The sequence below is a fragment of the Hyaloscypha bicolor genome, assembly GCF_002865645.1.
Source record: "Hyaloscypha bicolor E unplaced genomic scaffold K444scaffold_117, whole genome shotgun sequence".
Classification (NCBI taxonomy): domain Eukaryota; kingdom Fungi; phylum Ascomycota; class Leotiomycetes; order Helotiales; family Hyaloscyphaceae; genus Hyaloscypha; species Hyaloscypha bicolor.
The window spans coordinates 2704050-2774023 of record NW_020194619.1 but is presented as its reverse complement, the minus strand read 5'-3'; the positions used below and the strand labels follow the sequence as shown (position 1 = coordinate 2774023).

At 32.8% G+C, this 69974-nt stretch overlaps 15 protein-coding genes across 15 annotated transcripts; 6 read left to right on the top strand and 9 right to left on the bottom strand.

Annotated features, from left to right (window-relative positions):
• Positions 1–20768: 20768 nt before the first annotated feature.
• Positions 20769–21698, top strand: K444DRAFT_535357 (uncharacterized protein; the record flags this gene model as incomplete). Its single annotated transcript, XM_024875283.1, has 2 exons — positions 20769–21076; positions 21368–21698. Coding segments are annotated over 2 exons (639 nt in total), but the record flags the coding sequence as incomplete, so codon positions are not given.
• A 4276-nt stretch (positions 21699–25974) lies between these two features.
• Positions 25975–26942, top strand: K444DRAFT_54175 (uncharacterized protein). The gene has a single exon (XM_024875822.1). The coding sequence runs from the start codon at positions 26100–26102 to the stop codon at positions 26712–26714; it is 615 nt and encodes a 204-aa protein (XP_024734352.1). The 5' UTR covers positions 25975–26099; the 3' UTR covers positions 26715–26942.
• A 575-nt stretch (positions 26943–27517) lies between these two features.
• Positions 27518–28842, bottom strand: K444DRAFT_594423 (putative ATPase get3). The gene is made up of 2 exons (XM_024878352.1): positions 28370–28842; positions 27518–28323 (listed from the first exon to the last, which is right to left on the bottom strand). The coding sequence occupies exons 1-2, from the start codon at positions 28745–28747 to the stop codon at positions 27682–27684; spliced, it is 1020 nt and encodes a 339-aa protein (XP_024734351.1). The 5' UTR covers positions 28748–28842; the 3' UTR covers positions 27518–27681.
• A 755-nt stretch (positions 28843–29597) lies between these two features.
• On the top strand, positions 29598–30044 carry K444DRAFT_644960 (transthyretin-like protein-like protein; the record flags this gene model as incomplete). Its single annotated transcript, XM_024885030.1, has 2 exons — positions 29598–29788; positions 29840–30044. The coding sequence occupies 2 exons, from the start codon at positions 29598–29600 to the stop codon at positions 30042–30044; spliced, it is 396 nt and encodes a 131-aa protein (XP_024734350.1).
• Positions 30045–30114: 70 nt separating this feature from the next.
• On the bottom strand, positions 30115–31355 carry K444DRAFT_54169 (uncharacterized protein). The gene is made up of 3 exons (XM_024875816.1): positions 30905–31355; positions 30675–30848; positions 30115–30624 (listed from the first exon to the last, which is right to left on the bottom strand). The coding sequence occupies exons 1-3, from the start codon at positions 31080–31082 to the stop codon at positions 30185–30187; spliced, it is 792 nt and encodes a 263-aa protein (XP_024734349.1). The 5' UTR covers positions 31083–31355; the 3' UTR covers positions 30115–30184.
• K444DRAFT_665786 (uncharacterized protein) lies at positions 31350–32844 on the bottom strand. Its single transcript, XM_024887116.1, has 2 exons — positions 32311–32844; positions 31350–32252 (listed from the first exon to the last, which is right to left on the bottom strand). Exons 1-2 carry the CDS (start codon positions 32668–32670, stop codon positions 31629–31631), a joined length of 984 nt encoding a protein of 327 aa, XP_024734348.1. The 5' UTR covers positions 32671–32844; the 3' UTR covers positions 31350–31628.
• A 430-nt stretch (positions 32845–33274) lies between these two features.
• On the bottom strand, positions 33275–33541 carry K444DRAFT_510016 (uncharacterized protein; the record flags this gene model as incomplete). The annotated part of the gene is made up of 1 exon (XM_024873430.1): positions 33275–33541. A coding segment is annotated over one exon (267 nt), but the record flags the coding sequence as incomplete, so codon positions are not given.
• K444DRAFT_615893 (NAD(P)-binding protein) lies at positions 33297–35786 on the bottom strand. The gene has a single exon (XM_024880818.1). It carries the CDS (start codon positions 35761–35763, stop codon positions 33652–33654), a length of 2112 nt encoding a protein of 703 aa, XP_024734346.1. The 5' UTR covers positions 35764–35786; the 3' UTR covers positions 33297–33651.
• Positions 35787–38263: 2477 nt separating this feature from the next.
• K444DRAFT_534742 (glycosyltransferase family 43 protein) lies at positions 38264–39097 on the top strand (the record flags this gene model as incomplete). Its single annotated transcript, XM_024875236.1, has 1 exon — positions 38264–39097. One exon carries the CDS (start codon positions 38264–38266, stop codon positions 39095–39097), a length of 834 nt encoding a protein of 277 aa, XP_024734345.1.
• A 199-nt stretch (positions 39098–39296) lies between these two features.
• On the bottom strand, positions 39297–41149 carry K444DRAFT_535187 (glycoside hydrolase family 51 protein; the record flags this gene model as incomplete). Its single annotated transcript, XM_024875268.1, has 5 exons — positions 39297–40319; positions 40371–40474; positions 40551–40663; positions 40752–40949; positions 41043–41149. 5 exons carry the CDS (start codon positions 41147–41149, stop codon positions 39297–39299), a joined length of 1545 nt encoding a protein of 514 aa, XP_024734344.1.
• Positions 41150–43050: 1901 nt separating this feature from the next.
• K444DRAFT_566499 (cell surface protein) lies at positions 43051–44362 on the top strand. Its single transcript, XM_024877133.1, has 4 exons — positions 43051–43253; positions 43301–43586; positions 43640–43818; positions 43878–44362. Exons 1-4 carry the CDS (start codon positions 43179–43181, stop codon positions 44034–44036), a joined length of 699 nt encoding a protein of 232 aa, XP_024734343.1. The 5' UTR covers positions 43051–43178; the 3' UTR covers positions 44037–44362.
• Positions 44363–45817: 1455 nt separating this feature from the next.
• Positions 45818–46859, top strand: K444DRAFT_632533 (uncharacterized protein; the record flags this gene model as incomplete). The annotated part of the gene is made up of 3 exons (XM_024883486.1): positions 45818–45886; positions 45935–46679; positions 46732–46859. The coding sequence occupies 3 exons, from the start codon at positions 45818–45820 to the stop codon at positions 46857–46859; spliced, it is 942 nt and encodes a 313-aa protein (XP_024734342.1).
• Positions 46860–47255: 396 nt separating this feature from the next.
• On the bottom strand, positions 47256–48217 carry K444DRAFT_632532 (uncharacterized protein; the record flags this gene model as incomplete). Its single annotated transcript, XM_024883485.1, has 4 exons — positions 47256–47404; positions 47460–47530; positions 47582–47798; positions 48070–48217. The coding sequence occupies 4 exons, from the start codon at positions 48215–48217 to the stop codon at positions 47256–47258; spliced, it is 585 nt and encodes a 194-aa protein (XP_024734341.1).
• Positions 48218–50363: 2146 nt separating this feature from the next.
• On the bottom strand, positions 50364–50866 carry K444DRAFT_615887 (uncharacterized protein). Its single transcript, XM_024880817.1, has one exon. The coding sequence runs from the start codon at positions 50681–50683 to the stop codon at positions 50471–50473; it is 213 nt and encodes a 70-aa protein (XP_024734340.1). The 5' UTR covers positions 50684–50866; the 3' UTR covers positions 50364–50470.
• Positions 50867–52108: 1242 nt separating this feature from the next.
• Positions 52109–54536, bottom strand: K444DRAFT_566494 (putative HC-toxin efflux carrier). Its single transcript, XM_024877132.1, has 4 exons — positions 54291–54536; positions 54064–54220; positions 53755–54003; positions 52109–53678 (listed from the first exon to the last, which is right to left on the bottom strand). Exons 1-4 carry the CDS (start codon positions 54529–54531, stop codon positions 52598–52600), a joined length of 1728 nt encoding a protein of 575 aa, XP_024734339.1. The 5' UTR covers positions 54532–54536; the 3' UTR covers positions 52109–52597.
• Between the last annotated feature and the right edge of the window lie 15438 nt (positions 54537–69974).

Here is a 69974-nt window from a genome sequence, read left to right as displayed (position 1 = left end):
AATTCTTTTATAATATAATTTCAAGATCTTATATATTTTAGAAAAGAATAATAAATAAATAAATATATTTTTAAGATAAGAATAAAAGTTTTCTAATAAGAAAAAAAATAATTATTAATAGTTTAGAATATTATAATTATTAAAGCCAGAAATCCTTAATAACCTTTCTAAAAATTCGATTCTTATAATATTAGTATAAGTAAGAAAACAGATTAAGAAAAAGTTTATCCGGTTTCTTAAGCCCGGCCTAAAAAATCGAAATTAAAAAAGAAATATTTAGCTAGGAAACTAGTAAAATATAAAGGCCTAATTTATAAATACGAATTAATAAAAGAGTAAAAGAAATAAAATAGAACCTTTTTTAGAATAAGAAAATCTTTCTAAGCCGAATTTAAAAAGCCAAGAATAAAATAGAAGCTATATTAATAATAGATAAATAAAATAGTAAATAATAAATAATATCTAAAATATATTAAAGAAATTCTAATATAATACCTAAAAAAAACTATATTAGGCTATAATCGAAATAGTATAGAGAAAGAAACGAATATTTCTATTTAATTTAAAAATTAAAGTATTAATAAAGAAATACTTATTATTCTAGTTAAAATAATTTCTTTTCTAGAAATAATAATAGATTCCCGATTTAGAAAAGCTTTATATGAAGCTAATTTAATAGACCTATAATTTAATCTAGTATAGCTATTTAAAACGGGATATTATAAATACTTTTCTTATATAATAGTTTTTCTAACTAAATATATTAAGGCAAATATACTACTTTATATAGAACTATAATACTTATAAAAGAAATAAAATATAAAAAGACTATTATTAGAGGTTTTTAAAGCCTTTTCCTATTTCAAATCGAATTTAATAAAAGATCTTAATTAATTTTATAATAGAACTTCTATTAATTAAAAGATATACTAATATAATAATTATTATAAATTACTTAAAAAAAAGAAATAATATTTGAAATATTTATAGATATTATAATAGAAATAATAATAAAATAATTTATAAAAATCTATTATTATTAATATAGATTTTCGAAAATAATAGTTTTTAACTAAAAAAAGTAGTTTATAGAAATATTATAAACTAGAATATATAAGCTATTAAATATTATTTATTTACTATTTATAATATATTATTCTAAAATAAATAGATTTATAAAATAAAAAAATTAAATAATTAAAACCTTCTTTTATATCTTTATAAACTATAATTAAATAAACTAGATAATTCTTTTATTATATATCGAGCTAGTAATTAATAACTAAAATGTTTTATTTATAGAAATTAGTATATTTTTTCTATTTTATAAATATTATATTAAGCTAATATAGCTTTAAAATAAAATTAGTAAAAAAAACAAAAGATTATTATTTGTTTAAATAGTAGATAATATTATATATAGGCTCTATAATATATAAAAGTATATCTAAGCTATAATAATAATAGCCTAGTAATTTTAAGAGAAAATAGTAAATCAGAAAAGAGATCAGATTCCGAAATTTAAAATTAGAAATAAAGTTTAGCTTAATTTCTAAAATATCTAAATAAATAAGCTAACTAAAAAGTTTAATATAAAATATATTAAATATATAATAATTAAAGTAATAGAAAACTATAGTTTTTAGTTTAATATTCTTTTAGAAATTTATAATATATTTTATAATAAACTTCTCTAATTAGCTATAATAGACTAATTATTAAATTAGTTCTAAAACAATTTATAGCTATAATTATAGCTTATAGAAAATAAAAATAAAAATGAAATTAAACGGATTTTTAATAAAAAATATATATAAAATATAATTAGAAGCTTTTAAAAAAGCTATATATATTTTATATAAAAACTATATTTTATATTTAAAGAAATAATAGTATTAGAAACTTAAAAAGAGATTATATAATAAAGGCTATAGCCTTTATTATATAATATATTTTCTTGAGTTAATAAAATAATTATATATTACTTAGGAAACTCGAATATTTTAAAGAATATAGTTCTTCTTTTCCTGTTTTTCTTTTTTTTTCTTTTTAGAAAATTCTATTTAATTAATTAAACTATTAGTTTTCTTAATATAAAGGCCTAGCTTTTAATAATTAGTTTCTTTTATAAGCTTAAAAAATTAATTCTAATATTTATAAGCTATAATTTATATTATATTACAATATTATATAATAAATATTTATTAATATTTATAATTAATAATTTTAGTATTTAAAGATATATTTATAATTTAATTAATTAAAAGGCCTTAAAACTAAATAGAGAAACTAGTAATAAAAAAATATTAGATCTTAATTTATTTATTAAAATAAGAATTATATAATAATTAAAGGCTTAAAGTTTAAAGAATCTTATATATTAGAAAATACTAAACTATAAAATAAAATAGAAAGAATACTTTAACTTTTAATATTATTTTATTTAAGTAATTCCGGCTTAGCTTTATTTTATATTTATTTCTAATATTCTATTCTTAATAGATTATATCTTTATATTAATTATTATATTATTTTTATTTTAAAGAAAAGTCTAAATACTTTTATTTAGGGAATTATTTAACTATAATAAAGAAAAGAATAATAATAACTATTAATTCTATTTTATCTAATTCCGGTAGCTTATTTATAATTAAAATATAATCTTAACTCTACTAAAATAATTCAGTTTCTAATATATTTTAGCTAATTCTTATTATTTATTATTTATATTATATTTATACCTATATTAATAATATAGTCTAGAAATATTATATAGGCTATAACTAATATTAGAACTATTATTATCGGGTAGTTTTTAAATAGAAATAATAAATTAAGTTCATTTATTAAGGCAAGCTTTAATATAATAGCTTATTTACTTTTCTTTTTATTTAAAATAGTAATATCTGGTTTAGTTAAACTATTTCTGAGCTACTTAATTAATTTTTGGGCCTTTTTAAACTTAATATATATATTCTCGAATTATTTATTTATTTTAGTAATTTATATATTAAAGCCAGATATTTTAGCTATTTTATTATTATATTTCCGGGCTTTAAGCTTTATAACTTATTAAATAATATTATATATTAATTTATTAATATTTATAAAATATTAGTTCTTTACTTTAGCCTTTAGAATTATTTACTAGCTTTTAGTCTCAGACTAGTACTTTATATAATAATTACTATTTAATACTATATACTTCTTGGTTATAATAGGTGTTTTAATATTAATTTAGCTATTTTTATTATAATTAGAATTCTTTTCCTTATTAGAATTTTTATTATTATTAGTTTTTCCTTTATTAGATTCTTTACTATTATCTAATCCCTTATATTTCCTAAATATATTACCTTTATTCTTATTAATTATTTTAATACCTGGTTTAATAAAATTAATATATTAGTATATTTTATTAGAATTATTTATTTTATTTATTAAATTATTAGGTTTATTATTACTAGTAGCTAAATCCTCTATTTTATTATTCTTAGAATACTTTATTAAAATAGCTTTTATAATAATTTCAGGTATATTTTTAAGAGTAATACTAGCTATATTAATTTATTTTTAAATAAGAAAGTTACTATTTTTATTTATAAAAATAGTTATAATTACTAAACTTGAAATACTATTATTACTATTTGAGTTATTTAGGATCTAGTAAATAGCTTTATTTAGTCTAGCTATAAATAATATATTACTAGAGTTTTTATTTATTCTATTTTTATTAATTATTCTATTAAGATAATAGTAATAGTATAAATAATTAAGGTTATAAAAATTAAAATAATTAGAAAAGTTTTCCTTAATTTTTAATAATATTTTAAACTAATATAAATAAGTATTTATTTTTGGCTTAGCTTTAAGAATTTACTTTTTGGGTAATTTGCCTAAATAGTAAAATATAATATAATATAATAAAAGATAATATTTTATTTAGATTTCTGGAAAAGAAAAGAAATATTAATATAATAAAATAAATAAAATATATTAAAGTTTAAATAAAACCCGAAAAATATCTAGGTTTTTCTTTCTCTTTTCTAATTATAAAAACCTTATTATTAAGGTTTATTATTATCTAAATAGTTTCTATTTAATTTATTCTCTTTAATATATCGAATATATTTATTTAGCTAGATAGAAAATCCTGCTTTATTAGGGTTCTATTTATAAAATTTATATAATTTAAATATTAAGTTTTTAAATTTTAATATAAGATATTATTTATTATTTATATTCTATTTCTTCTATTTAATCTTATAATAAAGCTTATTATAAAGTATTTTAGAAAAGAGGATTTTCTTAACTTTCTATTTGAGTTTACTATTAATTTTAATAAAATAGGCTTTTTATTAATTTAGTTAAATAATAGATTAATGGAATTTTTATAAAGTCTATTTATATAGAAGATTAGTCAAATCCTATAAAATAGAAAAAGGTCTAATTAGTATAAATAGCCTATTATTTTATTAATTTTAAATAATATAATAAGGAAATAATTTAATTTCTATATTTTTTTAATTATATAAACTATATTTCTTGAATTAAAGTCTAGTTTTTATTATTTCTTATTAAGCTTAATACTTCTGAATTACTATTATATATTTTCGGGTATAATTAATAATAGTATTAATTCTCTTAGTTTATTATTATATTTCTTTCTAATTAAGTTTCTTTCTTAATATTTCAAACTTTATTATTAGTAGTATCTAATTAAAATTTAGCCTGAATTTATATTTATAATTAATTATTAAGGGAAATAAGCCAGTTAATTTATATAAATAGATAATATTTATAATATTAAATACCGGAAATAAATCTATTTAGTTATTCTAGAAATAATTAATAAAGAAATAAAATTAAGTATTAATAATCTAGTTAATAATTTCTGTTTATTTATTAATTTAGGTATATTTTATAATTAAGAGCTTTAGCTTAGTTCTAGTTAATTTTAATAGTTTATTTATAAAGTCCGAAATAAACTAGAGCTTTTAGTTATTAATAATAATAAAAGAAAAACCTCGAAATTACTAGATATAGTAATAAAATAGGCTAATAATAGTTCTAGCTATAGTATTTTTAGTTATTAATAAACTATTATATTATTATATTTCTTATTTATAAAGTTAGAAATATAGAAGTTTATAAATAAATTATCCTATATTTTTAGAAGAACTAGTAAGAAATATAATAGATTTAGTATTTTATTTCTTGACTTATAAAACCTTTAATATTTATAATAATTTACTATAAAATAGTTAATATTTACTAAAAGAATAAGCTATTAATAAAGTTTCCGAACTAGAATTTTTATCTTATTTTAACTAGAATATATAATAGTTATTATATTATAGATTTATTATAAGAGCCTAGTTTATAGATTATTATATTTATCTAATATAATAAGTCTTTTATTATAAAAATAAATAGCGATTTAATATTTCCTATAAATTCGTATTTTTTTAAGCTTTTCTTTATTTATTCTTAAGAACTAAATTTATTTAAATAGTTTATAGGACTTTAATTATAACTAATAGTTTATTTATTCTTTTTATTTTAATAGAAATAGAAATAGTATCTTTTGCCTTAATAGAAGCAAGAATCAGGTCTAGTAAAATAACTAGTCTAGTTCTTTTAGCTTCTTTAGTCTATTTTTAAATTAGTATAAGCTTATTCTTTTAGAATAAGATATTAATAATAGTATTATTTTTATTTAGCTAATAAATAATCTAGTAATAGAACTATAATAGGAAGCCTATTTATTAAATTTATTATTTATTTAAAAGCCTTTTAATATTAAAATACTCGAGAGTTTTATAGTTAATAATAATTAGAAATTAGGCAAATTAATTAGTTCTATTTACTATTTCCGGAATTCTTAGATAATAGTAAAAAGTTTCTTATTATAGATTTAATAATAGCTTTTAGCTCTTTAAAAAGCTTTAGAATAAAATATAACCGGATATTATTATTTATTTTCTAGGCTTTTTTAAGAAAGTATATCTATAATAACTAGGTTCAAATAATTAGTTTCTAAATAGGTTTCTTTATTATATTTAAAATAGAAAAGTATTAGAAGAAAAAAAAGTAATTCCTTAAACTAATTAAAGATATTTAGCTAGATTTCATTAAATATAAACTTTAATAAAGTATTTTTTTTGAGTTAGATAAACTTATAATAAAAATTACAAAAGCCTAAAAATAACTATATCTTTCTTTTTATTATAAATTAATACTAGTTTCAAATAATAAAGGTTTTAGTAAAATTTATTTATATATTTTAATCCGAAATAATAAGTCCTAAAAATATTATTTTAAAGATTTTAAATTTATATTTATAAATATTAACTTATAATCTAGTATTTTAGAGCTTCTATAAAATTATTCTAATATATTATTAATATAAGCCAAATAAAAGTTATTTAAATAATTTATTAAAATAGTATTAATATATTATTAAAAAGTTACTAGACTATTATAGAATCTAAATAATAGAACTATTAGTTTAAAGAATCTATATTTTATTCTAAAAACTACTTATATTATAGAAGCTAGTTTTATACGAATTTAATTAAAAATATATTAAATATCTAATTTAGTAAATATTAATAATTTAGCTAATTAGTTAAATATCTTAATAATAAATAATAAGAAATAGTAATTCTTTTTTATTATAATATAAAATTATTAATAATTAATATAAAATTATAAGCTACTATTTTTCTTTTTAATAAATAAAATAAGTAATAAAAAGAGGAATTTAAATAATTTAATAAAGCTCTTTTTTAGATTCTTAATAAGATACTTTCTTATTTTTTCGAGTTTATAAAAGCTTATTTTATAAAAATAAGCTGTTTTTATTAAGGAATCTAGTCTATTAAAATAAATATTATAATTAAAAAATTAAAACTAAAAGAGTTTATTTACTACTTTCTTAAAAAAAATTCCCTAGTTATATTATATAGCTATATAAAAAGAGATATCTAGAGCTTTTAAAGTTCTTTAAAATTAAAAATTAAAATATTATTAAGAATATCTAGTTTATTTATATCTAGAAAATATATAAAATTATTAGTTCAAATATAATATCCGGTAAATTATAATATTAATTATCTAATTATTATAAATAATAATAAATATTTCTTAAATTTATAATTCTATTTCTCAAGTATATAATTAATTTTATTAATAATAACTAATCTAACTCAGTTACTAGAATTTCTAGTATTTAATTAAAAGATAGCTATTCTAATAGAATAAAAGAAATAGTCTAATAGCTTATTTATTTCAAAAATATTAAGATTTAGGTTTTTTTTTCTTGTCTAATATTTAGCTTTTCTAATAAAAAGATCTTATAAAAAAGTAAAAAGCATATTTTTTTTAATTTTTCTAATCTAGTTTTACTAGTTCTATTTAGGATTCTAGTTAGAATACTTTTATAATAATTATCTTTTTAATATTTCTTATTAAAATATCAGATTTTCTAAATAAAATCCGGCTAATTTACTTTATAATTAGCCGAATTATAGCTAATATTAATAGTTTAATAAAACATTATACTTTATAAGCTATTTCTTTTCTAAAGTTATATTATAAAAGCCAAAATTAATAATAAATAAATATTATTAAGTTTGGAAATACTAATTAATAACTAAATCTATAATAGCTAAATATTAAATAGCTTTACTAGGTTATTATTAGTTTACTAGTAATATATAGCACTATTATATAGGTATAAAAGTATTATTTATATAAAATTAGTAAAGTTATTCTTTAGAAATAGGGATTATAGTATTATAGTATTAATATATAATTCCTAAATCTGCTAAGCCTAAAAGAATCTAGTCTACTAGTCGAGTTACTAATAGAATATAAGGTTATATAATTATATCTCGTATCTTATATTCTATTACTTATATCCTATTACTTATGTCCTATATCCCGTATCCTATAACTATATATATAACTCCTAAAAAAATAGCTATACTAATACTAGAAACTTTCTAAAAACGCAAAAAATAGTATTTCTCTCTAATTACATATAAATTCTCTAATCCGGCCTAGTACTAGATTTCCCAAATATTCTATATATCTATATTACTTCTAAGGTTTTAGTTATATACTAAAGGCCGCGGCCTTTTATATATAACTTTATCTCTTATAATATCCTCTTATCTTATATATTTATTTCCTACCCTATTTATACTTAACCTATTTCTCTATATCTAATTATATAGTATTCGTATTAATTAGGTACTTAAGGGCATTTATTAGCTTTAATTTTATTATAAAATTAGCAGGATTTGATTCTCCCTTAATTTATTTAACTTCTATAATCTCTTATTACTTATATACCTAATAGAGATATATTATATTAATTATTAGATGCTTTTCTCGAGTAGTTCCTAATTTAACGAGGCATTTATATAATAACTTCGAATCTATATAGACTACTAGTAATAGTTCTATTTCTAGTACTTTATTAATTATAGATTTAACTAAAGTGCCTATATTAAAGCTATAAGCCATACTATAGAGTTCTAAAGCTAGAATACTTCTAGTAACTCTCTTGTATTTAGTAAAGAACTAGTAAATAATATTAGTATATCTAGTTCCGTTTACTAGAACTAGAATATATCCGATTTAGGAAAAAAGATCTCTATTATTTATAAATAAAGTATTCGTAAAAATAATTAAATATAAGAACTTCTTTACTAGCTTTATAAATCTTAGTTTTCTAGTAATATTCTTAATTTACTATTAAATATGCTTATTAAGTACTTTTATATTAGTTTCCGAGAATTTAATAGCTTAAATAGTAATTAGGTGTATATAAAGCTTCTAGTTAATAGATTAATATAATATATACTTTCTAGTATATTAGTAATATATTAGTCCTTAATAAAGAGATCTTAATAAATAGTACTTTACTACTTATAATAGTAGTATTTTTTATAGAAATAGTTCAGAGGTTTTTATATTAGTATTTCTATATAAGAAGTAATTCTAATAGTATTTATATAGATAATACCTCTATTAAACTTGAAATTATAATTAGAAGTAAGGTATTTATATTTCTTAGCCAAGAACTTAAGCCTTATAAAGCTTTAGTTATTCTGCTTTTATAAAATTATTATTTTAATAAATAGGGTATTATTAGTTTAAAGGCTAATAATTCAAAGAATTACTTATTATAAAAAGACAAGAGTTATAAGTTAATTATTTTATAGAAAGCTTTATTAATATAGTAAAAATAATAAGTCTTAAACTAGTAATTCCCAGCTTCTAATATATCTATATGTAGTTTTATAACCTTTAGAACCAGAAATCGTTAATCAAGATTTAGCTCTCTAGTAAGCTTGTAAGGGTAAATTAATCATCAAAAATTATAATTGGAGAGAGATAGCAAGATTATTAATTAGATATAAGCTTGCGAGATATTATATAAATATAGCTCTATAATATCTATTATTATAGTAATAATACTAAGAATAATTCTCTAGCTAATATATTAAATAGTAAATAATTATATTAATATTATATATTTCTTACTATTATTATAAGCCTAGATAACTAGTCTCGACTTCTTAAGCTCTTTCTTTATACTCTTAATCTTAATCTTATTAATAAACCGGGAATTAAAGATATATATTTCCTTTAATACCTGAGATCTAGAAGTAATCTCAAATATGTCCTTTTCTAGAAGGCTAGTAACTTTAACTTAACGGGAGTTCTTATATAAGTTATTATTCTATAAGAATACTATAAAATCCGGGTTCTTGCAAGGGCGTCTTTTACTATACTTTAATGAAATAGCGGGAATAATAAGAGGAATTATACCTGTATTACCTTTAGTCTTACTATAAAGTTCGGGAACAGGTTTAGGTTCGGGGCTATTAGTAATTACCTTAATATCTCCTATATAAAAGGGCTTTACGGAAATTAAGCAAAAAATAGTATTACCGTATAATAGAGCTAGTATATAGTTCTCTTTATTAATAACTACTAGCTTATATGGCTTATTCTAACTATTAGATTAACTAGTATTTCCTTTATACTATATGAGAATATCCGAATTTAAAGAAAGTTTATAAATATTAGTAGTACTAGGACTATTTCGGGTATTTAGGGCATTTATAATCTGGTATCTAGCTTAAAGCTTCTGAATTTCTACTATTACTTTCTTAAGTACTACTATTTACTATAATATAGTTAGTAATAGGATATTATATTTAGTTATTTAAGGTAAAGTACTATAAATCAAGAAAATTGAAATAATACTATTAGGTCTAGCGAAATTATTAATAGCCTTAAAAGCTATTTAGAATATAGTATCCTTATTAATTCTATTAATTTCGGCTATAATAATAAGATAAGTATATTAAATCGGGCTATAGTAATATTCTATAATTCCGACGGAATTATAAGCTTTTATAAAAATAATTTTAATCTTAGTTCCTATAATATTTGTAAGCTAAGTAAATTCCTTACTAGTAAACTGCTTTCCGGTATTTACTATAATCTAATTAGGAAGGCCTAAATAGGTATTAATCTAATACTACTTTAGGGTATTCCAAATATATAATATACTAATATTTTAAAGCTATTAGCTAGCTTAATATTAAGTGCCTTTATTAATAATATAAAGTATAGGCTTACTAGTAATATAGAAAATATTAATAATAATAAAGTAATTAAAGCTAATATTATCTCTTAGATTAAACTTGAATTATCCGGGTAATTAGTTATATTTCTGGTATTACTTATAGTACTTTATAAGATACTTAAGGGCTTTTATATTAATATTATAGCCTGCTTATTCTAGTATATTTCGGAGCTTACTAATAAATAGATAGCTAAAATAATAGTATAGATATTATAATTTGACCTCTATAAGAAAGCAGGAGTTATAAGTAAAGAATTCGGAAATAAAGTCTTATAGTATAGTATTCTAAAGCAGGAAAAAGTATCTGAAATATTATATTATAGATATATATTTTCTAGTAAAAGTAATAAGATAATTAGTAAGATTATTAAAATAGATTCCTAGCTTATTTATATTAGCTAAGCTAAGTAAAAATAAAGTTTTTAAAGGCATAATATGAAATTATACTTGCCTAATTAGTATATTTACTATTATAGATTTAATAGAAAATATAGATCTAATACTAAACTAGATATTAACTTAATCTTTAGTAGTTTTATTAAATTTAATACTATTATTAGTTTACTAGAGAGCTTGGAATTAGTTAGAACTAGTAGTTAAGTATCTAGAAGCTCTAGTATTAATTATAACTTCGTAAAAATAGTAAGTATTATATCTTAATATACTATTAATTATAAAAGTTTAGGTATCTTTTATTAAGGGTTTAATAGGCTTTAAGATATAGTTTTTGCCTATTATCTAATATATAAGAGAAAGGGAAATAAAGTCATTTATAAGGATATTAGCTATAGTTATTAGTAAAGCAGGAGTAGCAGAAGTAGCTAAAAAGCTCTTAACTAAAGTAAAATAGAAATCTGGGTAGTATTTCTCTTCTTTATTTATTTCTACTAATAAGGCCTCAAAAGTATTATTTACTAGTTTATTCTTATTACTCTTATTATTTTCTTTATTTTTGGCTTTAGTAATATACTATATATAAGTATTACTAAAGTATTTATTAAAGTTACAGGTATTTTGGGATCTAAACTAATAGATATTTCTATTCCTAAATCAAGTCTTCTTAGTCTTTTATTTCTCTAGTATATATTTCTATAAGCGGTATTTGGGTTTCTTATATATAAAACACGACTTTAGGATATAATTATTATAATTATAGGGCTTGAAATAGTTATTTCGGGTTCCGAAGTTATAGCTAGGTCCATATTAATAATTTCTAGAGAAATAATAGCTTAGAGGGTTTTAAGAATAATATTATTAATTAATAAAGAAAGTTTCGGGATTAGCTTATTATTTATTCTTATATATAGTAATAGATAACTAAAGCTTATTAATAAGCTAGCCGAGATTTATAAAAGAATCTGAGATTATATATTTATATACCCGGAAGCCTTAGTAAGAGGTAATAATTTTATTATAAAAAAATTTAATATTTTGCAAGTTAGATATAAGACTATACTATAATTAATATAGTTTATTAATTAGTAATTAAATAGTCTCAAATATTGTCTTTTCCGGAAATTTAGCTATTATAGAAGCTAATATAATAGCGTTTTACTTATCTAAATTTTAATATTCGAATCCAGGGCCTTTAAAAAAGCTATAGATATTAATATAAGCCTCTTTATATATGTATTAAGAGAGCTAGTTACTATAGAAAGTAGTTTTGAGCTAGTTTCTTTAGTATAGTAAGAAAAGCTCGCATTAGTGCCTCTTATAAAAGCTTTATATATTAGTAAATATTAAGGAAAATAGTAAGTTTATAATTAAAATTACTATTAGATTTATTATACTTTTACTCTTTAGTATAAATCTTAGTAACTTCCCTAATAAGTCTTATAATTAAAAGAAATTAAGGGTTATTCGGATATAGTTATAATAGTAGTAATGAAACTAGTAAAAGTATACTATTTATTCCTAAAGCTTTTATACTAGTATATAAATCTAGTAGAAATATAGGATATAGTAATAAAAAAATAGTAAAGAAGGTAATAGTATAGAAATATTAATTTTTTTTTTTTTTTTTTTTTTTTTTATTAAGCTTAGTACTTGAGAATATGTATCCTTATTAATTCTCATTATTTCGGCTATACTAATAAGATAGTTATTAAACGGAAAGCTCTGTAATATTCTTTCAATTCCGGACGGAATTATAAGACTTTTTATAAATTTTCTATCTTAGTTCCTATTATTTGTCGCTTAACGTAATCCCAGCCAACACACGACATTCTGTAAATGCTTTCCGGGTTTTACTATAATCTAATTTTAGGAAGGGCCTAATAGGTATTATTAATACTACTTTGGGTTTTCCATATATATATTACTAATATTTTAGCGTATGACTAGCTTTATATTAAGTGCCTTTATTTAATAATAATAAAGTATAGGTTACTAGTATATGACAATATTAATAATAATCAAAGTAATTAAGCTATATTATTCTTGATTAAACTTGAATCTATCCGGGTAATTAGTTATATTTCTGGTATTACTTATAGTACTTTATAAGATACTTAAGGGCTTTTATATTAATATTATAGCCTGCTTATTCTAGTATATTTCGGAGCTTACTAATAAATAGATAGCTAAAATAATAGTATAGATATTATAATTTGACCTCTATAAGAAAGCAGGAGTTATAAGTAAAGAATTCGGAAATAAAGTCTTATAGTATAGTATTCTAAAGCAGGAAAAAGTATCTGAAATATTATATTATAGATATATATTTTCTAGTAAAAGTAATAAGATAATTAGTAAGATTATTAAAATAGATTCCTAGCTTATTTATATTAGCTAAGCTAAGTAAAAATAAAGTTTTTAAAGGCATAATATGAAATTATACTTGCCTAATTAGTATATTTACTATTATAGATTTAATAGAAAATATAGATCTAATACTAAACTAGATATTAACTTAATCTTTAGTAGTTTTATTAAATTTAATACTATTATTAGTTTACTAGAGAGCTTGGAATTAGTTAGAACTAGTAGTTAAGTATCTAGAAGCTCTAGTATTAATTATAACTTCGTAAAAATAGTAAGTATTATATCTTAATATACTATTAATTATAAAAGTTTAGGTATCTTTTATTAAGGGTTTAATAGGCTTTAAGATATAGTTTTTGCCTATTATCTAATATATAAGAGAAAGGGAAATAAAGTCATTTATAAGGATATTAGCTATAGTTATTAGTAAAGCAGGAGTAGCAGAAGTAGCTAAAAAGCTCTTAACTAAAGTAAAATAGAAATCTGGGTAGTATTTCTCTTCTTTATTTATTTCTACTAATAAGGCCTCAAAAGTATTATTTACTAGTTTATTCTTATTACTCTTATTATTTTCTTTATTTTTGGCTTTAGTAATATACTATATATAAGTATTACTAAAGTATTTATTAAAGTTACAGGTATTTTGGGATCTAAACTAATAGATATTTCTATTCCTAAATCAAGTCTTCTTAGTCTTTTATTTCTCTAGTATATATTTCTATAAGCGGTATTTGGGTTTCTTATATATAAAACACGACTTTAGGATATAATTATTATAATTATAGGGCTTGAAATAGTTATTTCGGGTTCCGAAGTTATAGCTAGGTCCATATTAATAATTTCTAGAGAAATAATAGCTTAGAGGGTTTTAAGAATAATATTATTAATTAATAAAGAAAGTTTCGGGATTAGCTTATTATTTATTCTTATATATAGTAATAGATAACTAAAGCTTATTAATAAGCTAGCCGAGATTTATAAAAGAATCTGAGATTATATATTTATATACCCGGAAGCCTTAGTAAGAGGTAATAATTTTATTATAAAAAAATTTAATATTTTGCAAGTTAGATATAAGACTATACTATAATTAATATAGTTTATTAATTAGTAATTAAATAGTCTCAAATATTGTCTTTTCCGGAAATTTAGCTATTATAGAAGCTAATATAATAGCGTTTTACTTATCTAAATTTTAATATTCGAATCCAGGGCCTTTAAAAAAGCTATAGATATTAATATAAGCCTCTTTATATATGTATTAAGAGAGCTAGTTACTATAGAAAGTAGTTTTGAGCTAGTTTCTTTAGTATAGTAAGAAAAGCTCGCATTAGTGCCTCTTATAAAAGCTTTATATATTAGTAAATATTAAGGAAAATAGTAAGTTTATAATTAAAATTACTATTAGATTTATTATACTTTTACTCTTTAGTATAAATCTTAGTAACTTCCCTAATAAGTCTTATAATTAAAAGAAATTAAGGGTTATTCGGATATAGTTATAATAGTAGTAATGAAACTAGTAAAAGTATACTATTTATTCCTAAAGCTTTTATACTAGTATATAAATCTAGTAGAAATATAGGATATAGTAATAAAAAAATAGTAAAGAAGGTAATAGTATAGAAATATTAAAGATAATAGGTTCTAGGTACTTATTTTTTATAAGAATAATAAAGCCTAATAGAATTAGTTCCTTAATAAGATCTAGTCTAGCTACTAATATATTCTCGTTTAATTATATATACTATATATCTTCTTTTATAATAATATATAGGGTATTTATAATAGTATTAATACTACTATTCTATTATATAAATATATTACTATACTAAAGAATCTTATATAAGTATAATATCTCCAGGAATTTAAATTTATTAAAGTTTCTTTAATAAGTAAAATTCTTAAAGTTATATCTAAATAGTTCTCAAAGATTATTATTAATTATTTTATAGAAAATATATTAAAATAGCTTAGTATTTAAGAACTTAATTATCTTATTTACTCTAATAAAGTTTAGGTTAATTTCATATCTTTACTTTCTTACTAATTCCTTATAATTATTATTATATATAAAATAATCTAATTAGATAAATCTAATAAAGAAATTATTTACTATAATATATTTCGCTATTATATATTCTATAGGCTTGTATCTAATTCGAGATATAGTAGTTTATAAGAAGAATAGATTTATAAAGAGAAGAGTAATTTGTAAAGTAAATAGTTTATAGAAGATATTATATTTAAGGTAAAAATTTTATTTATAATAAGAAATTTAGGAAATGAAATTTAAGAAGTAAAATATTAAGATTTCGGGAGAACTTAATAGTTCTAAAGCTCAAGAGCCCCAGGGATTTAAAAGAAGGTAGTTTTTAAGAGAATTTTATAAGAGTTAAATAGAAATAAAATAAGATAGCCAAAATAGCTAATTATTTTAGTACTTAGTAAGATTAAATACTTTTCCTATTTATATAACCGAATTACAGGTAATATAACTAATAGATATTCCTTTCTTTAATATAATATAATTAGACCTTAATAAGATTAAGTATTTTTCCTGCCTATATAACTAAATTATAGATAATAGAATTAATAGTTATTTTCTCTTTAACTAGAATAATAGCTTTGCCCCTAAGTAACTAAATCTTAGGCAAGTATAGCTTAATTCTTCCTAATCTATATATATAAACTAATTAGTATTAGTTTACTAGTAATATATAATACTATTATATAAGTATAGAAATACTATTTATATAAGGTTAGTAAAGTTATTCTTTAGAAGTAGGGATTATAGTATTATAGTATTAATATGCGATCCCTAAATCTGCTAAGCCTAAAAGGGTCTAGTCTACTAGTTAAGTTACTAATGAGACGCGAGGTTATATAACTATATCCCGTATCCCATATTCTATTACTTATATCTTATTACCTATATTTTATATCCCGTATCCCGTAACTATATATATAACTTTCAAAGAAATAGCTATACTAATAGTTATTTATTAAAACCTTATAAGGAAATAGGGATTTAAGTTTATATAAAAGTATTTATAATACTTTTATTAAAAGATAAATATGTTTTTAGTTAATTAGAATATATATATTTATTCTAGTATTTACTAAATACTAGAAGATTATAGTTTTGCCTTTCTAGTATATTTTATATTTAATAAAAAACTGGTTTTTACTAATTAATTAAATAAGATCTATAGGTCTTTAATAGAATTCTTATTCTAGAAAGGCTATTTTTATATCTAGAACTAGGCTTTTCTTAACTTATTAATATTATACTTTTTATTAAATAGTAAATAGAAATTAGTATTATTATTTATTTTTAAATAATTAGCTTTCTCTAAATAATTCTCTTTAATAAATATAATCTTATTAATATTAGAATAGGCTTTATTTATATATCCAGGCTTTCTATAAATATAATAATAGAGATTTTTAGGCTAATTTAATTTCTTTTTAAATTTTTAGTAAATTATCTCTTTTAGTTATAAAAATACTAGCTATTATAGTTAATTTATTAAATATGAAATTATAATAGCTTCTTAATTTCTGGCAGGCTTTCTAATTCGAGATAGTATTTAATAACAAATAGTTTCTATTAATTATTTCTTCTAGAATTATTAGTTCTTAATTAAAAGAAGCCTATTTTCTTATTTTATATATTACTTAATAAGATTTCTAAATAAGTTAAACTTCTTATTATTTAAGCTTTTAAATAGTTCGAGATTTATCTTATTTATTAAATTATTATATTAATTATCTAGTAATTTCCCTAGTTTTATTATTAAGTAAATAAATTCTATTTAGAATACTAGAAATAGCTTATTTCTTTATCTCAGGTACTAATATATCTTTTTTATTTCCTAGTATTTTATCTCTTTACTTTTATAATAAGCTTTTTAGAGAATCTTAAAAATCTATTTAATAATTAAAATCTATTTAACTAATTCAGGTTCTAGTTAATAATAAATAAAGTTATAGGTATTTCCGGTAATTAATTATATTATATAAATAATTTTTAATAGTTTATTATTAAATTCAGAAAAGTTTTATATTAATTTATTTCTTATATTAAATATCTAATTATTAATTTAATAATTATTTTTGCCTATAAATAGAATAGAATTCTTAATTCTAATAAGCTATAATTAATTACTATAGACTAAAAGTAGAAAAGAGCCCTAATATTAGCTTTTATATAGTTCTTCTAATAGGGACCTATAGTATTCCTAAATATCTACTTACTTGGATTTTTATTTTATAGCTTTTTCTTATATTAGTCTTTTTTTTATATAAAATTAACTAGTAATTACCTTTAGATTATTAACTTTCTTAGTAAATTAGTTAATATATAAATAGAATTTCTAGTAGTATTTCACTTATTTATTAGCTATAAAATAGTATTTATTAATAAGGTTATTTTATATAAGTAATTTCTACTAGGCTTTATTTATTTTTAAGGCATTTATACCGATTTTGAATTTCAAGTTAGCTAGCTATTTCTTAATATTCTTTTCCGGAATAGTATTATAATATCTTTTCCGGTAATATAAATTTATAATATTAAAATCCGGCTTCTTTATTTTATTATTCTAGGGCCTCTTATCTAATATACTTATAATAGTAGTATTTGATTTTAGGCTATCTATAATAGCTTTAGAAGATATATTAGCTATAGAAATAAATATTAAATAGATTCTTCTTATTTAATATTAGTAAATTATAACTAATTATTACCTTATCTAATTTTAAATTAATAGACTAAAACCGACTATTTTCTTTCTTATTTTAAATTAATAAATCATAACTAATTCTTTTTATATTAAAAAAGAAAGCCGGTTCTTTTACTTTTATTAGTATTAAAAAAATATTATTTACTCTAGTTAAGAACCAAATTCCGAGATTAATTAGATTATAGAGAATAGTATTTTTCTTTTTTTATATTAGTAAAGAACTAATTACTAGAAAGGAAGTATTATTTGCTCTAGTTAAGAGCCAGACTCTGGGATTAACTAAATTATAAAGAATATTATATTTCTAGCTAAGCTCTTTAGTTCTTTATAGTTTAAGAAGATTATTAAATATTAAAAGTAGTATTCTAATTTTGCTTTCTAAAAACAAATATAGGTTCTTTACTAATAGTATTATATTGCCTCTATAGGCCGAGTTAAATAAGCTTAGTATTATATAATAGTAGAATTAATATAATAGTTAAAGGCTTAAAGTTTAAAGAATCTTATATATTAGAAAATATTAAGCCATAGAATAAAATAGAGAAAATGCCTTAACCTTTAGTATTATTTTACTCAAATAATTCCGGCTTAGCTTTGTTTTATACCTGTTTCTAATATCCTATCCTTAGTAAATTATACTTTTATACTAGGTATTATAATATTACTTAAATTAAAAAAAGAAAGCAATTATAAAATAACTTACTTTAATTAATATAATCTTGCTTTATTTTAGTTAAGAGCCTTTTATTTATTAAAAGCTTATATTACTTAATAATTATATATTTATAAAGAAATATATAAATAATAAATATATAAATAATAAATATATAAATAATAAATATATAAATAATAAATATATAAATAATAAATATATAAATAATATATATAAATAATAAATATATAAATAATAAATATATAAATAATAAATATATAAATAATAAATATATAAATAATAAATATATAAATAATAAATATAATAATTCGATTTATAAAAGTACTATTAAAGTATTTAGCTATTATAAAGGCTTAAAAAAAGTTTTATATTAAATTAATTAAAGTAAAAAGATTATATAATAAAATATAAATATAATATATTAGTAATATAGCTAAAATCTCTTAAGTTAAGGCATTAAATGCAGCGCTGCTATTTATTGACCTTTCCTATTCATGGGGCAACCCGATATTGCCTTTCCCAGAGCAGGCACCCCTTGCCGAGATTATCTATGAGAGTACGGGAGGAATTAAGGTCAAATAGCATGCATTCTTTGTGAAACACAACCTTCTAGATGCACTCGAGCTTTTACAAAGTCTGCCTTCCACCGAAACAGCACAGTATTTTGGATTGACGCACAATGCATCTATCTCGATCAACACTGAGCGAAATACCGCGAAAAAACGAGGTTTTCGCCTCGACTTTGTGAGGGTGTTCGTTCGTGTGCGTTTCGATTATTCTAGTATACATCGCCGCCTTAAGCTCTTCTGAACCAGCCTAGGAGCCCCCGGGTAGTATGTCACCTTCTTATAAGCAGCCACTGCCAATCAATTTTCTATTGCCAAAAATTATCCCTCACCACCATGGCACCTCCTTCGATGAATGAGATAAACTTCAAGCACAGCTTCTGCAGGAAGACGAGGGCTGTATATAGTAGAGCTGGCTTGGGAAACGCCCTTGGACGGTATATTTATTAAAGCTGACAAACTTGACAAGGCCTGTGGTGTCTGGCTGTTACAAAGCGCTGAATACTGGTATAGTGCCGTTTGTCTCGGCTAAGCCCCTTTAGTAATTGTGGCGTAGTTCTTCAATAAATGTCCTCTGCGGCAATACGTAGTTACACCTGCTGATTTGGAAACGAACCGTTTCTTACTGGCTGCAATTTACTTCCAATAAGCTGTTACCTTGAGTGGCTGATACAGCACATTACCAGGCAGCAACAAAGCATTATCCTGCGCAATTGAGAGCAGTGCAATTCTCATCTGTACATATCAAATAACGACTTTGATTGTCGACTCAACCGATTGTTCTTTTAATGATATAATGCTTTGCGACGTCTGCAAGTCGGTCGACTTTGGCGGACTCTGCTTCCGAGCATCTCAGCTGGATCCGCCCTCTATTTACGACAGCTATATTATCGAGAGGGTCCCTCACCACACTTACGCAGGCTTAAAAGCAGCAGCTAGCAGAGGCTGTAAGCTATATATTGAGATACTTAAAGGAGCAGGCCTGTGGGGCGATCAAAGTTCCCGATTTGAGTCGCAAAATCCAGCTATTAATTATAGGGCTTACGGTATTTCAAACTACGTAACTACGGATAGCAAGAATGCTTTCGGAGAAGTTGCACAGATTTTATTCTACGGAGGCCTGCAACCTTACGACCCAAGATTCTATTTCACATCTTCGGTTCGCATATTTTGTAAATACGGTAAGATATAATCATTTATCCCTGCCTAGCCCTAATTGAAGTTCTCGTTATTGACTTGATAATCGAAATAAGACTCTCCTGCAGCCCAGGCGAACATTGTCGGAGGGAGAAGTTGGGAGCTATCTGGCGTTGAGTTATTATTGAGAATAAAGTGCGGGATATATTACCACTGCTATAAATCTGACCTCTGGGGTGCGTGAATTAAAGTATACTGAGCTTCCCTGTACGGTCAAAGATGCCATCTCCGTTACTAGAGGCATGGGCTTTAAGTGCCTATGGGTGGACTCTATTTGCATACTTCAAGGCTCTAATGCCGAAGCTCAAGCAGACTGGTTAGCCGAATCAAGCTGCATGAGAGACTATTATAAGGACTGCACAATCTGTATTGCTACTGACAATGCGTCCTCAGATGCAGAAGGATTTCTTAATACAAAAAGGCTTGCGGAGACGAGAATATCGATTTCCACTAACCTGTTCGAGACGGAAACTGAAAAGCCGAGTATAATCTTTCATGGAACGAATATCGCTTGTCAGGCCTCTACTGCAAGGCAACTGGGGTCCGGCCCAGTTTTAAGTTCTCGAGATTGGATGCTTTAAGAGGAAGCGCTGTTTCCGCAGACTTTATATTATACTTCGATACAACTAGTTTGGGAGTATTAACGGCAGGTTATCTATAAGTCCGATATGAATCCAGAAATATGGCCACCGAATAGCGGCTTTTACAAAAACCCGAAAAGATATTTTCTAAATCCAAGCTTTGGGAGAAGTCATATCCTGGGCACAAGATTTCCCACGTATATTAGAAGTCTTGGGCATGGACTCCGATGGACAAGCTTGCTTATCAATTATACAAAGCGGTCTTTGACCTTCCAAACCGATCGGCTGATTGCGATTTCAGGTCTTGCTCAAGGAATTCAGGCCCAATCTGGATATACTTATTGGGCCGGAATCTGGGCTGAAGACGTATATTTGGAACTCTCGTGGAAGATGCGTGGCTTAGGTCAAACTCCAGAGACATATATTGCTCCCTCGTGGAGTTGGGCTGCTTTGGAATTTTGTGCAGAAACCGATCTTTATTATCTTTACCATCTGTAAGCAGAAATTGACGAAATCCAAATTTAGAGCGGAAATATTAGGTTGTGAAGTTGTAACCATGCACGGAGGTCCTTATGGGTCTGTGAGCTCAGGGCATCTTTGTCTTTGCAGCCTCTGGCTTGACTTGAAGCAGTGGGAGAGCGGAAAAGATATACAAATCGGATTTTCCGTAACCGAGACCTACTTGGGACTGGAGGCATACTTTGGCTTAGGGTCAGAATTTGAAGACTCCGACGCAGAGGGTCATGACTCAGAGCATTCAGATTCAGATAAGGATTGTTTAGACCTGAAAGAAGAGGATTCAGATTTGGGCAAGCATTCGGATTTGGAGAATACAGGACTAGACAGTCTACAGGCCCTAGACTTGGACCTAGAAGACCAGGAATCTGACCAACAAGCCATGCAACGGGCCATGCAATAGCGCGAATTAGAGGGCTCAAATAAAGACCAATAAAGATTATAACAGTTCGATAACAAGCGTTCCAAGGCGAAGGATTCAGGTTTGGAGCACCAAGCGCTGCAAGATCCACCCTTAGACAATTCAAACCCCGATTATTTGCCTTTGCACTACTCTGACCAAGAGCGTTCAAGTTCAGAGGACCCGGACATTGATCTATCAGACTCAGACCGGGAAATTTCAGATACAGGACGCTCAGCATCCCAATACGGCTCATCCGAGGGTTCGGGTCCGGAAGCTTCGCACCTGTCTGCCGCGATAGAATGGTATAATAAGACAAGGAAGCTTTGCTTCAAGATCGGGCAGTTACTAGTTAATCTCGATCAGAAGTCATACAGGCTCCAGAAACTTCAAACAAGTAATATTGGGATGTTACAGCTTGCTACCGTTCGAGAAGCGGAAAGTCAGAAAAGCTATACATGGCGTGTAATATTCTGTCTCCTTCTTCAGCCTGGGACCGAAGAGGGGACATTTAGGCGAGTCAGCCTGGTAGAGGTCCCAGACCTTCCTGGCTTTGCTTTAATACCGTGGGCAATGCAAGAAGTTACGATTGTTTGAAGGATCTTCTGTCGCGGGTTGTCCCTTTTGAATATTTTACGATCCTCTAGAAATAGTTCTAACGCTTTTATGATGTCAAGCAGTGAGAGCTTGAAATTCAAATATTACTTTCGGTATTAAGTCGTGATAATATGGCATTTCTTGAAATCCCTTGAATAGCGTTCTTAAATTATTAGTCTTATATACCACTGATTAGTGCCGCTCAGCCAAGGCTCCTACGTGACTTGCGTCATGTGATTCTCTGCCATATTACAGCGGTCGACTTCTAGTAAGCGAGCCGATAACCGAAGTCCCGCGCCAAAACACGTCCCGCACCAAAACACGCGTATAATAAAAATATTTTAACTTATTAAAACACAACCACCTTATATAAAAGTCTAATTTTTTATATATAAGATCTCCTTAGTATATAAACCTTACTTTTAATAATATATAGTAAAAATACTTAATATTTATTAATATAATAAACCTTTAATAATTATATTAAATTCTATAAAATTTTAATATAAGTTTTATATTATATATTATTATAAGTTAAAACTATTATAAAATTACTATCTTATTATAATAGTTTCAGTAAATATATTAATATTTTATATAATTTTATCTTTTAAAGTATAATTATTAGTTAAAGATTAAATATTTAAAATTTCTTAACTCTTACTTTTAACTTTAAATAAAGAATACTTACTTTATATAATAATCTGAATTTTTATATATAAGATTTCTTTTATATATTAAACTTACTTTTAATAATATTTAATAAGAATACTTATTATTTTATAATATAATAAGCTTTTAATAATTCTTTTAAAACTATATAAATATTAATATAACTTTTATATTATATAATATTATAAGATAAAAAAATTATAAAATAACTCTAATACTATTATAGTTCAAAGAAATATATTAATAGTTTATATAATTTTAACTTTTAAAAGAAAATTATAATTTAAAGATTTAAAAACAATTTAAAATTTAAAATTTAAAACTTTAATTTAAAATTAAAAAATATTTATAATATATAAAAATTATATATTACTTTAAATATATTATATTATATATATATTCATATTTTAAATATAAAAATACATAATTTAAGAGCTTTATATTAATAAATATATATTATTTAAATATTAATAACTTTATATATTAAATTTATAAATTATATATTAATAAATATATAAAGTTATTAGTTTTTTCCAATTTAGCTATATAATACAGCCTTATTTATATTAAAGTATTAATTTTAATCTTATAAATCCTTTTAATAATTAATAATAATTAAAAGAATTTATATATTAAAAAGTATAATTATTAAATAAAACTGTAATATAAGTATTATTTAAAAAATAGTTAATAATAGGAGTTTATATATAATATAAGCCTAAAATAGTATAATTATTATATATAATTATAAATAACTTAAACCTTTATTAAATTCTATATTATAGTAAATAATACAGATTTTAAAAAATTAAAAAATTATATATAAAGGCTTTTATAATAAGAATATAGTTATAAGTTACTTTTATATATATAATATTTATAAAATAATTAATAAGTTTATTTATAAATAGTCTATTTAATTATATTTTATAAATAATAAAAAGTTAATTAATTTTTAAAAAATATTCAATTTAAACTTAAATTTTAATAATAAATAATACTTTTTATTAAAAACTCTTTATATATTATAATTAATATTATTAAATAAAGTATAATTTATATAATTATATAATATTTTATATATTTATTATAAAACTATATTAAAAATTTATAATTTTATAAAAAATTAACATAATAATAATAACTTTTTAATTATAAGAAGATTATTGTTATAATTTTAGTAACTTACTCGATTATATCTATAGTCTCCATATTCTAAAACTGAAGTTAAAAGGATTTGTGGTTATTTAATTATTAAGATTTTGAAATATCGCTAGAGCGTGTTTTGGTGCGGGACGTGTTTTGGTGCGGGACGTGTTTTGGTGCGGGACGTGTTTTGGTGCGGGGAATCGGTTAGTTGATCCAGTCACTAAAAGCGGCCACCTTTCCTTCTTGCCATTTTCTCGTTAGGGTCGATCGGCGTATTCGATTCCTTGGCGGGGCCATCGAATCGAATACGCCGAGTAGTGCGAGCGGCAAAAAGGTAAAAACGCAGGCGTGGCAGGATACCTGCAGAGCCCGAAAAGGGTGGAGGGGCAGGGGTGCGAACCGGATGGTTAAGCGAGCCCAGAAACGGCGAGCGGCCGGTCCCGAGGGTCGATCAAGTCTGCATCTCAATCAGCAAGATCGAGCGGAATGTGGGCTCAGGTATCCGTCGTGAATGAGATATATGGTGCAGCAATAAGAGCGATTATTTGGCTGGGCGGGGAAAACGAGTTCTTAGAGGACGCGCTATCCTTGATCAAGTCCGTAGGAAATATTCCGGTGGAACGACATCTAGAAGCCACACTGCGGGATTAGTTTAACCGGCACGCTGTATTCCGTAGGCTGGGACTACAGCAGGCACCCAAGATTAATCACTGGCTCGGAATTATTGCATTTTCCTATAGGCCATTTTTCGGACGGATCTGGATTGTTCATCCTGGCTAAGGACGTGGTAGTTGTCTGCGGTAATGAGACATTCTTGGGAGCTGATTTCGAACTCGGTATCGTTCATTACCACCAGCGGATGGCAGATGTATCTGTCCGGTGGTTACGTCAAAGGAGCTATTCACCCCATTCCGAGAATGCCAGGCAGTGAGTTCCATCCAGGCTTGGCAAAATTCCTGAGGCATCGATACCGGTATCGATAGTAGAGGTATTTTTCAGGTATCGCAAGGAATCGATAGTATCGATACCAGAATCGATTCTTACCCCAAAAATTAACTCTTTCTTTTATTATTTAAATTATATAATAATATAATAATATATTATTATATAATTCCTTTAATTTCTAGTCTTTCTATTAAAAGAAATACTTCCTATTATTAATAAAAGTTAATAATATCTTAAATTTAAAATAGCCCTCGTATTCGGAGAATTAAGCCCTGCATTCGTATTTCTTATCAAGATACTAAATATATAAGCAAGCCTTACGAAAATCTCAAAAGCTCAAAAGCTCATTTTTACTTAAAATAGCCGCATTGAGATGAGTTTCAGTCTAAAATATAAGATAAGTAGCTAAATAGAAAGCCTAAATTAAGTAGAGTATTTGCTCTACTAAAAGTTTCTTATAAGAGAAGTGGTTCTAAAGTTAATTGCAATCAAAGGGGGGAATTGGGTTCGGGGAATCGATACTGGTATCAATACTATCGACACCTGACGATTCTGGCATCGATACCTATCGATACCGGAAATTAAGGAATTTTTGCCAAGCCTGGTTCCATCTAAGCACGATGAGCATCTGCCACAATATGATCCAGCAACCTGGTGTTGAAATCATCGCCTCCGCTATTTACCTCGAAACAACACGAAGAGGAATAGAACAATCTGGACATTTGGTGGTTTTTCGCCATCTCTTGGATATCTTCCGTCTTTCACGAGCATCCAATCCAGGAGACATGATCTACGCCTTACTGAGTCTTGCGTGGAAAGAACTTCACCCCTTTTCGTCTCACCCGGGCCTTTCAGTTCCGGATTACGAGATCTCAGTAAGAGATCTCTTCATCAAGACTGCAAGAGTAATGCTCGAATGCACCAATGATTTCCAGTATCTCTGCCACGTTGAAGACCGCTTACAAAGAAAATTGCATGGCCTCCCATCTTGGGTGCCGGATTATACTCCATACTTAAGGCCGAGTACTTTCTACTTGCAAAGGTTTCCTGGCCCAAACATGTACCGCAATGCTGGTAAAGGACTCGAAAAATACCAGAATCCAGGCGGTCTAACATCCGACCAGCTTTTTGTCTCCGGGTTTCGATTGTCTCGATTGACTCACCGGTCGATCCCTTTCCGATGGGCGAATATGTGGAGACGGGGGTTGGTACCAACGACAACTCCAAATCTTTGAATTTGTGGCACAGATTAGCGAAGTGCAAATGAAGGCACTCGAACCTGAGTGATACCAGATATACGGATGCTTCAGAGAGTATATGCTAATTGTATTTGCAGATCTGTTGGACGGTGCGAAGTGCTTCGGAGAACCTTTTGCGGAAACTATCTCAAACAACAGTATCCGGCACCCGAGGGAATGAATTCTGTATTCTTCCAATGGCTTTGCATATGGTGCGTGGTGAGGACTTTTAGAGAATTAGTCGCCCTTTGGCCGGGTTCAAGAACTTGATCAAAGCCTGCCGAAACAATAGGAGTGATTAGTGAAACGCATCCAGCGGCTGCTAGACCAAGAACCAGCAATAAATGAGTTCCAAATGTCTGCCTTCGAAGACCTTATGGTCAACTGGTTGTCGACACTACTCATTGGACTGACTTAAATTGGTCTCGGCCAGTTTTCAGTTACTGGTGGCAAGATGTCAATGCTCATTGTACAAATCGACGACATTTACAAGATAGTAGAAGATTCTGTGTTGGACCGCTCTCTTACGAGAAGGGAGACGAAATCTGGATTATTAGTAGTACCAGAGACCCATATTTGCTGCGGGAAATATCAAGTGGGAAATATATACTCCTTGGGGCGGTGTATATCCATGGGATTATGGATGGCAATCTCGCGGACAACAGACTCCTCCAAGATATTGAACAGATTGCTCTTGTGTAGACAGCATAGAAAAACACACATTTTTCTCATGCTTCTTCTAACTAAGAATATTCAAAGATGAATCAGCTTCCTAAGCCAAGATAAAAGAGATCGATCATAAAGCCGATAGCTAGGCTGTTCAGCCACTTGACTGATTGTCCCTATGTTGCAAAAACATTGCGAGCTTCGGAAGTTTCTCAGAAAGCACTGAATCAAACTCGTACGTTTCAACGCTCTTTGTATTCTTGGGTATCGACGCACGAAAGGCTCTATTCTAGACACATTATAGACCCCCAGCAGGTGGGACATACGGATGGATCAGCATCTCACTGAACATCTCTAGCCTCTCCTTGCCTCGAACTTCCTCAACCAACAACGGCATCTTGACAACGTTGAACTCGTCATATAGCTCCTCAATCTGCTCGAGATACTTCTTCTGCATCTTTCTCCTCGCATTGCATTGCTCGCACTCGCTTCCTGCCTTCGGGAACAGCAGCTGGTTGACGACGATGCAGTGGGTATCAATGTGGTATCCTGCCAGTTCCTGAATCATTCGTTCCGTCTCGTACAGGGAGAGGAATTCCGGTATACAAACGCAGACAAATGTGGTGAGGTTCTCGTCCTTGAATTGTGTGTTGACTTCGCTGATTGTCTCTCGCAAGCCCTCCAGCTTCTCCATCATCTCGGGGAGATTTGCACCATTAGGCATTTGGCCATTGGCACCGAGCAGGCCATTCAACATGGGGCCGAATTGTGTAGATAGCTGGGAGACCTTTGCAAGAGCCTTTTCGAGGACGGAGGGGAACTGGAGGAAGCGGAGGGTATGTCCGGTGGGGGCGGTGTCGAAGATGATTGTTTCGTAGGAGAGGGATTTGACTTGCTTGAGAACTTCTGCGAATGACATGGCTTCGTCGATACCTGGGATCTTAATGTCGTTAGTCGGGTTCTGGCGAGGGTGAAAGGTGACCTACTGCAAACGCCAAATCTTGCATCATGCCTCCCATGCCAGCAGCCGGACCTTCGCCCTCTTCAGCTTGGCCAATAAGCTCCTGAATGCTTCCGCTCGGATCAATCTCCATTGCACTCAAGTTTGTGAAACCATTGACAAGTCTAGCCTCCTTGCCAAATTTCTGCGAGAAGGCGTCCGAAAGGTTGTGTGCTGGATCGGTAGAGATCAGGAGAACTGAACGGCGGACCTTGGCCAGTTGGATGGCCAGAGAGCAGGAGGTTGTGGTCTTCCCCACGCCACCTTTTCCGCCTACAAATATCCACCGGAGCGACCTTTGGTCGAGAATGGATTGCAAGGTAGGCTCGAGAGCGTCATCTGCGTTGATCACGGCAGAGGACATGATTGCGATGTACCTGGTCTAGCAGGGACAGTGAGAGAGAGTAGATGGTGAAGGTGGGCGTTGGTGGAGGAAAGTATTGTACTGGAAGGATGAAAACATTGAAAGCCTTGGTTTTTGGTTCCTCCGCCTTCTCGAAAGTCAACAGGGGTGGGACGCTAGGCATTTGATTGGTTGCTTCAGCCTCACAGTGAATATTAAAAGCGGCACAATTTTTGGTTGTCCTCGGTCAACTTGGACATTCATCTTAATGATAGGCCATTAATGTACTAGAATTTCCAAAACATTCAATGGGATTGACTTTGAACAGATAATAACTCGAAGGAACATTCAGAGGGGAAGGAAGATACGTTTAAATTGACCAAATTGACTTGGAACATTGAGAATCCAGTGCTGCTCTTTTTCGCCAACCTTTATAGTGAACCTCTAGATGATTGTGTATTTGGTCGACTGTTTACCGTCTAAGAATCCCACTTTTATTTCTTGGCAGTCAATTTAGCCTTCGCCACAAGGCTGAGGTTGTGAAGACTCCAGACGAGGCTGAAACAGAACGCGGGGAGCTCCGAATCGCGGACGGAGATCAAGACTCGAGCATCGAGCTTTTCAGCAAAAGATCTTCCCAACCCTTACGAAAACCTCAGAATCCCCTCAACTATCTTACTGCCTCTTCGGCTTCTCATTGTGAATCTGCAAAACCACTACAGGTAGTTATCGCGGCCCAATATCAATGCTACATTCTAACATTTCCCATAGCTTAGAACGTGTCCAGAAACCAAAAGGTCCTTGAATCCCTGTACGGCCCTCTACATATCAAACAACACAACAATTGGCTTCCTTAAATCCCACAGCAGCCATGGCTACACAATCGAGAGACCCAATCACTTGCCACGTTCTTGACACAACGACTGGTCGTCCTGCAGCCAATCTCTCGGTCACTCTAGTCTGCTGCACCATTCCCAATGTCATCTTCCACTGCAAGACAAATGCTGACGGACGGATCCTGAACTGGCAAAACACGCAAGGCTCTCAGGGAGAGCTTGGCGCGTTTGTTGAGAGCCATGGTGGTGTTTCTGCAGCTCTGCGCTTCATGATCAGCCATTATGCTGCAGTCGAAGGAACACCAAACTGCCCAGTGGGATCGAGTATTTGGAAGCTGAAATTCGATACGGGTGCACACTATGGACCAGCCAATACCTTCTTTCCTGTCGTGGAGTTATCGTTTCTGGTCAAGGAGGGCGAGCATTTCCATGTCCCTCTGCTGCTGGCTCCATACAGCTTCACCACGTACAGAGGAAGCTAGACTGGAGTTGTTTGATGATTGTATGATACCATGAATTACCTGTGCAGGAAGGCCGACCCAACGAGTTATGCAGTGTCCCTGCTCCAAATGTAAACTCCACGCTGAAACCCAAAATTTGATCGCCCGTTGCACCCCTCTCATTATCTATGCAGGCTCAGTCTCTTAAATAAACTCTTTTTCTTTTCTCCGTTACTATGGCCGCTCTCTGCTCTCTTGTGTCCTTTTGTATAGCCGTTCACAGGTGCACTCGCGGCTCCGTTGCCATAACCGTTCGCAGGCCTCTCGTCTATTCCGCCATCAATGACACCGTTTTGTTGCGACGCTCCGTTGGCTGGGCTTTCCGTACTTAGTAGCTTCACAGCCAACGCCTTCGTATTCTCAACCTCTTGAATTCTGTCCGCGTATTTTAAGTTGTCGTACAGCCCCTTCATCGGGTCTATCTTGCCAAAACTGTTTTTGCTGTGAGGTCTCCGGTGGAGGAAGGAATTGCGAGAGTGGATTCGAGTAAGGTCATCTGGCGCTTCGATTGTGGCATTTGGGGAGGTATCTGCATCAGGGTGGGGAAGAGTAGTGTTGCGGTCTGGAGCAGAAGTCAGTTTTTGCATCTCTTATGGGAGGAGGTCCATATACCAGGACTCAGTGGCTCCGGAAAGCCAGTGTGCTTGTTGAGGACGTTGACCTCTTTGGCCGGTAAGTCTTGGACGTTCGTCGGCATTCTTGTGTGCAACGTCGAGCTTCTTCGTAAGTGGGTTCGATAATTCGCTCGCGGTATTATGAGGTCCTCGCAGTGGTATCTCTCGGAGACTGCCTTGGAGGTAAGCGCTTGATACAGGGGACTGAACATGTTGGATATCTTGTACTTGATTTTGATTCATTTGAGGAAGTCATGGTGGGACAATCGCATTTAAAGGAAGAGAGCACTCTAGACTTAGAGCTCAGCCTTTGCGATGGGCGTGAAACTGGGTCGTGTTTGATTGGATCCCAGTCATTGGCGGTGAATGAACGTCGATGCGCCGTCCAGGCACAGAGGCGCTTCATGACACACCTGCATGACAGCCGAGCATGGCTAAAATAAGAGAATACTTACGTTGAAGGAGAGATGTTGCTGAGCTGCGACTGCAGTTCTTGTGGCAACTCTGAATGGTTTTGGGCGAGGCGACTGGGAGGCAAGAGGCATACGCAGCCTTAATATTCCAAGTCCACAGCCTTGTCTTGGTCACAGCAGGGGTCCAGGCGGGATGACGTAAAAAGGCGAATCACAAGCCACAGTGATTCCACAGGCTGTCCATGCCCTGTTCTGTTCTTGTTGCACTGGAGTATTGATCATCATCCATATGTGGATTGAGTGGTTCGTGGGCAAGAAAAAGTTGGATGGGTGACCTGGGTGCGTGATTTATTGGGAGCATCCGTGGAAATATCTCAGCGAACCACTTCTCCATATTTTTCTGTTCCCCGCAGGAGATGATGGAAATGTCTTGGGAGTACTAGGGCTATTCCATTTCTAGAAGAACAACACCACCAATGTCAGGACCCCCAGCCAAGGCAGGAACGTGTTCAACACAAGTAGCCAAAAGCCAACTTCCGTTAATCCAAATCCATTGCTTCTCCGTGATACTGGTCTTCCCCATGACGATGCACGTCCCCAAGATCAGTGATCTCCTGCAGTGACACGCTATTTGGGCTCCAGTCCATATCATCTACCGGCCGCTCACTGATCTCCTGCAAAGCCAAGAGCAACGTTTCCTTTGCAGCCTGCGGATCTCTGCTCTGATCCCAATTGTTCAACTCTACCCACAATCTGTGGAACTTATTCCTCCTTGTGACATCCGCGAACATGGACATTACGTCCTGAGCCTTCATCACCATCCTCTGTATCTCAGTGTTGTCACATAAATGTCTATGAACCGCAGCATTTCGAATCTGGACAGCATCTGCTAATGCCCTCTCGAGAGAACATGATAGGTGTGGAACAATGGCGTTGGGTGGCAGTGCAGCTGGAAGGGTATCCCTCCACGTCGACAGCTCGACAGCTTCCGGGCAATCCCACCTGTTGTCCCTCAACTTCTGTGGTATCCATCTAGACGCAAGATCGAAACATGCTTCTTCGATTATTCTTTGCATCATCGCGAGGATATAATGCTGGACTTCATACGGGAGACCTAGGTCAGGAGGTTTCGGGGTTGATGCTCGGTGAGGGTTGGGAACAATCTGCAGACGGTCAGCTCTTGTACAAAGAAATGGTTGCACAACAAAATGAGTTACATACCCTAGTCCATACTTCATCGGCCTTCGGTCTCCCACGGAAATTTCGAGGTGCCCATCGACTTGTGGACAGCCCGGGCTCTTTCTGGGTGGGATGGATCGTATCGGGGCGGCTTTCTGGAGGCTGCAGGAGATGGTTTTCGTTGTAAGAGGTCGAGATGTGATTTGTATGGTCTGCGGATGTCTGCAGATGCCCGTTTGCTGGTAGGCCAGTGGCCTGAGGACCTGGGGAGCATCGAAAGCACACCTTCCGCCATGTGAAGTTGGAGAATCCACAAGATGGGCAGATCCAGTCCCCAACGCGCCTGAAAGAGTCCCTACCTTGGGGAGCCCATATGCTGTTCTGCAAGCCATGGTCATTCATCGTCAAGGTGTTGGTACAATGAGGCGGGTTGGCGTTGCGGGCTTGCCTGATTGAAGACAAGCTCGTTGGCGCACTTTATTTCGCATGATTGATGATACCGTTGCCGAATCTGGGGTGAATACTAAACGAGCATCCTGCTTTTCCAAAGAGTGGTACTATAAAAGCTGCTTTTGGAGGCAACGGTTGTTGCAGAGAGATATGTTGTCCAGGTGAAACGGCGCGTGCCGGCACGGAAAAACAATCACCCCCGAATGCAACCTGCGAACACTCTCTTACTCTCGTACTCGTCACAATTTTCAACGTCCCAATACATTGTACTTTCTATCAGTCTGCACCCTTATCCTGTTGTCATCTTTGATTCTCACTTCTGGTCCTTCTTTTCCTGTCCTACCTCCTCATCTGTTACAATTTCGACAGGAATTTCGACATCCTGTCGGGTCTGCTCTTCATTCTGCAGCCTCTTCTCCCCTCCATCCGTGACCGCACCTAAACACCAGCCACAGCATGGGACTGATTGCTAACCAAATGCCTGCTACAATGGTACAAGTCCAATTATATTGATGAGTAGCACAGCAGTGGCTACAGCGCCGGCTCCAAAAGGGCATGGGATCAAACTGCTCGCGGCGGCGGTAGTTGGGCTTTCAACATTGATATCGATAATCAGTGTGTTCAGCGAGCTGAATGCACTAGTGGTGGTATGTCTAGTTAAGAAGAGTGTAATCACCGGGCCAGCAAGATTGGTCTTGAAATTCATCACCCATCGGTATGCAATCATAGAGAGACAAGCAAGGTACACCAAATGTAGACTTATTTGCAGCCTCGAGATTTCTGTAGGAAAGTCTGATAGTTTTTGCTGTCTGTTCTTGACGACCCCGTTGCATTAGTTTGCAAATGTTAATATACCTGCACATAAATTATTCAAGCCCAAACTCCTATTCATTTAAGCGCCTTCATCAAGCACACGTCTAATTACAAGGTATATTAACACAATTTCTCCGTTGCTACCAGATTAGGTGGAGAACTGATCCACCTCAGGGGCACAACTTGCTGCCGATCACATTTCTCAACATTCGCACACGAATGCAAATGCCATGCTGAAATCGACTTCAACCCAGCAATAATCTCGGGTACACTCTGTGGTGCAGCCGCTTTCGGACAACCTATCGCCGCATACAGATCCATCTTACAAGTCGCGCTCAACTCCTGAGTCTTCACTCCGTCCGCTGGGCAGAATTGCTGCACCGAGTACTCTGCCTTCTTCAACCCCGATTTTTGCCAGCTGTTGATGGCAAACAGAGCACGGCTGTCGTCCTTGGGGATCGCAGCTTCCTTGCTGAACTCCGCTTTGGTCCGGTCGTTTGTTCGTATGAAAACATCGCCTTCGAGATTGCCGGTAATAATGTCGGGTTCGCTGTTCTTCTGAAGAAGACTATTGAGAGTGGTCCGCACATCATGGAGGTAGGAGTTGCCCAACTGCGCGAAATGTACATCATACCCGTGAGACAGCAAGTCCCCAAGAAGTGCGAGAGAACCCTTTGATCTGACATCGTAGCATGGAAGGTTGAGAGTGATGCAGCTTGCAAGAGCAGCATCGTCATACGCTGCTACAATGTAAGTCTTGACGCCTCCAAATCGTACCAATGTGAAGATGGTATTCAGGATGAGGTCTCCAATCAGCTCCACATCTTCTTTGCCAACAGTAAAGGGGATCACGCTGACGAGTTCCGTGGTCTCCTTGCTGACAGCAACGTCCGCTCGCTTCTTGAAATCATCGTATGCCGCCAGCAGACCATCAAGATCGCCTTGGTTGGCCGGCCATTTGAAGACGGGTGTTCCGGGGGAAAGGAGATGCGGTGCCGAGAGCCCATGCAATGGCGTCAGCCACTCCTGAATAAACACATTGCCTTCCATCGTCTGCTTTGCCATGTACGCCATCTCCTTTTTGAAATCAGCCTTCGCTCTGTAGTTCAACAGACGCTTCATCTTGCAGGTGTCGGCGAGAGTTCCCTCGAGATCGTTTGCACGGGGATCGGTGTGAACTTGCTCCTTGGACACCAAGTCTGCCACTTCTTGGACTGAAAACTTGGTCCCGGTTCCGAGATTTACTACGTCGCCGTGGAGATCTGGGGACTGCTGTGCCAGGATGAGACCCTCGACGATGTCGGTGACGTGGATGAAGTCCCGGTAGTGGGAGCCATCTCCTTCAATTGTCAGCTGATGCCCTTGAGCAGCCTGCTTCGCAAACACTCCGGTGACGATAGCATAGGCGCCCGTGCTGGGTTGACGTGGTCCATAGACCATGAAAAATCGGGTCGAAATTGTGGGAACTTTGAACAGTCTGTCAAACATCTGCATCTGCAGTTCACCCTCATACTTGCTCGCGGAATATGGCGTCAAAAAATCGGGCGCCATGTCTTCTCGGTGAGGTGCAGGTTTGTTGCCATAGTAAGTGGATGAGGCGGCGTAGATGACCTTCGAAATGTTGCCCTGCTGACGAACTGCATCAAGGACATTCCACGACCCCAACGCGTTGGACTCGGTACAGAAGCGTGCCATTGCGGAGGATTTCAGGGATGGTACCACTTTGCTCATGGCCGCCAAGTGGTAGACAAAATGAACATCCTTGACTGCTCGGCTCAGATCGTCCATGTTCATAATGTCGCCAAAGATGAACTCCACATTCTTGTTCTGGAGGGGAACATTGCGTAGGAAGCCGGTATAGAGGTTGTCCATTATTTTGACCTTGTAGCCCAGTACCAGCAGTCGGTCTACCAAGTTCGACCCGATGAAGCCCGCCCCTCCCGTGACAAGGACCGTAAGTCCTTTACCTGACTTCGCCGCTGCGCCGTCATTTGAAAGCGCGACGTCGACGCAGGGATCCCTCGCTCCTTTGTTCTCGGTGACAACTGTTGCAACATCGTCGTGCTTATAGTCGAATAAGGGATCAGCCAAGCCGCCATGGCCCGCGAGGTTCGGGGAGGATGGAGAATCCGATGACAGTCTGAAGAAAGGCATGGAAATGAGGAACGTGATTGTCAGTAGCGCCGCTGCCATTATCACGTTCCACCCAAGAGAGCGCTTCATGGTGAACATTTTGAATCGAAGAAAACGGGTATCTAATTGGGGATGTCAGTTGAATGCTCTGGACCGGGGAGAGGTGGGATCCTACACACGAAAACGGGGAACTGGGTATACAATTAACGTGCGCCGTGAACCACAACGAGAACGGGGAAGGAATTTGCAGCGCCGATAAAGGGTCTAATCGACGAATTCAAACGAACGACTCATTCAGAATAAGGAAGGGCGGAGTGAAGACGCGCTCGCGGATCAGAGGTGCAGAGGTGCAGAGGTGCAGAGGTGGGGTGGATGGGAAAAGGAGGAAGTTCAGAACAGAGAAGAAGATTATTTCGCTGGGTGTTGGGTGCAGGGTGCTGGCTGGGTGCAGGGTTGTGTAGCACTAATCATGCCATAGATTATAGATAGGGCTATAATCCATGATTCCATTGGCCAGATGGCGGTGTAAAATTGGGAGCCACACTGTTCAACGCGAGAGATCAGAGAAGGCAACGCGCAGAAAGGGGAGGGGAGGCGGCAGCCACTAATCCAGTACCTAAGCAAGCAGGCTTTAGCCGAGTCGTCCAATGATACGGGCCCAGCTTCTCCCCTGCCTGAAACCGCGGCGCCCCAGAGCAAAAACGGCAGTTTTTATGGAGATGAAGCCAACAGGAGTCAGGAGGCAGGACGAAAGCCGGATTCTGCACGTCGATCCAGCCTGGGCAGCCTTTTTACAGTACAGTACAAGTGCAGTACTGGTCCACAGTATCCGGGATCCAGCAGCCCCTTGGTGGACCAATCATGTGCGGGGAGGTCCACGATCGTGGAGATTGTCGGCCTTCCCCTCAGCGGGCCGATCGCAAGCAACAGAGCAGTGGCAAACACGATCCGAATACTCGTATTACCGTATGCTTGGAAAGCCATCACACGTTATTGATATGGTGTATCCCCCGCAAAGAAGGCCTTGCGAACATCATGCCTCTGATACGGAGGACCAATTGGTGCTCATTGTCCTGATCTCATTCATTCTCAACCTCTCTCTCGTATCCGGAACCCAGGCGTCATCAAAATCAGACAAAGTTCAAAGTTGACGTTTCGCGCGCCACCGGCGTCGGCCGCTGTTGACATGCTGACAACTTAAATTTGGTACAATAATGTACTTATTTTCGTTGATTTTTGGTTCCTAACTTCCTCGGAGTTTTTGTACGTTGTAAACTACTCCCTAGTTACTAATTGCGTCCTAGCCGAAGGGGCGCCCGCCACCACAAACGTAAATTACTCCTTCCAAGTCCTCACAGGCGCCCCGGCCAACGGGAGGCTTCGAAATACGCCCGAAGGTCTGCGCCGCCGTGCGACAGAGCGACGGAGCGATGGTGCGACGGTGCAAGACATTTTTAGATAAGAGATTTCAACAAAGTGCACCGTCGGCTCTGCCATTTCTGCGCATGGTTTTCCGCTTCTGGATAAAATGAGAAACTGATGTGTTGCGTACAAGTACCTCCGTACCGTGGCGCTATTTTAGACTTTTGAAGTAATTTGACTTGCAGCTAAGGACTAGCCTCCGCCGTCAGCCCCCAAGGGCCAGGCCCAGGGTCGATCCTGTTACCTGTAGCGCGGACGGGCTTGCCTCAAGAAGGCATCCATTCATCATCACGCTACTGTATCCTGATCCACGCTCCACTTCCAACCCCTTTTCGCCTCTGCATCGACGCACTTCACCCGTTTGTCAATTGGGAAAGAAAAGGAGGCGGCAGCATGGACTCCTAGGTCTGCAGCATCCTGCAACCTGCGACCTGCTACCCACGGATCGCCAACTCGACAATTCTTCTCGAGTTCCTCTCGGGGAGCGCACACTCGACGGGCTTCCTTGGCCAGTCTCACGCTCTTTTCCTCGCGCACTGTCTCCGGAAGTTTGAGAATGGCTTCGACGGAGGCTGAGGCTGAGGCCGAGAAACTCATCAATGAGGGTGAGGGCTCGAAGGAAGGATGGGCAAATGGTGAAAGGGCCGATGAAGAAGGGGAGGCCTCTGAAAAATATTATTCAGACATGGACGAACACACAGGCAACGGCTATTCCTACTCGGCGCTCGCGAAGCGACATGGCCCACGACTACGACAGCTGTCAACCAGATATGGGCTCGGCAGACGTCTCGACCAACGCGGCGTCCTCGTCCTCGCCGGCGCCGTTGTTGTGATGCTTGGGGTCGTGGGAATGGTTCGATATCTTTTCGCGGGCGGCAGACCAGGGCCCACCTTTGCATCCGTATCTGCTTCCGCTTCGACATATCTACACGGCGATCGAAAGCCATTTTTCGCAGATTTCTACAAAGATAACAAGGCCACGCCTGGGACATTCCCATTGCAGCTCCCGGCTGAATCGCACAGCGACTTCTGCTCCATCTGCGACTGCCATGCAACACCGACCTTCTACTCGCCGAGCCCAGACTCGAAATTTGCTCCACGACCGCTCGCCCAAGACATCCAGCCGAGTCGACATACTATCGACGTCAATGAATACGCACGGAAAGCGATCCTCGACATGTACTGTGCGCATGTACAGCTGACCTATGGTCAGGCTCTTACGCTACTTCGAAATACACATAGGGATCTTGGAGAGGTAGCGTCGTGGTCCCTGGCAGAGTTAGAATTAGGCAAACCTACCATCTACCTCACAACAGCAACATCGCCGAACAGCAACGCGAGGGCACTCAGACCGCAGTACTTTCGACGCCACGGGAAGGCGATACAGTCTTGGATATCACAGGGGAACCCTGGGTGGCAGGTTGTGTGGGTTGTCGCTGAGGACGAGGAGGTTATCGACCCTCGAATTTCACGAATGCTCCGCAAGTCCGAAGTGCCGTATATTTACTTTGCCTATGGACTGACTCGTGCATGGGGCAATGCACAAAAGAACGCTGTGCTGCAGATGACTTATGCACTGAGCAATTCGAACAGCGGATTGTTGGGCCACGGTCCCGTGTACGGACTTGATGACGACAACAAGATGCTCCCCGAGCTTCTGAACATTCTGACAAAAGTCACTCGCGTCGGGGCATTTCCGGTGGGAAATCTGGGGTACGAGGGATGGGAGGGGCCAATAGTAGATGAAGAGGGGGTTATGATTGATACTGAGTCGGGCTGGAAACGAAAGTTTTCTCTCGATTATGGGGCATACACTTTCAACTCTTCGTTACTCGGGACCCTGATCACGGCGCCTGCGCTCTGGAAACACACCTCGTATGCGGGAGAGAGCGAGTTCTTGGAACAGATTGCTGGGAACATCAGGCATGTGGAACCATTGTGCAGCAAGTGCCGTGTTGTATGGCATAATGAAGGTTTGACAGATCAAGAAAAGATACCGGAGGAATTCTGAGCTTGGCTGCGCTCTCCTCATTTATAGATTTTCGGCGTTATGGTTTGAATGATAATCATTGCGGCTCCATACTTATTCAACTTCGGTGGGCTCTTCAATCTGTACGACAGTGCTCTTTGTCGATGTCTGTATTCATTTTTGGACCTTTGGTTCTCAGCCACGTGCCATACAATGCTTGAAGACCAGTCAATTTGGAGTCTCATATCCGTTCCCATTCCTGATCCTCTCTGTCCCCTCCAATTCCAAAATCCACAACCTTCCACCTCAGTAAGGTCAAAGAATGCTTCCCAAAGGTAAACTTGCCCTCTGCATCCCAGCAGCTCTCCTTCACCTTAACATTCTCAACTCCATCTCCATTCCGCACCTCGACATCACTTCCCGTAACCGTGAAGACCTTCACCTCCCGCACCTTTTTTAACCCTTTGATATCGGTCTTGAAAGACTTTTCCGGATGGATGTTGATTACCACCATCCCCGCCCACCCGTCCTCATCCACGCATGCCGAAACATCTAACCACGGCGTCTCACAAGAAATGGATCGTATCCACCAAGGCTCCGTCTCGCCCTCATAACAGCCACTCCAAACATGGACACCTACAGTCTCCCCACGCATGTACTTGCAAAACAGCAGCAACGGCCACCAGGTCGTCTGTTTCCAGATCCCCTTCTTCGTTGTCATCAATGGCGAGATGACATTCACCGACTGTGCGATACACGCCATACCAACATCCTTAGCCTGCCTGATGAAGATATTCAACCAGGCCCCAACAGCCAGCGCATCAGAGAGTGTATACTGTTCCTCAGCGCCGCGTTCCGGATTTGCCCGTCCACTATCCCAAACATTCCACTCATCAAAGCAGATCGTTTGTCGCGGCACCCAGGGCGGAATGCCTCGCTCGATCCTTGCCAGATCGATCAACCCGCTCGTGATCTGGATGGAGCGTTCTGCGGATCGCGGAGCCGTCACGTTGGGCAGATGTCGATGGTTGGCGCTGGTGTAGATGTGGACGCTGTGCATCGAGATCCATGGGATGCATTCCATCAGCACATGGTGATCCCAACTCGTGTGTCCCGAGATCCCACAGAGAATTAACTCTATGCTGCCGTCCAGTTTCTTCAACGCTTTCGCCCACTGCACGGTCTTGGTGGCGTAGACTTCCTTGGATATCTGCTCGATTTGCCAGTCGCCCCACACCTCGTTACCAAGGCCCCAGTATTTGACCTGTGGGGTGGAAGTGAGTGATGGTCTTAGGAGAGATAGGGGGAGACGTACGTTGTAGGGCTTCTCTCTACCGTGCCTCCGGCGTAGGTTCGCATAGTGTGTGTCCCCTGACCCGTTGCAATATTCAACCCAGGCTAGAGCTTCGTCCAAAGTTCCTGTTTCAAGCAAGCTCATTAGTCTCCAATTGCTCCACAGGGAGACATGTCGTGGTTCATTGTCATTGAGACTAACCTGTGCCCATGTTCAAACAGAGATACGGCTGCGTTCCAAGTACCTCACACCACTGCAGGAACTCGTCGGTGCCGAATTGGTTGGTCTCCGTGTCCCGCCATGCAAGCTCTGGTCTATGCCAGAGGATCTTAGCGGATTTTCGACCATAGAGTAAATCACGAAAAGCAATAGGACAGAGGGGTAATTCCAAAGTCTTCTTACCTCGTAGGCCGTTTTTCTCGCGGCCCTATGCCGTCCATCCAATGGTACGTCGCCACAAAATTGCCGCCCGGATATCTCACCACCGGTACTTTCAGCTCCTTCAAGGCTGCAAGAACATCCTTACGGAATCCGGTTTTCTTGTCCGACAAGGTGCTTCCTGGTTCGTAGAGTCCGCCATAGATGCAGCGGCCTATATGTCTGGTACGAGGCAGCTACATATTAGCAAATTGCATCGTGAAGAGTTGAGCAATGGGGATAGACTGGCGAGGTCAGAGTACAATGAACACCTACTCCGTGAATCCGCCATAGATATTGGGGTTTATTTTTGCTACGCGTCGAGAGACATCGATGGAGATGCAGGGAGTCTGATCCTCTGGGATTTTCGTAAAGGTTGTCATACTGGCAGGGGGCTACAACAGAGTCGTCGTAAAATAGGATGTAAGAGGGTTGAAGGGTAGCTTGAGGGTGGGGCAGCCGCCACCCTTAAATGGTCCCTGACTGATCTTGAAAAAGGAACGGACCACGCGGGGTTATTTATTCACGCGTGTCATCTGCTGGACCACGCGACCTCGGTGTGCATAAGCGATCCACTCACGGAAGCGTCACTTGAAACACCTTTTGCTGCCACAGGTAAGAGCGTGCCAGCTACCTTGTAAGGCCGTGTCCACGTGGGGACATACTGGCTGGGAGGGCATGGAGGTCTTGATCGCCCGGTTCAATGGCTGGGAAAAGGGTAGCTGAAATGTAAACAGAGAGACTTATGGAGCTGAAGGGCTTCGTACTTTTTGAGTCCGAACTCAGTTGCAAAATCCGGATAACTTCGAAGGGTGGTGTACATGAGTTGGAAGAGAAGTGCCATCAATTGGACTCCCCTTGGGTGTATGATTGAAGGGAGATTGTGGGATTGACTCGAGAAGTGATGAATGGAGGTATCTCAGGTCAGATGCCCCTTTTTCTCGGGCGCCCTTTTCCGGGACCCCGCATTACCCCGCGATACGCCCATGCAGCCGCAATGCACAACGGCTGCCAACGGAGGACCTGCTCCTTTGTCTTCCCAATCCGTTAACCTACTTGAAACTACACCCCGAATGCTCAATCTCCAACTTCTTTTCCCATCTTTTCGTCCTTGATAATTACTTTGACTCAATAAGGTTATTGAAGGACTGAGGCAGTGTGTTGAACTCTTAAACCAGCTTGGCGACTCCTTATTCCCTTCTAGATCAACATCTTTTTCTTTGGCTTGATACTCCCTACGTCGTCTAGATGGGATCAGCGACCATCAGTTTCCGGACTCGTCGCTGTGAGAGTATCATTCAATGCCCTGCAAAAAAATCACGTCAGTTTCAATTGCATACAACAGCACCTTCCCAACCTGGCTGTTGTTCTTTCAAAGAGTGCGATTTCAACCTCTTTTCGAAAAGTCAGTGCACATGGCCACTTGGGAGGAGCCGCTGGTATTGAAGGTTTCGAGTCAGAGCGGAAACATCATCTTTCGCAACGCTTTCCAAGTCGGAAGATCAACACTGGGATTCAGGAAGAAACCTTGAGATCTGCGAAACTGGGCGCCTATCTCCCCCTTTCTCGCGCCAAAGTGGCTGAGACGTTCGCTGCCGGAGGTCAATCTGAAGCCCAATTCTGACAGCGCCGACCTATCGGTTTGAAACGCCGTCTCTGCTGCGCCACGGTGAAGAAGCTTCGTGACACAAGCTTGTTCGCTATGATGCAACATGAGATGATGTGTTGTTGCGATTCGCTTATCTGATGAAATCGTGAAACAGAACGTGAGGCTAGTATCTCCTCAGATCAATGGCCCTGCCACGTCGTGATCTCCACATTCCCTGGAGCAGCTCCTGTATTATCCCCATTGTTTGTTTCCCCGACATTGAAAACGTCCTGATTTCAAACAAAGTCTCATCAATCAAAGGCCCCAAAACTTCGGCCGACAGCCCGTCCTTGATGTTTCCAATCCTAAGCGAGTCCGCCGTGTCGGCTCTTCTTGCTCCTTTCCTAGCAGAATTGGCCTCGTCTAGGGAATTTTTCGTCTCAGGAGAAGGTTCACCTCCTCTTTCCAAGCGGCCTTTTCTCGTGAACACTCAAGCATCAAACCAACTAGACATGTCTGGGGTCACTCTTCTTGGGGCCATCGTGCGGTCTGAGCCATAACACGAAACTCGTGAAAAGTTGAAGCATGCATGTTCATTCGAGGTCTTGACATCCCATAGAATGGATGATAGAACGCACAAACCAGGTTTGGCCTTAAGTATATAAGATGCCAACATCTCCACGACAATCTTCTTTTGCACTCATCAACCAGCTTTCACTTGATCCTTTGCTTCTTCCAATCCATTCCTTCATCACTGTACTGGATACAGTAACTTCTTTCTTTTAAATACGTTATTATTACTTTAGTCTTCATTCAATTCAAAAATGCTCGTCAATATCTTTCTCGTTGCTCTCGTAGCATCTCCCCTCGTTGCCGCCCACGGCAAAGTTTCCGTCGTTGTAAGTCACATCTCTCCATGGCGTCTGCGGAACTGACGCCTTATCAGACTGGCGATGCTGGTGGAAACACAACCGCACTTGGCATTAAAGGCGCCGTTGTCCCCGGCACAGGTTCCAACTCCAAAACGGAAGTCGACACCACAGTCTTTAACTCGGTGAAAGCCGCTACAAATGGCTTAGGCAAAACGACTGGCGGTGGAAAGAATACTCTGGCTGGAATGTCTGCTGTTGTTGCCCAGTCTGGATCGACCCTCCCTCAAGTCAGCAGCAACGGTGGAACTCTTTCTGGAACGCTTCACGTAGTCACCACAGATGGAGCTGGGCCCTTTACTGGTACTTGGTCTTCATTCACAACTCCATGAGACGTTGACTGACACCCCATGTAGCAATCGTCGATCCAACTGGTACCGGTAAATTTGCCACAGGCACACAAGCAGATGTCACCACTCAGGTCCCAGGAAAGAACGGAAACATCTTGCCTAGTGGGAAGGTTCCTCGCTCTGTGTCGAGGCTGTTTGCTAGAATGGGACTGCATAAGCGTGCTGCGAATGTGAACAAGGACTTTGTGAGTACTTTTCCTTACTGGCATATGTGCGACGGCAGCTAATGATCGATTCTCTGTAGCCATTCCAGGTCGCAATCCCGGCTGGAACCACATGCACCGGTACCGCTGGCGGGCAGACAGGTGTGTGTCTCGTCAAGTTCGCCAATTCCAATCCTGCGGGACCCTTCGGCGGTGTTTTTGCGATGCAAATCGCTGGCGGCAATACAACAACCGCGTAGATTTTCCATCGTCGATCTTTACAGTTCGCTCAGGCTTCGCAGTGGAAGCTTAGCAAAAGCTGGTTGAGCATGACTATCCCACCCTTGTATTTATCTCCCTTTTCAACAATTGAAATTGAATTATGATGTTCACTTTTGGGTTGTGCTCAAGTCCATAAATTGTAAAGCGGGGTGATGAATTGTATTTCATGCCAGGGATGTGGGCTACCAAAGTTAATGTGGAGAAAGAAAGTCACACAGCAGAACCAAGAAAATTATGGAGCGAGAGTGTGGAGGGTTTCGGTCACTGGACCGCGAGCCACAAACCCCGAATCACTCCTGCTTCTAAAAAGAATGAGAGAAAATAGAGGAAAGAGAGGAAAGAGAGAAAGATTATTCACCGTCCGAATTCGGTCGGTGCACCTGAATTCCTTCGCTGACCCTCCGCCATTTCTCGTGAAATCCAGGTGCTCCGCCTTGAGCTTATCCACAATCGCAAAAACGCCACACGCCCGGCTTCGGACTCTTCTGCTAACTTGAGGGATTCGTCCTCGATCAGATGCAAAATAGTTTTGAGGCTAACGAATGGACGAAGAAACTTGGCACTGAATCTAGTCGGTTTCCACTCCTCTCAATGCCATTCTTTGACAAGCACAGCTTCAACGCTACCCAGATGTTGGCCATAGCAATGTTTTATATCTCGAATGTATTGAGGCTTGTTCATGAAGTCGGAGCTGAACCAGACAATGTCGCGACGAGGGTTGAAGTAAAACGAGCCCTCGGCGGTGGCGGAGTGCGTAATGAACTGATAATTCCTCGACGTATGCGGTCGTGATTCTCGGCAATCATGAAGAGCTACTGGGACAGATTGCGAGGCTCAACAGGATTTTCTTCGACCACCCAAACGTCAAACTCATTGCCCAGCGTTGTTGAAAGCGTCTTCATACTCCTCGGCCGTCTCGTCTTCGCGGATTGCACCTTCGATCAGGCGAGCTACTGGTCAGGTATATTCCGATATCATGAGACGCAACTCGGTTGACAGGCTCCGAAATTGGGGGAACGTGTCTGGCTGGTGGCTCTGTTTGTTCAATAGATGGGACGAAGACTGGATGAAATCAGCATCTGCGAGGTTTCAAACAGGTTTAGGCCAACCTTGGGGGACAATTCCAAACTCTTGGATCGAGTTTGAAGCTCCGACTGCATTCTTAGGAGAATTGTTCGTCGTAGACAATCCAGCAGCCTCATTGGGTGCCATGCGGCGGACGAGGCTGTAGTTCGGGTACTTTGCGGCAATTCTTGGTCGTTTCCGGTGTGGTTTCAGTCGTGCAGAGAATTTGGCTTGAGGGAGTGTTATAGATTCTGAGGGAAGTTAAACTAGCTGTTTTGAACCCGGCCCCTCAAGATGGCGGCTGTTAGTTTGTTGGTGTGTCGTTGGTTCAATTCCGCCTGGATTCTCCTCAGGTTCACCCCTGAATTTCTCGCTTACGATTTGCCACAGCGCTTCCATGCTGTCAAACCGACTCGCGAAAGCCCGCAACCAATCCAGCGAGCCAACCGCGGTCGCGATGAAATCAAGTTTCAGGTAGAGCGTATCGCAAGTATCTTTGTCGATCGTATGGCGTGTATCCCTGCCTCCCAAAATAGCCCAGCTACACTTTAACTGTCAAAAGTTTCCCTGGTCTTCTTAACTTCTCATCCTCAACAATTATTAATCGGATTCATAACCCATCGCCTTTCGAGGCCATCCTGCAAGCCTGCAAAAAGTGCTATCTAGTGGGTGTTCAGCAATTGGATCAAATATCATGGCAGATCTGAACTGTACCGTCGCGCCCAGGCAGGCGAGCACAGATCCAGGTGTTGCAGGAGCCGGAGTATGTCCCGTTTTTTTGCCGTAGTCTTGATTCAACTAACCCTCACAGACTCTGCTCTCGTTCATCATCACTGCCGGGATTGCACTTCTGATGAGTGGGATAATCGTGCTCCACGAACTTCGATCAAAAGAAGCCAAAGTCATTCGGAAACTCCTCCTCTCCCTTAGCGACCAGCAAGTCATTACTGGAATCGGAATACAATCCGTCGGCCTCGCGAAAATGAGGACGATGGTTCCATATCATTTCTTTATAATCTGGATGCTCTCGCTGCTCTCCACAGCGACTCATATTGGAACCCTCCTGGCCCTGGTCAATGATTTCAAAAGAGATTGGGTCTTGCGATGGTTGCGACAATTCTTCATGTTCGTGAACCTCGTGCTCTCGGTCATCTCTGGAATCTTCATTTTGATGGCAACTATGAAAGATTTGAAGCAAACTCTACCGATTGCTTGTGTGTGGGTGGTATCTTCTACTGGTGCTCCATCAAATGCCGGGATTTCAATCGCGGGAACTATTGCCGTGATTTCAGGGCAGTGTATTTTCTTCGGCGTTGGCGTCTGGTATCTCCATATTAGGGAACGTCGATGGATCACACTGATCCAGATCGTGGGCCTTCTTGTCATGGTGGCGATAGGAGCAACTGCTGCTGTCCGCGTCATACTTCTCTCTCAAGCATTTGGTACACCATCGTTGCCACTCTCAGATACGGGAGAAAAAGATTGGAGTTTTGGGCAGCTGCTTCCTCTTTTGCTTCTTCTATTGCCTCTCGTTTCGGCCGTCGAAATCATGCGTGGTATGTAATTCTGCAAATCAATATCGTGACGAGTTCGTCTAACTCGGTATAGGGGAGATGAAGGTGCCTTCTCCGGTGCCTGATGATAGCATAAATTTGCTCGAGACCAAAGACAAACGAAATTCTTTCGACGTGAACCCTTTCTGGGGCGAGCCGCGGAGTCACTTCAGCAAAGGGTGATCGAATCGCTGAATACAGCTCCATCTGATACATTGTACCAGACATACGTCAGCATCAACTTCGCTCCAAAGACTTCTGGAGGTCCAATGAACAAGGGCCGGAGATATCAGACAAATGAAGTCTGATCTCTATGTACAAGCTCCAAGAGTTCGCGTTGGACTGAGCGGGGAGAAGGTTGTTGAAGACTCACTGTGGGAAGTTGTTACAATTCAAAAGTGAACGGGGACCTGAGGAGGCAGGTCGAGGTGGATCAGCGATAACTTGATGTGTTGGATAGGGTTTCTGTGGGGCGTGGATAAAGTATTGGAGTCCGCAATGAAAAGTCCACCTTGAGGGGGAGGCATATGAGGTGACGAGGCATGACCAAACATAATGTATATTCAAACCCATCATGACTTATGTTGTTGAACCTCTGAACAGTGGAACTTCATTTAGGGCTGAGGTCCAAGCTCGATCATCCAAGAAATCAAGGTTAAACATCATTTCATCTTGGAAGGTCTCTTGGACGTTTGCCACGAAAGGCTCCTGGGAAAGTGCTCCATCAGCTGAATTATATAAGTTAGTTTACACAATTATGTACAGGAATATCTTGCAGCTTACAGGGACCACTTCTTCCTTGGGGTATGGCACCAAATTCCTTTCGCCATGTGCGAATAAAGTCTTGCCTTAAGCTGCTGAGATTCAGTGTTCAGGCCCAAAGCTTCGCTCGAGCAGTTACCCACCTTGCGCCAAATCTCGACTGAACAGTAAGTTGTGGCGGAGATTGACCGGATATAATACTGCTATGCCAAACGCATGATAACATTTTCACGGCTTTCGCAGCCGTGTCGTTGTTCGTGATCGAGGAGCGTTGGATAGCGAGAATGGAGTCGTTGAACACTCTCCTCCCTTTCTCGAAGTCGTCAACTTCTTGAGCATAGCTGGATTTCAGCACTTTGACTAGAATACAAGCAGCAGTGAGGAGACATCGAAAGAGATAATATGGCAGGTAGAAGAGCGTGTCCTGTGAGTGGTCTGGGGGTGTCAAGGCTGAAATGAGGTTGGTCACGGAATCGTAAGCTTTCATGATACCGGCTTTTCGAGAATCATTCGTTGATGTGTCGAAAAAGTAAAATGAATGCAAGTGTATGCGGGCTGCTGCCATGTACATCCAATCTATTTCTTTTATTTGTCAACTCGGGGCCTCATCCGTGTCTCGCGGGGCACTAACATGAGAATTGCATCTTGCTTGCTTCTTCCAGTGTATCCAGCTCACTTTCAAAATGCGCCATATCATTCTGCCACGACATCATTAGGAAGGAGACCTCACCAGGTGGCGGCGACTGCGCAGTGATCGGATCGTACGAGATGGTTGACATGGCGTGCGTGACTCGGTGGCAAACTCTTTGGATCATTAACTTGAACCGGAGAGAATCTGGCAATGTATATAAATTCCCATCTTCACATTACCGATCGATCATCCAGTCGAAGGGAGCATTTGGCAAGTGGCCGGCGACAGCACCAGATCTTTGTTCGTAGGTTTAGCTTGTGACACTTGAGGTGCAGCCAAATTCTGGCAACTCGCGATTGAGACACGATGTTAGCTACAGCCCAAGTCCTTGTAAGCATACCGAAGTCGAGTTCGTTCCCTGCCGTGTTCGTCGTTTCTGTGACAATTCTTAGTGTTGTCGGAAGGCAGGCCAGGTAAACTTACGCTTAAAATCATGCGAATTAAGGGCCCTGTGCAAGCCAACACTCATTGCAGCACTGATTGCAACGGATTCCAGTGTCACGGCGACGTCATTTGTTGACTTCGATGTTGGAAATGGTCATATAGCTAGCAGTAAAACTGCCTGCACCGTAGCTAGACTGTAACATGCCTTGGATATCTCTGCCCACATTAGTTTCATTGTCCAATCGGAGAGGACGGTAAACATTGTAGCTCCATCTCGATATCGACGAGAGGCTACACCAATGATCGCCCAGAAAAGACAGGGGCAAGATTTGTAGTAATTGTCGGGTGATAGTAACGGGTCGAGAAAGGGAAGAAAATGATGATGATTGTCGAAGAATGTATTTGACTTCAGCAGAGATTCTGAGACAGATGGCCGTCTTACAATTGAAAAAGAGTATCGATCTGACCTGGGCTAAGCTGAACTGTTTCGATCATTCATGGCATAATAGCAGACGGCTTGGCAAGTATATGCTCAAAAAAAGTATTTGGAGTTTGACTGGTTTGGGTGGAAGACACGGTGGCAGGAACATTTGTAAGCAAGTGATCTCTTTCAATTTGTGGATCTCGTGGCGCTTGCCAGCCGTTCCCAAACTCTGCGCTGAGTTAGTTCCCAAGAGTGGTGGCGGGAAAAGGAGTGAGAATACTTGTTTGTTGCCTTCTTGTGTTCACTACCGACGCCAAAAGTTGAACTTGCTTTTCGAGCTCGGCGATCTTATTAATGAGACATTCTCCTTATTTTTAAATTATTTTATAATAATACGCAAAAGGGGTTTTAAGGCAAAATAAAGTTTTATAGTTAAGGAATATAGTTTAGCTAGCTTAGAGTCGATATTAACTAATATAAAGAGTATAAGTTTAGGGTTAAAAGGCGTAAGATCGAATATCTAGGCAAAGGAGATAAGGGAGCTAAGAAAGTAATAATTACCCTTTTTACTAAGGGAATATACTAAGCAATGCTAAGCACTGCAAGGGTAACTTTAATAATAGGGGCAATAATATTACAGTTATAGTCGTTAGTTTAGAGGTAAGTTAACTTTAACCTTAATAGACAAGTAATAGAGATTTACTTTATTTGCGAATAGTAAGCTAAATAGAGGACACTAACCATTCCCTTTAGGTGAGAATTGAAGGAATTAGCGTCCGAGGGGTCGGGGATAGTGCACTATTAGAGCTGGGCCGTATATGGTGCGACTCGTATATGGGACTCGAGTTTCTTTGCCTATTTAGCTTTGCGAATAATAGCGCGTATTTGAAAACCCGCTTCGAGTGCAAGAATTAGTGTCTTAAATCCGATGTTCGCGGCAGTAAAGGAGTAAAGAGCGTAGTAATAAAAAGAGATTCATTCTAGGCGATGACCATGTACTGAGAGATTATATAACCATACTCTCTGCAGGACTCGGCAGGGTAGAATATCGGCATACTAATTAATGGGTGACTGGATTGAAGGGATTCCACTTAAAGGCTTTGCGGGTTTACTTTTCGCTTCTCGTGGAGAAGATTACACGCGGATTGACATGAGAATATGTTTGTGGCGAAGGGTTCGGGGATGAGAATAGAATATTTTGATAGAACTGAGACATCCTAGTCCATCGGAACAAAAGCCAAAGATTCATTTCCTGCTCTAGCAATACTTGATTATCGCTTTATAACAGCATATTAACGTTTCTAAAAGGACAGTGAAAGAGCGAGTGTGATCTCTACACTGGCAGAGCCTATCCCAAGTACCTAGCCTCACCTCCGCCTCCAGATTTCCGACTAGTATATGTCCAAAGATGAGATCATTACACCTCCTTAAGTATTCTATTGAGATGTTGAGGCCCCATTATTGAAGCTTACAACGGTATTTCCCGACGTTACCCCTCCATATCCCCTTCTCAGGGAAGAGTTCTCGCCATATCTACTTACTAAAAAGCCCGGGAAACAAAGGCCCATCATCTTTAATAACTGGATCCGCAGGAATCTTACACGCCATGCTCACAAACTCAATATCCCACGAAACCTCCCCATCTGCGAGTTTCTGCAGCCTCTGTAATCCACCCAAGCCCGGCATCTGTCCCGGATTATTATCTTGCGCCTTAGCAAAGAATTTCTGTACCGTCTCCAAATTCATAAATCTAAATACCCCAATAAATGACTTCTTATCCACACCCCACCCATTAGCATTCCCGCTCGAGATAATGCCTCCCTCGCTTTTTAGTATGATCTAGCAAAAGAAGACCCATATACCTTCCTATATCTTCTGCTTAATATATAAGGAAATATACGTATCTAGAATATAAATCTTGGAAAAATCAAAGATAGGGAAGAAATAAAAGGTTACGAATACGGAAATACAGGGGCCGAGTCGGTAAGGATTTCTGGTGGGAGGAAGCGCGAAGGCGTTCTTGCAGCTTTCCGTACCGGATATAAGGGCGAAGAGTAATAGGGAGCTGGATTGGAAGGGGACAGGGCATAATTGCTACTATTTATAGAGATTAGTAAACCACGGAGAGGCAAGGAAGTACTTCCGGTCGTCAGATGATTTCTAATCTAGTAAAGAGTAGTTAGTACTGGGCAGTAAGATAAGGGCAAGGGAAGCGCTTACCGATAATTAGCTTGATTACTTGAGGTAATTCGAATTGAGGCACTTCCACCTGCCGACCCTACTATAGTATCTTTACGATTTCTTGAGTAGAGTATATTTGTATTATTTTTGCCCAGATCTGGCCGACTGGTATTGCTTCATTCCCCAGGTCAACTGGCTGGGCATATTCGAACGTGGTGATTTCTGTAAAAGCGTACTCGTACGGATCTCGCTGTACTGGGTGACCCAGTGGTGTTCCAAACCGAGCAAATATGTTAGACATTACGCAAAGTAGACTTGGTTTGTGCGATAGTTGTAAGTTGTTAGCATGACTTGGATGCTGCGGGTGCACCAGGTGCTTCGTAGGAGCTTAGTCATCCGTGGCTATACTAAGCTTTAGGATCCCCACCTTACTAGGCAGCTGCCGCCAGGAACACTGTTAAGGGAAGTTCCTGTGGGGAGAGAGGACAGCCGGATGAGTTGTGATAAGGTTGCTTGATTGTTTTAAGAGAGAGAAGCTCTCAGACAGTACATATATGCACTAGCTAAAGCTTCACGTGACCACTTTTACCTAAACTTGGTGTTGAACTAGCTAAAGCAATATAGCTAGGGTCACGTGCTTGCAATGTAAACCAAGTAAAACGTACTGAATTGACTGCTGTTCTACAGTGGTAAGTAGCCCGTATATATAGCCCTGAACCCCCTAAGTCACATGCACTAAACCCCTAAACCAGAGAGCCTTATACTGAACCATTCAACCTCAGCTGAACCGATTTACCCTCACAGGGCATATTATGCCCTGTATCAACCTTACAGGGCATAATCTACTTCAGTAATAAGCCTATGGCTTAAGCCCCATTAGTACACAGCCCCTAAGGCTCTGTTCCATTAGTGCACAGCCCCTAAGGCTCTGTTCCAGGGCTTACTAAGCCTATTAGGGGCCTTAGGCCCCTAATTTCAACACTTGGAGCGCGCGATTAACCGTTATTTTATTGAAACCTAAACTCCGCACGACAAATACTATATACAACATGAAAACTATATATTCCAAGAAACGTCATTCTATTATTTCTTGAATCGCTACCAACGCCCTGCATCAAGAAGGCGGTGTGAGGCCCATATTCTTGATGACCAGCTGCCCTGCCAGGTTTGACCGCAGCACTGTGAACTGGGTTTGAGGAGTCGCGGCAGATCCTGAATTCTATAGGTACTCTTCCATCGAAAGGGCCATCGCAAAACTCACCAGGCTGTCGGGATTCGTGGTTGAGTATGTGGATCGAACTTCCTGCATGCCATCCATCCATATCGTTCGCCTCCGGCAGCAACTCCACCAGACGTGTCGCCAACCACTGTCACATCGCTAGCGGAGAGCTAATCTATATTCTAATTCTATCAAGGTGGGTTCTTTTGTATGTGACTTACACTGGCGCTTCTTAGTAAATGAATTCGAGACACGGATACCTAACCAATCTTGATCTTCCTGCGATCCATAAAAAGCGATAGGCAGAGACAAAAGCAGCCGGAGGCTATCGACGTGATGAAAACACGACTGATCGCGTGCACAATAGCTGCTAGGACATCCTGTTGCTGAGTGGGATTAAGTGTTTCCAATAGATCGCTCCCTGCGCCTGAGATTAGACTCTGAACTTGTGCGTTGTCCAGAGCAGGAAACAGATCGCGAACCCTGTTTTCGGCTAAGTTCAGAAAGATGGCGTTTGCGATGGACAGTGTGATGGCAAGTCCTCCTCCTCGAGCACACATAATGAATCCAACGGCGCTCGATATCTCCTCGGGTGGAGCAAGCCATTGTGCAACAGCAAATGGAGCATTTAGAAACATGCCAGTGCCGATTCCGTTGAGAACCATCGCTCCGTAAATAAATCCGTTTGGAGTAGATAGATCGATAGTGTAGAGCATGCTGTTGGCGGCGATCACGAGGGCAGAACCGGTGGCGTACCATGGCATGCTGTATCCTGATCGTGCCATAAGGTGGCCGTTCAACATAGTAAATGTCGCCAGTGAGCCGATGAATGGTAATAAACGTACACCTGCAAGGAGAGAACTGCTATGTTGCACGAACTGAAAGTATAGCGGGATGAAATAGATCGTCACAAAGGACGACGTCCCCGCAGAGGCCCCCACCAAGAACTGTATCAAAAGGCCTCCGTTCTTAAGGAAATGAACCGGAAACATTCTGTTCTGCCAGTTTGACCAAACTTGGTGAATGCATAGCGCGATGAACAGAACGCCCGAGGTGCAGAACAGAGCTATGTCTTGAGCGCTGTTCCACGCAAATGTTGTGCCGCCAAATGAGATGGCCATGAGTCCAGAGACATAAACACCGATGGCGAGAGTGTTTCCCATCCAGTCAACAGCTTTCATTCTGTCCCAGAACTTCACACCCGGTCGGAGATCACGGGACGGAAGCAAGAAGAAATATGCTGGACAAAAGGCGCCTCCAATGCAAATATTGATATAAAAAGCCCATCTCCACGTTGTGGATGCATTGTCGGCAAACGCTCCTCCAATCACAGGTCCTAGGCTGTAGCAAAGATGCCATGGTCAGTAATAAGATTCTATCCGTCCTTGACTCTACGAGAAAGGGCTACGCCACTCACACTGTGCCAAAACCGAATACCACGCCGATGATGCCGATGTACTTAGCTCGTTCAAGAGGTGTAGTAAACAGGGACAGCAACATCATCACTCCCAAGTACATTCCTCCGCCGCCAAGGCCAGCCAGAGCACGCCCGGTAATGAGTGCATTCATGCTAGGCGCCGCCCCGCATACAGTCGAACCGATCTCGAAAATCGCTACGCAAAGCACATAGACCCATTTTGGATTAAATTGACCATATATTCGTCCCCTGGGAATATTAATGATTTGTTTGAAGGAACTTGGCGGTAGAATTAGTGCAAAAGCTTACCAGAACAGATTAGTGCTGGCATTTCCGAGAAGAAATGACACCGATAGCCAAGGCAATTTATCGATTAAACCGAACTCCGCGATGATGTTTGGCTGAACATCAGCGACAATCGTCTGGTCCAGAGCGAACAAGAACACGCTTGATAATATGGCAGTCACTACGACGTGTATTGTTAGCGACCGGATCGAACTTGGAGTTATGGGACCGATAATCCTATCTGAGCTTACCAGCGAACGCCCACTTAATGCCATGTATATCCCGTGGGGGAGGAGCAGATGATGCCGGGGGCAACGGTGGTATGCGATCCAACGACGACTTTACGGATTGGTTCGTGCTCGCTATGTTGTTTGGCGGCCGCTCCTCGTCGGGATAAATCTCTCGGTCTCGAGAGCTTTGTCGAGAATCAATCCAGCCAGTCGTGGCGATTCGAGGCTGCAGTTCGATGTTGGTAATACTGGTTTGCGACATTGTGTTGGATTGGGTTAAGGAAGAAGTTAGAGCGTGAGAGGTGTTATTTGAGAGTACTTTCGCTTACTTGCAATTCCTTTGCCGGCTTTAATCGGCGTTAACCCCTGTGTAACTCCGTTGCACGGGTCGCAATGGGTCTGTACGGCTGCGTAAGCACATAATAGTCCCCGCCTACTAATAAGGAAGAGGAGCCTCTGGGGGCTAGTGCGGGGTCTTCCCCCAGTGATCTTCCCCCCTAACGAGCCTACCGACATAAGTCTATGGTTTTAGGGCATTTCGCTAAGAAACGAACCCCATAACTATTTTGGACACTTTTAATTTATATTCAGAATTGAGTTTAAAGGCCTTCTAAACTCATTCTGGCTTTTGTTATTTTATGTGCTTGAATTATATAAGGTTTTAATCTATAGTTATCGAGAAATCGTGAAGTGAAGTGCGCGACTTCGGTTTTTGCGATGCCTGAAAACATCGCTAAAACTATAGACTTATGTCGGTAGGCTCGTAACGAGCCCAACCCCAGTAGTCTGTGGTGTTCAGGCTCTTTTTAAGGCCACACTTCACCCCGCACCCACCATAATTTCCTGAATACCATCAAAATGACCACTATACCGCCCCCTCTTGATTTTCAGCACCTTCCTGGCTATGAGATCCCTATAAAATACAAGGAAGCGATACGCTAATTGCACTGGTTTGGCTATATACCAGTTTTATTAATTATGGTACAATATCGCCTCGGTAAGACGTTAGTTCGTCGTATCTTAAGTTATAATTACCCTAAATAGTATAGACCAAATCGCACCGGCCCTACCTTTCTTCTCCCAGATATAAAGGTCAACGAAATTATTAATTATCTCTCCGAATTATGGGAGCATTAAATCCTTAAGTATAATGTCCTTTATACTAAGCTTGAGCTTAAATACTCTATTTTAACCCTAGAGTAAAGGCTTAAGTAAAGAGGCTATTTTGGTTATATAATATACCAAAAACCCTATCTTATAAAGGCCCAAGTAATTATATAATATCTCTAGATAATAATATATATATTTTGGTATATAGAGTAGCTAAAGGTACTTTAGTTAAATAAAGTTATCTTTTTAATAAATAAGAGAATTATAAAGGAAAAGGTTACTAGAAAGAAGGAGAAATATTAATATAAGATATATATATAGTACTAGTTTTACTATAATAGTATAGTACCGGTTAATATATAGAAAGTAATTAAATATAGCTATAAGAGCCCTTTACTATTTCTTTACGGATTTAGTAAGAAAGAAGCCTTTATTTAATATAATTATCTCTTTCAAATCCTTGTACTATATATAAAGGGTATTATCTATACTCTTGCCTTAATTACTTATTTCTTTTACCTATTAGTAAAGCTTCTTTTTATAGAAAATAGTAACTTAATTTACAGATATAAGTTTACTAGTAATTATTATATTAAATAATATATAAATTATAGTATTATATTAATATTATATTCTTTTATAAGTCCTAATATAAACTTAATTAAGAAGTACTAGTAGAAAATTAAGTAGTCTCTATATAAATAAAAATATTAACTAATTATAGCCTAGATAAAGCAAATAGTAATTAAAAAATAGAATATAATATTATAAAAATGAATTAATTAATTAGTTCTAAAATACGAGTACTAGATATATATATTTATAGAATATAGGAAATAATTAACTTCTAATTAAATTATAATAGTTAATATAATTATAGTAAGTAAAGTATATCTGAGAGCTTAAATACTATAAACTACTAGAGTTGGGCCTATAAGAACTATTATACCTATTATATTATTAGATAAAAAGAAAAGCTATCTATTAATAATATCTGGCTTTTTTATTCTCTATTTCAATATTAATATTTCAGTTCTATAAGGTTATAATAGGCTACTAAAAAGGTTTTATAATTCAGAATTCAACTTTTAAATAAGATATATACTAGCTCTAATAGAGATATATCTTAAATTTTAGTTAAATCCTTAAATCAAGATATATAGCTCTAATAATTAAAATATATTAAGCTTTCTATTTAGCTTAATATTAGTAATATTTAATAAAGTACTAATAGAGCAGAAAAATGCATTCTAATTTAGCTTTTAAAATCTTTTATTTATTCTAATTACGTTTTTATAGCTATATTTCTTTTATAATTATAATATTAGTAATTTTTAAATATTTATAAAAATTAAAGAGGTTTTTTATATTTAATTCGCGTTCTAGTTCTTATATAAATAAAAATATTAAAGAAGATATTATATTATAAATATATTAAATTAGTTATTTAAATTTAAAATTTGAATAAAATTTAGTTAAAGCTTAATTAAATATTAGTTAAAACTAGATTTAAAATAACTAATAAACTTAAAAGCTTTTAAATTATAAATATAAATTAGTTAAATAATTAGTTAAGCTTTATTTAATTAAGAATACTAAAGTAATTTAAAAGTTATTATAGTAAGAATTACTAATTTGGGACTAGTATAATTGCTTTACTTAATTAGAATCTATATATTTATTTTCTAAAGCTTTATATTTTATTTAAGCTCTTTTCTAACTAGTTTAATTAACTCTTTTATTATTTAATATAATTTCCTACTTTATAATCTTTATATATATTAGGTTATAAGCCTGGTTTTATATTAATAAGCTTTCTAATTAATATATTATAAAGAGTATTTAAGAGTTTATTTAATTATTTCTTTAAAAATTATACTTTAGTTTATATTTCTATTATTAACTAATTAATAGTAACTATTTCTATAATTCTTCTTATTTCTATAAGCTTAATTACAATTATATTAGAAGCTATAATTAAGATTATTATTTTAAAAAACTATAGTTTTTAGATAAACTAGTTTAATACTTTTTATAAAGTAATAAATAATAAAGGCATCTAAAATAAAATTAATTCATTTAATAATAAAATAATTAAAACGAATATATTAGCTTTTTCTAGGCCTCTTTCTATAATTAATAAGCTTATATTAAAGGAAATAAAGAATTATTATATTAGATATTAGATTAAAGCAAAGAATAAAAATAAAAATACTCGATTTATAACTAAAAAGAATTAAAACTAGAATCTTTATAGCCTATAATATTCGGGAATATTAAAAACTATTATTTAATACTTTTATAAAACTATAAAATTAAGAAACTAAATTAGATAAATAAGCTAATATATTACTATATAATTAGATAATAGCTTTATTAAACTATTAATACCAAAATTTCTATAAACTCTATATTAGAACTTAAAAAAAGCAAATAAAGCTCTATTTATAAGGTTCTTAAAGCTTTATTAATAAAATATAGTTCTATAAATATAATACAAATTATTACTATTTAAAAAGTATATAGCTCGGTTTTACTATAAGTAAATAAAGAAGAAATAAGTTTAAAATACTAATTTACTAATTAGAAAAAGGCATCTAATTAAACTAGAGCTTTTAAAATTACTAAAATTAAAAATATTCTAGTAATAATCGAGTTTTTAATAGCCTTTTAATAAAAACTTATATTAATCTAGATAATAGAATAATATAATATAGCAAGCCGTACTTTATAAAAATTATATTATTTTAGTAATTTTAAGGTTTTAGTTATATAATAAAAGCTATAGCCTTTTATATATAACTTATAGAAATTATATAAAAAAACCAGTTTTTTTATAATTCTAGAAAATAATTCCGTTTTTAATATTTAATTAATTAAGCTTTTATATATTATATATTATTTATATTTTATTATTTATACTTTTAATCTTATTATTTTATTATTAAATTACGTTTTATATTCTAGTATACTTTATATAGGTTTTTATTTTATTATAATTTTTGTTTTATATATTTTATAATAAGTAATATAAGAAAAATCAAAACTTTATAATTAAGGTAATACTTTTATAAAGTTCTAAAGGGTTTTTATAAGGCGGATTATTAGCTTAATAAGTTTAAAAAGAAAAGAGCTATTATAATACTTTAAGCCTAAAGCTAAAATATTAAAGATATATAAATATTAATCTTAATATCTTATATTAATTTCCGATATATCTAGTAATTTAGATACGGATTAGCTATAAAATATAATTACTAGTATAATATATAAAAGTAATAAAAATAGAAACTAATTATAGAAAAAAAAGAAATAAAGGAAATAGAATAAGAAATATTATATTAAGATAATATAAATTAGACTTTAATTAGAAATAGACTTTAATATTCGGAAATAAAGTTATATTATTAATTTATATATTATTTTTAGTTATAATAAAAACCGAAATAAAGGTAATATTAGTTTTAGTAAAAAAGCTTATTTCTAAGTCCGGAAAAGATATCTAAAAAAGAAAATATTCTTAATTTCAAATAAAATAGTAAATAGAAATTAGAAATAAGAATTAAAAAGAAATTAGAAATAAGAAATTATATAAATAATCTAGAGAAGATTTTAGGGAAAAAAAATACTAAATAAAGATAAAAAAGAAAATTTAGAAAAGTCAAAGAAATTAATAAAATTAGTAAAATTATTTTTATTATTACTTTTAATAATATTATTAAATATATCTAGTTTAGTAAAATTAAAGAAAAATACTATAGGTAATAAGTTAATAAAATGGAAAAGAAAATATAAGTAATAGAAATAAAACTAGAAAAGCTATTATCTTATTAATATTAATATTAAAACTCGAATTTAGATTATATTTATTATTATTAATTAGTTTCTTTCAAGTTCCGGTTCCTAAATTAAAAGATATATTTAAATAGGAAATTAGCTCTTTAGGAACTTTATTAATAGAAGTTTCAAATATAGAAACTTTATAATTAATTATAAAGGAAATTATTAAAATTAATATAACTAAAATAAGTATATATTAATACCGGATTTAAATCTACTATTTATAAAAGCTCTCGAAATATTATAGTTTTAGAAAAGTAATATCTCTATATTTTTAAAATAATATATAAATATATATGAAAACTATTATATTTCTAATAATACTAAAAAAAAGAGAATTATTTATTATATCTCTCTTATTTATAAGAATTAGATTAAGGCTATATTAGAATATTATACTAATAATTCAGGAAATTACTAAAAGACTAAGTTCTTTAAAGCTTTATTAAAAGAATTCCGAGAATATAATTAGAAAATACTTAAAATTAGCTATAATTTTCTTAATTAAATTATTATATAAATCCAGAATAAAGAAATCTCTTTTAAGTCTTATATTAATATATTTAATAAAGTATTAAAAAAGTTATTAAAAAGAAAAAAAAAATGAAATTATTTAATATCGAGAATTTATAAGAAATTATATTTTTAAAAATACAAATTTCGAGCCTATAAATATTTCTATTTATAAATATAATAGTTTATAATATAGTTTCTAAGCCAGAAAATAATTATTCTTTATTAGTTTCTTTTATTATACTTCTTAAAGCTATTATAAATATAAATAAAAAAAGAATTCAACCTATAGCTAATTATATAAAACCTATTAAAAGTAATAAATCTAAAGAAAAGAATATTAACTAGCTAATAAGAAGTCTAGAAAAACTATCTATTATTATTATAATTTAAAAGAACTTATAAAAATAACTTAATATAACTACTATTATAATTCGAGAGAATATTTATAGCCTATTTATATAATTTAGCTAACTATAGTAGAAATAATAGTATTAATAGTCTAATAAATATAATTCGAGTTTTTAGAAAAAATATATAAGAAGTTATAATAAAGGTTATAAAAAATACTATAATAAATATAGTAATTAAACTAGAATAAATAAAAAGTCTAAATAATTATATTTTAAAGAAAGTTAGTTTTAAATATAATTAAAGAATATTATTTAAGTTAATATAGCCTATAATATAGATCCAGAATTAAAGAAATAAATTTATTATAGATATTATAATAGAAATAAAAATAAAAATAATAATTTAGAATATATTTATATTTTTTAATTCTATTACTTATTAATAGAAAAGCTTATAAATTATAAATATATTTATTAATTTAATAAAAGATAATATAAAGAATTATTTAAATCTAAATAAGAAAATATTTCCTTTTTCTTTACTAATAAATACTAGTAATTTAACTAAATTATTTCCTAAATCTAAAGAAAAGAATTTAATTATAACTTAAATACTTAATCTAAAAATATCTAGAAATTAATAGAAGATATCTAGTTTACTAGATAAAAAAGAGAAAAGGGAACTAGCTAACCGGAATCTATATATAAAAGTAAATAAATTATATTTAAAGAATCTGAATAATAATTTTATTTTAGAGAAAATTATATTAGAATTACTAATATTTCAGGTTCTGAAATTAATAAATAATATTAAGATTTGGCTATAAATAATATTTCTATTAATATTATAATAGGTTTCTTATTAAGGAAAAAAAATAGAAATAGCTAAAGAGATTTTCTAAAAACAAGCTAAAGTAAAAGAAAAGCTATTTTATATAAGAGGCTAAAAGAATACTATTCTAAGAAATAATAAATAAAGAAATAGTCTAGCTAAAGATATAAATATTAATACTTCTAGAAATAAATAGAATAAATTAGGAATCTAATATACTTTTAATTATAATAAATATAGAATTTCTAAAATTAATAATATTCTAATAAAATTACTAAAAAAAGTAACTATTTTATTTCTAAAAACTTAAAAAGAAACGAGAATATTTATTAATACTTTTAAAATAGTAAATCTAGCTATTATATTTTAAAGCTAATAAATTAAGAATAATATTTCCTATTTTATTATTTTATAAATAGGAAATATTATTATATTAAATATAATTAGATATATTAGAAAATCTATAGAACTAATAGCTATAGCTTATATAATAAATAGAATATTTAAGTAATTAGAAATACTAGCTTAGATATTTAATATTAATAGAATTATTTAATTTAAATATAATAATATTAATATTCGGATATTATTAGCTTATAAATATATTATATAATTTTTATATTTCGAATTTATATTTCAAAAACCTTAAAAAAGTATTAAATATAAAGAAATAATTAATACTAGAGCTAAAACTAATATTTTCCCTAAAAAGATTTCTAGAAATATTAGTAAAATAATATATAATACTATAGATTATTAAATATTTATTATTATTAGAGCTAAATTTGAATTTATAGAAATAGTAAAGCTTAGAACTAAAGTTATAAATAAAGTAAAATATAAAAATATTTTTTTTCTAATTAAAGAAGCTTTAAAGATTCTATTTAATTAATTATTCTTAATAAAAATAAAAATAAAAATTATATATAAAAGTAATAGTTTATAGAATAAAAGATTTACTAACTTTAAAAATAACTAGAATACTTATATTATTATAATTATTCTATTTTTAAAAAATACTAGAAAATAGAAAAAAATATTAATTTAAAAATATTAAATTCCTAAAGTTAAGAAATTAAATAATATAAAATAGAAAACTAAAAAGAAAAAGAAAAAATAGAATCTAATATTATAACTAGTAATAATATTAGAAGAAATAAAAAAATACTGGAATTTCTTATAAATCTTTTTATTTTAGGTTTAGAAATTTAGGAAATTAATAATATTTTTAGAGAAACTAAAATAGAAAAGGCTCTAGTTAGAATATAATTAAAAGTAGTTCCGGATTTAATAAAAAAGAAAGTAAAAAAAGTATTAAATAAAAATATTTCTAAAGAAGAAATAAAATAATATTTTCTAATAATAAAGAAATATATTTCTAAAGATATAGAATCTAGAACCTAAAACTAGAAAGAATTCTGAAATATATAAAAGCTTAAAAAAGATATATTAGAATATTAAATAAAAAAGTACTTTTTATATCTAACTAAAAAAGAACTAAATATAAAGATTATTATTAGTATAGCTATTTCTTTAGAAGTTATATATATAGTTACGAGATATGGAATACGAGATATAAATAATAAGATATAGTTATATAACCTTATATCCTATAAGTAACTTAACTAGTAAACTAGACTCTTTTAGGCTTAGTAAATTTAGGGATTATATATTAATATTATAATATTATAATTCTTATTTCTAAATAATAATAACTTTACTAACTAATATAACTAGTATTTCTATACTTATATAATAATATTATATATTACTAGTAAACTAATACTAATTAGTTTATATATATAGATTAGAAAAGATTTTAGATTAGTTCTAAAAGTATTTAATAGCCTAAGACAAATCTAGTCTATTTTATATTAAAGAAGAGAACTATTTATTAACTTTATAAAAGTATTTAGTAGCTTATAAAAAAGATATCTAGCTCTTACTAATTAATAAATAATTAGCTATTTAACTATCTATTTATTTAATTTCTATTATTCTTTAAAACTAATTTCTTTTAGCTCCAAGACTACTTTTTTTTAGAAACTATCTTTTTTACTTATATAATACCTATATTTATAAGATTTTCTTTCTAAAATATATATCCTATATATATTCTTAAAGCTCTTTAATTACTATTTCGATTTTATTATTAAATTAAGTTCTTTAAGCTTTAGACTCTTCCGGAATTATAATATTTTATTTCCTAAATTTCTTATTATAAACGAAATATTTAAAAGTAAAATATTTACTTTAATACCCTTAATACTTCTAGATATCTGGGATATCTAGTATCTTAATCGAGTATCTAGTATCTTAATTAGGTATCTAAATCAGGTATCTAATATCTGAACTAGATATCTAGTATCTAAACTAGATATCTAGATACCTTTACTATTAAACCCTTTTTATAAACCTACTATAAACTACTTTATCTTCGAACTTCTTTTACTACTAACTATATATATATATATACTAGAGAGAACCTAAACTCGGTTTAGTATAAATACTAATAAGAGAAAGAAGCTAATTAAGAAATAGGAAAATAGTATTAATCTAGTAATTATAATAAAGACTAATCTTTAGGAATATATAATTATTAAGATATATTAGTATATCTTATATAAAAAGAGTAATAATAATCTATAGGATTTATTCTAGACTAACTTTAAAAACTTTAATATTATAGTATATAATCTAATTAATTATATATTTATATAAAATCTTTAAATTTAACTTTAGTATAATAATATTTATATTAAATAGAATTATAGAAATCTTACTATTATATAATTCTTTATTAATCTTATTTGAGAAGAGATAAAGAATATATAAAATAAAGCTAATATTATTAATAATAGTCTAATTAGAATAGATCTTTTTTAGAGACCTATTATATTAGTTTATTTTACTTTAGATAGAACTAGATATAAGAGAACTAGATACTTTTAATTAAGAAATCAAGCTATCTATTTATTTCCTCTAAACTAAGACTATTTACTACTTTTACTTTTATTACTACTAGTATTACTACCGAACCCGAATTACTATTAATTAATACTTATTATTTTTACTAGAAAACTTATTAGAAAAGTAATAAAGATATATTTCGAAATATAGAAATATAATAGAATTAATAGTAGTTTTAATTATAAACTTATTATTTTCCTTAATATCTATTAATAAATAGAGCTTTCAGAAAAGGTATTACTAAAAGCTTTTCCTATTATATTAAAAGAACTAGTATAAAACTACTTTTATAATAATTAGCTCTCGATCTATATATATAAAGAAGCCTATATAAATATTTATAGCTTCTTTAAAGGCTCTGGTTTCTATTATTAAAATCTAGATAAATAAAACACTACTACTTTAATAACTATAATAGTAAAAGATCCTAAAAAAACAGTATTTGAGTTTATTTAAATACTAATTAATAACTTATATAAATTATAATATAGTTATATTTCTGCTTTATAAAATACCGAATTCTTATATAATAAGATTATTATTTCCTATTAAGGCTTACTAGTATACTAATATATAGTTTTAAACTCTCCTAATAATCTCGACTAGCTTATTAATAAGTTCTAATTATTTATTATTACCTATAAAAAGAAACAATAAATTAATATCTAGATTTTCTTTACTAATTAATAATATTATTCTTAAAATTCTCTAAATTATTATTTATTCGGAAATTATTAATACGAATCTAGTTATAATTTCGGAACTTGTAATAACTATTTTAAGTCCTATAATTATAATAATTATATTTTAAAGTTATATTTTATATATAAGAGACTTAAATACTATTTATAAAAGCATATATTAGAGAAATGAAAAGCTAAAAAGGCTTAATTTAAAGATAGAAATATTTACTAATTTAGATCCCGAAATACCTATAACTTTAATAAATACTTTAATAGTACTTATATATAGTATATTACCGAATTTAAAGAAGAAAAGGATAACGAGAATAGTAAAAACAAACTAGTAAGTAATACTTTTAAAGCCTTATTAGTAGAAATAGATAAAAGAAAGAAATATTATTCTAATTCCTATTTTACTTCTATTAAAAGCTTTCTAGCTATTCCTATAGCCTTTATTTTTATTATTTCTATAACTAATACTTTTATAAATAATCTTATTTCTCTTTTTCTTATATATTAGATAATAAGCAAAAACTATATTTTGGAATCTATTAAATAAATAGAGAATATTTTAATATTTATAATTAATAGTATATTAAGATATAATACTTATTACTTTTATAGAATTATAATTAATACCAGAGCCTCTAGATTCTTAATTACTAATTCTAACTAATTCTAAGCTTTATAATAAACTAATAATAGTATTTAAACTTAATAAAACTACTAAGAATTAAATTAATATCTAGTTTAGTATTAGATCTATATTCTTTATTAGATCTATAATAGTAAGAATACTAATTAGATAAGTATAATTCTATATTATATTTATAAAAACTTTATTTTTATTTAGTTTAGCTAATATAAATAAGCTAGAAATCTATTTTAATAATCTTATTAATTATTTTATTACTTTTATTAAATACTTTATATTTATAATATAATGTTTTAGATATTCTTTCCTGCTTTAGAATACTATTCTATAAAGCCTTATTTCCGAATTCTTTATTTATAATTCCTGTTTTCTTATAGAAATTAAATTATAATATCTATATTATCGTTTTAGTTATTTATTTATTAGTAAGCTCCGAAATATACTAGAATAAGCAGGCTATAATATTAATATAAAAGCCCTTAAGTATTTTATAAAGTATTATAAATAATACTAGAAATTCGAATAATTACTAGAATAATTCAAGTTTAATCTAAGAAATAATATTAGCTTTAATTATTTTATTATTATTAATATTTTCTGTATTTCCGGTAAGTTTATACTTTATATTATTAATAAAGATATTTAATATTAAGCCGGCTAATAGCTTTAAAATATTAGTATATTATATATTTGGGATATTCTAAAATAGTATTAGATTAATATCTATTTAGGCTTTCCTAATTAGATTATAGCAGATACCGGAAAGTAGTTTACTAATAAGAAGTTTACTTAACTTTTAAATACTATAGAAACTAAAGTCAAAATCGTTTTTATAAAAGCTTATAATTCCGTCGGAATTATAAAATACTATTATAGCCTGATTTAATATATTTATTTTATTATTATAACCGAAATTAATAGAATTAATAAGAATATTATATTTTAAATAACTTTTAAGGCTATTAATAATTCTACTAGACCTAATAATATTATTTTAATTCTTTTAGTTTATAATACTTTATTTTAAATAACCGAATATAATACTTTATTACTAATTATATTATAATAATTAGTAATATTTAAGAAAGTAATAGTAGAAATTCAGAAGCTTTAAACTAGATACCAGATTATAAATGCCCTAAATACCTAAAATAGTTCTAGTATTACTAATATTTATAAACTTCTTTTAAATTTAAATATTCTTATATAATATAAAGGAAATACTAGTTAATTTAATAATTAGAATAAGCTATATAAACTAGTAGCTATTAATAGAAAGAACTATATATTAGCTCTATTATATAGTAATACTATTTTTTATTTAATTTCTATAAAGTATAGGAAAGAAACTATAATAAGACAAAAACCCATATAAAATATACTAAAGTATAAAACATAACTTAATAGTAAAATAATAAATTAAAAGCATAAATAGTAAAGTATAAATAATATATAGTATATAAAAGCTTAATTAATTAAATACTTATAAAGAATTATTCTCTAAATCTATAGAAAAACCAGTTTTCTTATATGATTTCCGTAAGTTATATATAAAAGACTATGGCCTTTATTATATAACCTAAACCTTAAAACTACTAAAATAATATAATTTTTAATAAGTATAGTCTATTATACTATATCCGACCCCCTATTTATATATACTTATTTCCTAAATACTAAAAATAATAGAAAAATCCTATTTAGAGTCCGAAATAATAAAATATTCAGGATTCTTCTCTATTAATTAATTCAATTTCTCTTTTATATACCTAAAATAAGACTTATTACTCTTAAATAGTCTTATTTTATATTTCCGAACTTGCTTAAAGGCAATCTGAACTCGCTTAGCCATATTCTTATATTAAATCTAATATAATTCTTCTTATTAATTAGTATTTGCCTTTAATTATTACTCAATTTCTGCCTTTATTACTAGGTATTAAGGAAGCTTATTATAGCAAATCATGTTATAAATCGCACTAATATACTTTAAATAAATAGCTTCTTTAAATTTCGTATTATTTACTATATCCTTAAATTAGCCTTTAATAAGAAGAGAAAGCTCTAGATAAGAGGCTTTAATAACTTTATAGGAGACTATATTTTCGTATATTTTATTCTTAATAATAACTAGACTTATTAGAACTATAGTAAAAGACCTATTAAATAGTAAATTATTATTAAGCTATTCTTTAACTTATATATTATCCGAGAATTAATACTTTCTTATAATTCCAGACTTGCAAATTACCTAGCTAAAGGTATTTATTTATTAAGTTAAATAGATTATACTCGGAGTCTTTTCTCTTATTATCTTTAGTAAATACTTGCCTATTTTCTTAGCTATTTCCGGCTTAAATTCATTAGAAATAGAGAAGTAATTAATATCTTTAAAAAACTTCTTATTAAAAGTAATAGCCTTTTTATAGTCTATAAGGAAAATATAGCTAATATTCCGATATTCTTTACTAAGGTAGAATTTATTACTTAAAGCTTTAGTAATAGCCAGATCTTTAGTATTACCTTTATACTAATTATAATTAATATTTCTAAAAGTAAAGTATCTGGCTAGCTAAGAATAAGTAACTAAGTAAATAGAATACTTACTTAATACCTTATAAAATCCGAGCCATATTAATAGATCTATTATTAAAAGTTAAGAGGCTAAGATAAAGTAGCTATTACTAAGATCTCTATATATTAATATAATTTTTTTTTTAGAAATAAAACTATAGTATTTCTATTTCTTTTATTAAGAGTTCTCGAATACTAAGCTTCTTAATTTACTTTAGGTAATTCTTCTTATAAATATAGCTATTAGTATCCAGATTAATAGTACCAGACTCAGGAATAGAGACTATAATATTAAATTAGAGCTATAGATTAGGGCGGAATTAATTAGAAATATAGTACTTATATTTATATTTCTTAATTTCCTAGTTCTTAAAAAAGAAATCCTATATCTTTTTATTTATTTAAATAATAGAAATATACTTCTTGCTTTTAGTAACTTTATAGATCTTAGTAATTAGCTTTAGAGTATTTTTAATCTCTTATATATTAATAGAGAAAGTATTAGTAAATTACTAAGTATATACTATATAAGAAGCTTTAAGGAATCTATTATTAATCCTATAGTATTCTCGCTTATAAATAGGTCCTATAATACTACTATATACTTCCTTAAAAATATATTTATTTTACTAAATAAGTATTAACTTCTATTTAGCTAATATCTTATAAATATACTAAATGCCTTTATTAAGTTCTCTAGACTTAATACTTTTGGTTTTCTGCTTCTTGGTTCTAGATATAGTTATAGAAGTCTTCTTAAATAATATCTTTTTTTTTAGAATAAAAGATTTCTTTTTACTTTTCTCTAGTTTACTAACCTTATATTTGGTTTAGTACTTAGATCTCTATTATTTATTAGAAGTTTTAGGCTTAGCTTACTTTCTATTTTTACTAGATTCTTCTTATTTAGTTATATTAGTTCTACTAGCTTTACTAATAGTTTTCTTACTAGGTTCTATTAAATTAGTTCTATTTTTCTTAGCTAAATCCGGTTAAGTTAAAGCTAAAATTATAATAAGGGCCTATTTTTTAGGCTTATTTCGGAAAGCAGGAAAAAGCTTATTATTATAAACTTCCTTAATTAGGATTCCGGAAGTATTAAAGATATATTATCTAGCCTTAAGATTATTAGCTAATAATAGCTTAAACTCTAATTCTCTATATTCCGAAATAGCTTTAATATATTTGAGTACCTTAGTAATATCTAATTTAGTAAATATACTAGTATTCTAATACTTCTTATCCCTAATATATTCTAAAGTAGCTTTATTAATTAACTAAATAGCTTTATATACTAAAGCTTTTATCTTAAAGAGAAAGTATAACTTCTTATAAATATTTTTACTAAAGTTATTACAGATATTATTAATATATTAGCCAAAAGCTTTATTATATAATATAATTCTATTCTGACTCTTAATATTAAGACTATTTATTATAGTCTTAATCTTATTAAACTTCTCTTATCTGCCTTTAGAAATGCCTTTAATAATATTCTCGAATTCTCTATTATTAGCTTAATAGTTTTTTAGCTTCTCTTTAATTAATTCTAGTCTAGTTCTATTTCTAATAAAGGTTTTCTATTTTAAAAGCTTATTATATATACTATTTAGCTTATTTAGGATATTTATATTAAATTTAGTAATTATAGTTATCTTTTCTAGTATTAATAAGCCTTCTATAACTATCTAAGCTTTTTTAATACTCTAAACTTTAATACTATTAATCTATAGGCTTTTAATAATACTATAGCTTATAAGAACTAGCTATTATACTTTACTAGCTTAAGAAATCTATACTTTGGCTATTTTATTATTCTTAATAGGTTATAAAAATATTATTAGTATAATAGTTATAAATTATAGAATTAAAGGTTCTCGAGATTATAAGAATTTCTTTTAAGTATATTCTAAAATAAAGAGTAAATTAAAATAGTCTCGAATTATATAAAGATATTATATATATTCGAGTTTTTCTTTCTTCCTAGTAAGAAAATAAAGCTAAAATAATAATATATATAATAAAGAAAATAGGTATATTAATTAGGTATATTTAAGGTAATATAGTTATAAATTAGAAATAATTATAGAAAGTAAAATATAAAGTTAGGCTTCTATTATAAAAAAAAATACAAATATATATATCTAAGAAAATATAATTAAGGAAATAATTAGA

Bases quoted from the DNA above. Each gene is read 5' to 3' on its own strand.
- K444DRAFT_54175 (XM_024875822.1), top strand. From the start codon at position 26,100: ATGAGCATCTGCCACAATATGATCCAGCAACCTGGTGTTGAAATCATC.
- K444DRAFT_594423 (XM_024878352.1), bottom strand. From the start codon at position 28,747: ATGTCCTCTGCCGTGATCAACGCAGATGACGCTCTCGAGCCTACCTTG. The intron at 28,324-28,369 runs GTAGGTCACCTT...AACGACATTAAG, and splicing joins TGCAAGATTTGGCGTTTGCA to ATCCCAGGTATCGACGAAGC.
- K444DRAFT_54169 (XM_024875816.1), bottom strand. From the start codon at position 31,082: ATGAAGCGCCTCTGTGCCTGGACGGCGCATCGACGTTCATTCACCGCC. The intron at 30,849-30,904 runs GTACAAGATATC...CCTCCAAGGCAG, and splicing joins CTCAAATGAATCAAAATCAA to TCTCCGAGAGATACCACTGC. The intron at 30,625-30,674 runs GTATATGGACCT...CTTCTGCTCCAG, and splicing joins TCCGGAGCCACTGAGTCCTG to ACCGCAACACTACTCTTCCC.
- K444DRAFT_665786 (XM_024887116.1), bottom strand. From the start codon at position 32,670: ATGAATGACCATGGCTTGCAGAACAGCATATGGGCTCCCCAAGGTAGG. The intron at 32,253-32,310 runs GTATGTAACTCA...GACCGTCTGCAG, and splicing joins CCGATGAAGTATGGACTAGG to ATTGTTCCCAACCCTCACCG.
- K444DRAFT_615893 (XM_024880818.1), bottom strand. From the start codon at position 35,763: ATGTTCACCATGAAGCGCTCTCTTGGGTGGAACGTGATAATGGCAGCG.
- K444DRAFT_566499 (XM_024877133.1), top strand. From the start codon at position 43,179: ATGCTCGTCAATATCTTTCTCGTTGCTCTCGTAGCATCTCCCCTCGTT. The intron at 43,254-43,300 runs GTAAGTCACATC...ACGCCTTATCAG, and splicing joins ACGGCAAAGTTTCCGTCGTT to ACTGGCGATGCTGGTGGAAA. The intron at 43,819-43,877 runs GTGAGTACTTTT...GATTCTCTGTAG, and splicing joins CGAATGTGAACAAGGACTTT to CCATTCCAGGTCGCAATCCC.
- K444DRAFT_615887 (XM_024880817.1), bottom strand. From the start codon at position 50,683: ATGAATTTGGAGACGGTACAGAAATTCTTTGCTAAGGCGCAAGATAAT.
- K444DRAFT_566494 (XM_024877132.1), bottom strand. From the start codon at position 54,531: ATGTCGCAAACCAGTATTACCAACATCGAACTGCAGCCTCGAATCGCC. The intron at 54,221-54,290 runs GTAAGCTCAGAT...TACACGTCGTAG, and splicing joins CATTAAGTGGGCGTTCGCTG to TGACTGCCATATTATCAAGC. The intron at 53,679-53,754 runs GTGAGTGGCGTA...TCTTTGCTACAG, and splicing joins GTATTCGGTTTTGGCACAGT to CCTAGGACCTGTGATTGGAG.